Source organism: Rissa tridactyla, chromosome 1, assembly GCF_028500815.1.
Source record: "Rissa tridactyla isolate bRisTri1 chromosome 1, bRisTri1.patW.cur.20221130, whole genome shotgun sequence".
NCBI classification, from domain to species: Eukaryota; Metazoa; Chordata; class Aves; order Charadriiformes; family Laridae; genus Rissa; species Rissa tridactyla.
The window spans coordinates 118,099,864-118,169,472 of record NC_071466.1 but is presented as its reverse complement, the minus strand read 5'-3'; the positions used below and the strand labels follow the sequence as shown (position 1 = coordinate 118,169,472).

At 48.1% G+C, this 69,609-nt stretch overlaps 3 protein-coding genes across 4 annotated transcripts in view; all 3 read left to right on the top strand.

Annotated features, from left to right (window-relative positions):
• LOC128904514 (uncharacterized) overlaps window positions 1-6,537 on the top strand; it is an 11,890-nt gene extending 5,353 nt beyond the window's left edge. Inside the window, exons 5-9 of one of the 2 annotated variants that reach the window (XM_054188974.1) lie at window positions 934-1,065; window positions 2,367-2,471; window positions 3,988-4,131; window positions 5,324-5,691; window positions 5,923-6,537. In XM_054188974.1, the coding sequence (XP_054044949.1) occupies window positions 934-1,065; window positions 2,367-2,471; window positions 3,988-4,131; window positions 5,324-5,691; window positions 5,923-5,943 (770 nt within the window). In that variant the 3' untranslated portion in view covers window positions 5,944-6,537. Of the gene's footprint in view, window positions 1-933; window positions 1,066-2,366; window positions 2,472-3,987; window positions 4,132-5,323; window positions 5,692-5,922 lie in introns of those variants that run through there. The other variant, XM_054188975.1, reaches the window with a different exon arrangement.
• A 15,820-nt stretch (window positions 6,538-22,357) lies between these two features.
• On the top strand, window positions 22,358-34,148 carry LOC128904276 (uncharacterized). Its single transcript, XM_054188376.1, has 6 exons — window positions 22,358-22,440; window positions 23,294-23,569; window positions 25,556-25,804; window positions 29,167-29,304; window positions 29,923-30,042; window positions 31,490-34,148. The coding sequence occupies exons 1-6, from the start codon at window positions 22,380-22,382 to the stop codon at window positions 31,648-31,650; spliced, it is 1,005 nt and encodes a 334-aa protein (XP_054044351.1). The 5' UTR covers window positions 22,358-22,379; the 3' UTR covers window positions 31,651-34,148.
• A 13,984-nt stretch (window positions 34,149-48,132) lies between these two features.
• Window positions 48,133-66,375, top strand: CD2 (CD2 molecule). Its single transcript, XM_054188115.1, has 5 exons — window positions 48,133-48,262; window positions 51,263-51,559; window positions 54,631-54,873; window positions 62,341-62,460; window positions 64,425-66,375. The coding sequence occupies exons 1-5, from the start codon at window positions 48,202-48,204 to the stop codon at window positions 64,631-64,633; spliced, it is 930 nt and encodes a 309-aa protein (XP_054044090.1). The 5' UTR covers window positions 48,133-48,201; the 3' UTR covers window positions 64,634-66,375.
• The last annotated feature ends 3,234 nt before the right edge of the window (window positions 66,376-69,609 follow it).

Sequence of the window (69,609 nt, the reverse complement as noted above, 5' to 3'; positions counted from 1 at the left end):
AAATACTATGAGCTGTGATAGAAAAATGACTTTTTGAGACAGTAGATGCCATATCTTGTGTTCTAATGATTGCTGGTTTAGATGCATCTGAAGAACTTTTTGGTGAATTTGAGTTTCCCCCAAGTTGGGGAAAAATATGCTTTCACATCTGCAAGGGTTACTGTGGTGGGGAAACTGCAAACTTTTAATTAAATTACAATTCTAGTTTTCTTCTAAATTTCACAGTGTAAGAGATACAACCAGTGTAGTCACATCAATACAACTTTTTCATTTGGGCTAAAATTAGCCTTTACTGGGCAAGGGACACATTTGAGAGAGAAAACCAACTGTAGTGAAAAAATAATTCACATTTCCTCCTTGTCTCTTCTCCTACATTTAATGCCGACTCTTGTGTTCATGGGCCAGCGCAGTTCTGGGCAGTGACATCTTATCTTAGCTTCCCAATGAAATGACACGAGCACTGCTTCAGTGCTGCATGCGCTTCCCTGTACACAAGGCTTTGGATTTTTCCGTGATGCAGAAACCCAATCAGAGTGATACAGAGAGACTTACTGGTATAGCTGACTATCACACAGTGATACTAAAATGCCTAGTGTGTGAATATATCTCAGTATCTGTTCTTATCACACCTTACATGTTTCTCAGTTGGTGGTGTGAGGCAGAAAGAAGAGCCAGTGAGCCAGGCTGTTGGCTGAGGTCTGTCCCGATGTCATGGGTTACAGGCTCCCATATATGCTTTGGGAAAAGAGGCCCTTTGATTGTAAAATCATTAGAGAAAATAAAGAAAGGAACCTTCAGTTTTAGAAGTCAGCTTTCCGACAATAATGTACTTAACAGGATGTTACAAAAATAGTTAAGATCAATAAAGCTAACATAGTACAGGAGGATGAAGGTACAGTAAAGTGGTTTTTTACAACTGAACTTTCCTTGTAGAGCAAAAGGAGACATTCGGAAGAAATCCTCTTCATGTACCATTCTATATTCTCATAGTATCACTAGGAGTTGTAACTATTACTGTCTTGGTTGCACTGATATGGCATTTTCAGAAGCACAAAGACAGATCAGGTAAGAAGTCCTATTCAATGCTTTCAGAATACAGAAACTCTATTTAAATAGCCATTCGTGTGTAGATCCAGTTCTCTGCATTTCAGGGAATATCTGTCAGTGCAGTTTCTAATATGAGTTGGGTTAAGACTAGCAGGCTGCAGCTTTACACTGCGGTCAGGGCTGGCGATGGCACATGGCTCTGCAGGGGCTGACTGCCTGAGGCTTTCCCACATTGATGAGAGGACTTTCAGCCCTGCCTCCTGCCAAGTCCTGTGCTAGGAGTGTCCAGGCTGGTCCCCCGCGTCTGCAAGGTGGACTTGTGGCAAGGCCTTAGAAGGTCCCAGCAGCTGCCGTTTTCCTGTTTCCATGGTCTGCTGAGAGATGGTTTTGTCATTGGAGGTGGAACGTTGGCTGTTAAAACAGGGCCTCATATCTCTGCCTGGTGGGGCTCATCTGGGTTCGGTCACTTTTGGGAACACAGTGTTGGTGAGTGCCAGCAGTGGTGGGACACCCATGTTTACTCCTGAGTCAGTGACCCTAGCCTGAATGTGATGTGACCTCCCCAAGCCCAGACACCATGTCACTGCTGGAGCTGTGCGGGTGAGGGTTTGTTAACCGGGCTGAACCATGGCAGTGTTGTGCAGTATGCATGAAGCTGTGCTGCTGCTCAGGAGCTGCACGTTAGCACCAAGGCCTGTGTGAGATTTTAATCCAAATTTAAGATCTGGTTTGTCAGTTTTAAGTAGCTCACACACAAATGGGGGCAAGATGGGAATGAGAATCATGGGTCCCTGCAGCAAATGTGTAAGGTGAGGAGAGAGTGGGTTTGTGTGGCCTAGTGGAAGATGGTGGCCTTCTTTGAAAAGAAGCTGTTAGTTATTCCAAAGCGCCTCCAGGCGGTTCAAATGCAAAATTGGCCCAGCACATTGGTAATAGAGACAAAAGGTAGTTTGTCCCATATGGTGTGAAGGAGTGGGTAGTGATTTGAAAGGCTTAAAATCTTAACAGAGGACTGGGGTTAGGAAAGGTCAGATAAAAAAGAGAATTGGGGGGAGGGTGCATTCTTGGAGGAAGGGGCGTGCATGAAGAGACTGAAAAATACATGATGATGGGTGGGTAAAATATTCTCCATGGTTCAGAGTGGTGAGGGGCACTTAAGTCAGAGCCATTACTTTTAGTTATGTGCTGCTGAGCCTTACTTTTCTCTAGTAAGGGATGAGCTGTAGGGAATTGAGAGATATGCTGGGTTTGAATTCTTCCACCTCTTCCTGCAAACGTTTCAAGTGTATTCGTCTGCTTTTTACTTGACTTGGCTTAAGTTTGGATCACAGTACCAAGCATTCGACATGCAAGTTTGATACTTACAGATGACAGAGACAATCCTGAGGAAGATAAAGAAAGGGATGAAAACAGTCCTTGTTCACGTGAGTATCCATTACTGTGTGGCTTCCTATCGATTATAGAGAGGGAGCCAAGAGTGTGATTTTTCTGAGTGGTTTAGTGAGGCCTGATTGTCTTATTTAAACTGATTACTGTAATCAAAGGGATCTTTTCCTAGCATAGAAATATCTGAAATTTGAAAGATTCAAATTACTGAAAGTACTTAGAGCTCCTGACAGCAGGAATACCAGGGTAATCTCATGTGCACTGGACTAGGACTCTCTAGATGATGAGTTTTCTGCAGTCTCAGGTCCTTCCTACCCTAATCTACTGGGCTGTGAGCTCTTCAGCTGTTTGCAGAGACTTAGCTACTCACTGCCTGGGGATGGCTGGTGCTTTCCCTTCTTCCAATCGCCTGCACAGTTGTTAGGCATCATGCTTTCTGGGCAGAGGGGTTGGATTCAGACTATGCAGGGCAGACAGTATCTCTCCTGTATTAACTGCAGTGATCCTTCCATCTGTCTGTCCTTCTGTCTTCCCCATGCTCTCTTCCTTCTTTCCCTTTGTGATCCTTGCACAGTTCCTCCCACTCGGCAGGAGGAGTTTCCACCCTAGCTCAGAGCCAGGCTATTGCAGTGTTTGGCACATGTGGCTCATTAGCCTGCAGAGCCTGTCTGCTCGACACCCAGATGTGATGTGCAGGGAGCAAAGGGAGCAGACCCCGGTGTCACCCCTAAAGAGGGTGCGTGAGGAACCCAGTGGCTTCTCTGGTGGCCAGAAGTGATTCCTGCATTGGAGTGCTGAGCACTGCAACACTAGAGGCATCACGTGTGAACTGTGTGGTTCAGGGAATAGATGTCTCTTCTTGGGCTCCTTGCCTGCTTTGTTTTGTAATTATAGGAAGTGATGGAGGTAGTGGGTAAAGCGAAGTGAAACTCAGATGTTCTACTTGAGAGGCATGGCAGAGACTTAGGTTTCAATTTACACTTTTTCTGACTTTTCAGTGAATATACAAATCTAATAATTTTAGAAATTTGGCTTCAGCTGTGAAATATAGACATTTCTGTTTGCTTTCTGGTTTAAACAAGATACTTCCTCATGGAGGTTATTACTTAGCCCGGATCCCCGTAATTACTTATAGAGCTTCCTGTAGAGTTCCTTACCCTCATGTGAGTCCCCAGACTGGTTACTACTTTTCTGTCAGCGCTGGATTCATCAAACAGTGCCTGAGAGAAACAAGTTGAACTACTACGGGAACACTTTGCAGGGGCAGTTGTAATGATGTTGAGATGAAAACACTATAACTGTAGGCACTGGTCACAAACTCTGTGCCTGGCATGTTTGCCAAAGCCATTTTGCCTGTCTGAACTCTGAACCTTGAGCTAGTGTTTTTCTTCTTTTTACTATGAAAACCTCCATTCCTGTCCTAGAAGTGGCTTCAGAAGAGTGTCTAAAGGAAGGCAGTCAGAAGTCAGACCAGGAACTGACATCCGAACTCCTTCTTTGTTGTCCACACACTGAGTTTGTTTTCAATTAAATGTCTTTTACTTCTCTTTTCAGAAAATGGTGAAAATCTTAGTGTGCAGGGATTAGATGGTACAAACTTCACTGAGCAAAAGACTAATGATTTGCTGAGAAACAACAAAGAGGCTAACCCAGCAACAGCTGACAAGGTGATGTATTCTGTTGTCTCCAGATTTCAAGGTATGCAGAAGCAAAAGCAAAACCTGAACTCAAAATATCAAAGAGCTTTAACAGAATTTCCCGTTGAATTGTGCAATGGATTGGAAGCAAGGTTCTGGTTGGGGCAGGGGAAGTGCTGCTGTGCTCGGCACCTGGCCTGTGCTTAGGGCAGCGTGTTTTGGCCCATGCTCTAGTCAGGGAATGCACTGCCATTGGAACTAAAGCCCAGGCCTTTTCTACCTCTTGGCGTGCAGAGCTGCAGCCAGCCCTGTCCAAAATGCTTGGGTGGCTCTGCTCAGTGTTACTGGCAGATACCAGTGCAGGCAGGAGTGAGCTGTTGGCCAGAAGCTCTGCTCCCACCACCTGAGCATGGAGGAGAGAGTGGGCAGTGAGGCCGCGGTGCCCTGAAGTGCTTGGCTATCCAGGTGGGAGAGTCCCCTGTGGTGCTCCTTCCTGCCAGGGGATGGTCAGGCTGTGCTTGTGGGTGTCCCCATGTCCTTTGCACTTACACCTACATCTTTCCCTGGGGGCTGTGGGAAAGGCTTGAGCTCAGGCACTATGAACAGAGCCAGCAGCCTGCAGGGGCGGCTGTGCCTCTCTGCCTACACAGGCGGTGGGAGCTGAGGGAGACCCTGTGGGTGTGGGGTCTGTGGGCAGGCCAGGCCTAGCAGGCTGTGTGCTACACCTGAACCCTGCAGTAACCACAGGCGTCCGCTCCTACTGTGTGCTAGCGAGAGGCAGGAAGGAGCAGCCGATATAAATAGAGGAGCTACTGTGAACGCTTGCACCCATTGGGGCTGTTCTGCAGGCAAGTGCTCACCTAGGGGTCTGTCATCTTCCCCCATCTCCATAAACCTCTTGAAGGCCTGGCCCTGAGTAAACCAGCCCTGTGGGTGAGCAATGACAGAGTATGCACTGTGAGATATGGCTCAGGGTGCCCCAGTGTCTACAATCAACTGGTCAGCAGCCTCTAGCTCACCAGCTTCTTTGGTGAGGGGCCGACCTGGCCCCTCTCTCTCCATGCTTCCCTCCCTCCTGGAGGATGGGAAGTAGATGGGGGTTCTTTTGCACATACTTCTTGACTGCTTTGCACATATTCTTTGGCTAGCCTTTGCCAGCTTCTGGCCCTGTGTTTTTCCTATGTCTGCTTCATAATGTTGTCTCGTCAGTGGCATTAAAGAGATTTCTACGTAACCGACTCATTTCCTTCCAGATGGAGAAAGACCCAAGCTGCCAGGGCTCAAAAGTATGAAATCTGTAAAGCCTCAGGCTTCAGTTAATGAAGCGTATGTTGCCCCAAACATTGAGAAGACCACCCGTCCAGAATCTGAGCACTGCAATCCTCACGGATTTGAGGACTGCTTTTCACCAGATTTTGATCACTCCATTCCCCCAGTGCTTGATGGCTGTACTCCTGCAGAATTCAGTTGGTGCAGTCCTCCAGGACTTGAGGACTTGAAGGATGACTATTTGCCTTCAGGATCCACAGCGTCCTGCAAATGCAGTGAAGGAGACATGTCCTCTCAGTATGCTGTGGTCAAGAGCACAAGGGGACTCCCAGAAGACAAGCCTGGAGATTCAGTATGCAGTTCTTCCCATTGATTTGCCAGAAAAAAAGTCCACAGTATTTGACTTCAGGTTTTGACTCTTCTGTCTCTCCCAGCTAGCTTTGAGCTAACCTTGCAATTCTGCTGTTCCTCATATAAATCTGATTCTTTCTTTGCTTTTGAGAATTGGCTGGAAGCCTAAAAAGAAATCTCTCTGTGGATCAGTTTGTTTTCCACAGCTGATGCCCTCTTCCCTCTGCTGAAGGTCTTCCAGGAGAACCCATGAGGAACTCCTTGGAAAGCAGACATGGTAATTATCCCTGAGAAGAGTTCAGTCCCTGCTTGTCTTTGCTTCCACTAACGGGTGTCACTGTCAAAAGAGAAGGACCTCAGGGATTTCAGGAGGCCAGAGCAGGGCTCTGACCTCAGTCCCCATCTCTTTTTGGGTGGTCCATGCACCTGACTGAATGGACAGGGAAACAGGGCAAGCACCTTAACGGCTCGGTGGATGGGGGTGGTTTGCTTAAACCTTCATCTAATACATACAATGTTAATAAAACTGCAGTTTAACTTGGTAGATATAAGCATAATCTTACTTCTGTTGCTTGCTTAGAGGAATGTGCCGCTTAGGTGGCAGTCAGTTCAAACTGTATCAGGAGATGGGAACTGAAGAACATGCAGCAGCTTTGATTTAGGAACTGTTGTTTTAGAAGGAAAAAAGAAAAGGAAGGAAAACAGAACATTGCTAGCAGATGGGTATAGCCATCTATGTAATTGATGAGGAGCCTTGGTAATTAATGTTGTATTTTCTGCAATGCCTGTGTTAAATTTTATCTTAAATGGTATGTAGTAATTTTAAGATGGCTTTATTTTAGTTATAAGGTGCTGCTTGTATGTTTCATGAAGTATGTTTTCTTACAGAATGTTGAATAAAAGTTGGTGTTTTTTTGTTATTACTGAAAAGGTGTTCCTGAATGTCACTGATTTGGTTTGCATGGCAAGGTTTTGGTAGCAGGGGGGCTACAGGGGTGGCTTCTGTGAGAAGCTGATAGAAGCTTCCCCCATGTCCAACAGAGCCAAAGCCAGCTGGCTCCAAGACGGACCCTCTGCTGGACCAAGGCCGAGCCCATCAGCGATGGTGGTGGCACCTCTGTGGTAACATATTTACGAAGAGGGAAAAGTTACTGCACAATACAGCAACTGCAGCCAAAGACAGGCATGAGAATATGTGAGAGCAGCAACTCCGCAGCCACCAAGGTCAGTGAAGAAGGAGGGGGAGGAGGTGCTCCAGGCACCAGAGCAGAGATTCCCCTACAGCACATGGTGAAGACCATGGTGAGGCAGGCTGTCCCTGGGCAGCCCAAGGAGGTTAACGGTGGAGCAGATATCCACCTGCAGCCCATAGAGCACCCTACATCGGAGCAGGTGGATGCCCAAAGGAGGCTGTGACACTATGGGAAGCTCACACTGGAGCAGGCTCCTGGCAGGACCTGTGGCCCCATGGAGAGAGGAGCCCATGCTCAAGCAGGTTTGCTGGGAGGACTTGTGGCATTGTGGGGGACTCGTGCTGGTACAATCTGTTCCTGAAGGACCGCACCCTGTGGAAGGGACCCATGCTGGAGCAGGGGAAGGCTATGAGGAGTCCTCCCCCTGAGGAAGAAGGAGCAGCTGAGACATGTGATGAACTGACTGCAGCCCTCATTCCTGTCCCCCTGTGCAGCTTTGGGGGGAGGAGGTAGAGAAAATTGTGAGTGAAGTTAAGTCTGGGAAGAAGGGCGGGGTAGGGTCAAGGTGTTATATGGTTTTATTTTCTCATTACCCTACTTTGATTTGATAGGTAATAAATTAATTTTCCCTAAGTCGAGTCTGTTTTACCTGTGATGGTAATTGGTGAGTGATTTCTCCCTGTCCTTATCTTGACCCGTGAGCCTTTCATTATATTTTCTCTCACCTGTCCAGCTGAAGAGGAGAGTGATAGAGCAGCTTTGGTGGGCACCTGGCATCCAGCCAGGGTCAACCCACCACAGTCATTATGAACTGGGATTGTTTATGTAATTTATTTAGCTGTTTAAGTATATCTTAACACATGTCCTTTCTGTAGATAAAACCTATGGCTTTGTATTCTAACCCTGCCGTAGGCAAAGACACATGGTTGGTGTCTCTTTAGAGCAAACAGATGATTGTGGTTACAATCCTACTTCCTGACTGCCCTTTTTCATGGGGGAAAAACCACAAACCTTTCTCATCTTGTTCCCACAGGGTTGTTCTTGCTTTGCTTAGTCTTCATAGCTCTTGCTCCCCCTGTGTTCAGAAAGGAAATGTGTATTTTTTTGAAGAGGATCATGTGCTAGCTCACATTCAGGATGACCACAGAAAACACTCTGTCTGAAGGCAAAATTCAGGTTTACCTTCCTGTCTATGGTGTGAGCTTACGCGTTTTCATGGTGTAAGAGCTCTTTAAATTCCTATTGGGTATTTATAGGAAAAAAAATTGAAAAGTCAATTCTGCTGTTGATCTATGAGAATTCGGTGAGTCTAGATTTAGACTGAGAATCATCCCTGTCTGATTACAATGAATGACACTTCTGGAGATAGCCAATCTTGTAGTGTGATGAAAAATGAAGAGCTGATGAGTACAAAGTGTCTGAAAACTGAGTGAGGAATCTTTGATGGATTTGAGAAAGGCTACGCAAAGTCGCAAATTGGAGGAGGTCACAGCAAAGAAGTTTCCAAAACGGGTTGTGTGCTTAGCGTGTCCTCCTGCTTACAAGGGGAAAACTAAGTAAATATTGCAATTTCATTGACTATATCAGATTAGTTTAAATTTGCAAAGTATTTAATGGTGGGAACTGTTGAGGGATATTAGTTGTTTAATGTAAATACGTAAATTTTAATTAGAATAAATTATTTAGGATTATAATATGGTGTGATTTCTGCTGTTTGCCTAGCTTTACTTAGCAGGATTACTTAGATTTGCTGAAGCCTTTAAGCTGTGATAGTTATTTTTCTTAGTAATTTTCCTAGCAGCTGGTACAGTGCTGCGTTTAGTCTTTTAGTATGGGAAAGATGTTGATATCACACTGATGTTTTGGCAGTGTTTTTCCCAAGTCTGGGATTCTTCAGTTCTCCATGTTCTGCCCGCGAGTGCAGGTGCACAAGGAGTGTGAACCAGAAGACAAGGAGTCTCCAACCCTTGGCTGAAACTGCAAATTAACAAGATAAGAGCCTGCCTGGCTGGACACAGAAAAAGAATCTGATAAGGTGTTAGAAGATCCCAGACCAAAAATCACCATTGGACTAAAAGACATGTGAACAGTGCGAGGGCAGCAGGTGTATGGATCACAAGGGTGTAATTGCCCAGGGATTTCTTTGTTTGGGGTCCCTCTCTTTGGAGCCACCCAGCCTGGGATGTCCTTGGTGTGTACCTTTCAATTAAAGTAATTATTTTATAAAATCCAACACCTCAGACTCTGCTGTGGGAAACCTAGGGTCAAGCCTGAAGAAAGAGGGAGCGCACCCGAGAGTGTGTGTGAATGCTCAGGCAGCGGCTTCTCCTTTAACAGGAACTTTGCACGTCTGCTGCACGAAGGAGGTGGCTTTACAGGGGAAAGGAAAGCTGGCCTTCAGCGAGGAGGGCACCACAGGTGTAACTATACCATGTCTCTGAAGGAAAGAGTGACTGACTGCAGATTTCAGGTTGACATTCCTCAACTTTCCATGTGTGTCATTACTCTTTATTTTAAAGGGTCGTGTTTATCAATAAGATCTCCAACGTTCTGGGTTTGCAATGCACTTCTTGGTGCTATTGAATCAACAGCAGTGTGCAGTGAAGTCAGCAAGAAACCTGCCAGCTTCCTCTGGGTTTCAGGCCTGTTCTTCCTCTTGTACCCAAACACCAGCCCTGCCACCGGAGGAGCGCGCAAGGCTATGGCAGGGAGAGAGAGCACAGCCAGGCCTGGTTCGGCAGCAGGTTGCTCTCAATGGCTGCCAGGCGAGGCCTGGTGCTGTGCCGACGGCCGGGGTGAAGCGGCCCAGGGGTGGCTGCGGGGAACTGCCATGGGCCTGGTGTGCGCCAGCAGCCGGCTGCTGTGGCTGTATCATTCCTCTGGGCAGCAGCTTCTCTGCGTGGGTTTTATTTTTATTTTATTTCACCCCATCGCCACCCCCCCCCCCCGCCCCCGCCATTCTAGCAGCCCTCATTTAGCTGTTAACCCCATGTAATGGCGGCTTTCCACAGTGGGTTCCAGAAGCTTCTGGGGTGCCTGTTAGCTGCCTCCGGATTGGCTGGCTCGTAGTTGTTAGCTGCCTTGTGATTGGCAGGTTGTGGGATGTGGGTGGGGCTGCCCTACCCACTGAGGGGCCAGTGTGGCCTGTGGAGGGGAATGCAATGGGTGCCGTGCCGTGCCTGAGGGAGGAGCAGGAGGTGCAAAACGGGCCTCAAAACTCTGTCTCCCGCTCTGCGGGATTCCCGGGACAGCGTGATGCCGTGGGACCTGCTACAGGGCTCAGAATAAAGGGACCCGGAGAACTACTGGAAGGGTAATGTGGCATTACTGTATCGTTTCCATACTGTATCCATTTTAGAATTACCCATTTAATATCTGTTTCGCTTGTTCATGATGCTGTTATTGCTGACTGGACTGTGCCGGCGGTCTGTATAAGTGACCGGACATCTGGGACAAGTGGTGTATGGCTCTGGCTGGCTGAGGCAAGGGTTAGGGTCTGGCTGGCCAGCTGGGGCAAGTGCTGATAGGGCTCTAGTTGTCTGGTCATAGCAAATGATGTTAGGCGTTTGGCAGGCTGGCCAGGGCAAGTGGTTCAGGGCGCTGGCTGGGGCAAGCGATGTTAGGGTTCTGTCTGGCCATCTGGGGCAAGTGCTCTGGGGCTCTGGCTGGCCGGCTGGGAAAAGTTCTGTTGTGGCTCTATCTGGCAGGCTTTGGCAAGCACTCTATGGCTCTGGCTGGCTGGCTGGGTGAAGTTACGTTAAGGCTCTGGCTACCTGGGTGGGCAAGTGGTTTTAGGGCTCTGGCTTGCTGGCCGGGTCAAGCGCTGTAGGGCCGGTTTTGGTTATCTGGGGTAAGTGGTGTAAGCATCTGGTTGGCTGGCTGAGTCAAGTGGTGGTAGGGGTCTGGCTGGCCAGCTGGGGTAATTGTGCAGGTCTGTGGCTTGCCATCCGGTGCAAGTTGTGTCTGGAACTGACTGGCTGGCCAGGGCAAGTGGTGGTAGGGCTCTGGCTGGTCGGATGGGGGAAGTAGTGTTAGGGTTCTTGCTGGCTGACCTGTGTAAATAGTGTAGAGCTCATTCTGGCCAGCTGGACATGTGTTGGTGGGACTCTGGCTGGCTGGTCGTGGCAAATCGAGTAGTGGTCTGGCTCTCTGGTGGGGGCAAGCACTGTAGAGCTCTTGGTGTTCGGCCAAGGTAAGTAATGTTAGGGCTCAGTTTGGCCATCTGGGGCAAGTTATGTTAGGTCTCTGGCAGGCCAGCTGGGGCAAGTGTTGTCGGTACCTGTCTGGCCATCCAGGGCAAGTCATGTAGGGCTTTTTCTGGTCAGCAAGTGTCTAAGACTACTGTCTCCAACTAGCCGCTCAGTTCCCGACATCACTTGCTCTGGCTGTGCAGCCAGAGCCATACACTTCTTCTTCTGGCCCACCATCCAGATCCCTGCACCAAGTGGTATTGGACTTTCAGTATTATACAACTTTCCTCTGCAGCTGCCTAGAGGCCTAGACAGCTTTCCCTCGTCGTCAGGTCATAACCCTATACTACTTGTCCTGGCTGTCCTGCCAGAACTCTATACCACTTGGCCCTATTGGCATGCAAAAGTTGTGCACCACATGCCCCTGTGGGCCAACCAGTACCCTACACAACTTACTCCGCATGGCCAGCCAGAGCCCTATATCACTCGGTGTGGGGGGCCAGCCAGAGCCCTACACCACTTTCAGGAGTGGTCAGCCACAGCCATAAAACTCTTGCCCCGGCCAGACAACCGGAGTCCTACCTCTTTTACCCCATCTGGTTAGACAAAAGCTCCACTAATTTCCCTGGCTGGCCAGCCAGATCGTAAAATACTTCATCTGGCTGCCCAGCTTGAACCTTAAAATTGCCCAAGCTAGCTAGCCAGCCAGAGGTTTACACCACTTGTTTCCCTGGGCGGGTAGCTAGAGCTCTTCACCACTTGACCAGTGCGTCAGCCAGAGCCCTGTACTACTAGCTGCGGCTGGCTAGCTAAAGCTCTACAACACTTCCCTTGGCTGTCCCGCTGTCGTGGTTTTGGCCGGATTGGCCAATCAGAATGACAGATGGCCCTCCCCCCGCCCCTCTCCTCAGAGAGGAGAGGAAGAGATAAGGAGATCTACGAGTTTAGAAAAAAAACTAAACTACTTTAATGAAAATAATAATAAATAAGAAAACAGTAAATAATAATGGAATAGTAAAAATTAAAAAAAAGTATACAATATATACAAAGCCGTATCCAGCTCCCAGGATGATGATTGCGTGACCAGCAGACACAGGGAAAGTCGCAGACTGGAGTCAGCGACGGACAGGAGCTGAATTCCGGAACTAGAGTCAGGAATGCTCAGATCGGGATCAAAGGCAGACAAACAGAGAGGGTCCCTCATCAGACGTCGGCTATTGAAGAAAGAGAGCGAGCCAGAGCAGCCTTGCCCCTTTGATCACTTAGCTTTTATACTGAGCGTGATGCATATGGGATGGAATACCCTGTTGGTCAGTTTCGGGTCACCTGTCCCGTCCGCTCCTCCCTGCGGGTGGGACCCCTCTATGCTTCTCCGCTTCCGACCCTCCAACGGGGCAAATAGTGAAGTTAGCTGACCTTGGTTGTTATAGCAATAAGTATAAGCAAGAGCCTCTGTGCATACCATTTCTTGGTATAATCAGGTCTTATCACTCTGAGAGTGAACAGTTTCTGAACAATATGCTGTTAATTTCACACTTTAGTCAGTTAGGAGAGGCGCAGCTAAAAAGTAAAATTACAGATCAGAAAATTGGTTCTGTTTTACCTCAAACCAGGACACCCACCACAGCCGTACCACTTGCTCAGCCAGCCAGACAGAGCCCTATCACCGCTTGTCTCAGCTGGCCAGCCAGAGCCCTAAACCACTTGCCCCAGCCAGCTTGCCAGATCCCTAAAGCACTTGCCCCTAGAGGCTAGCCAGAGGCCTACAATATCTGCACTGTCTGGCTCTGGCTGGCTGGCTGGGACAAGTGGTTCAGGGCTTTGGCTGGCTGGCCAGAGCATGTGGTGTAGGGCTCTGGCTGGCTGGCCTGGCCTTGCTAAAAAAAGCCCTGTAAGAGTTGCCCCACCCGGCCAGCTAGAGCCCTACCAATAGCCCCATCTGGCCAGCCAGAGCCCTACACCACTTGTCCCGGCTGACCAGTCACAGCCCTACCCCATTTCCCCTTGACAGCCATGCAGAGCCCTATACCACTCTCCTCGGCTGGCCAGCCAGAGGGCTATACCAACTGGCACAGCTGGCCAGCTGGAGCTCTATGCCACTTGCCCTGAAATGCCAGCCAGAGCCCTACCAGTTTGGCAGTCGGTCAGCCAGAGCTCTGAACCACTTACCCTGGCTCGTCAGCCAGAGCCCTACACTACTAGCTGTGTCCGGGGCAGGTGTTGCAGATCTCTGGCTAGCCTCTAGGGGCAAGCGCTTTAGGGGTCTGGCAATCTGGCTGGGGCAAGCAGTTTAAGGATCTAGCGAGCCGGCTGGGGCAAGTGGTTTTTGTGATCTGGCTGTCTGCCTCTGGCAAGTGGTGTAGCGCTCTGGCTATTGGCCGTGGCAAGGGGTGTAGCACTCTGGCTTGCTGTCCCACACAAGTGGTTTAGGGCTTTGGTGTGCTGGCTGGGGCAAGGAGAGTGTGGCTCTGTCTTTCTGTTTACAAGAGTGTGGTTTTGGCTTGTAGCTGTGCACGGTTGACACCGTCTTCTTGCATGGCTCTTTCTTGCTTTATGACCACGTGTAGGTCGTCTGGCTTGCTGGCCTGAGTAGAGATGTTATATCTGTCTGGCTAGGGGGAGATGCTTTGGCTGGCTTTTGTGATTAAAGGGGTAACTGCTGAGCTTAGTGTGCCAGATAACAATCGTGAGAAGGAACACTAGCAGGTTGCCTTTAGGAGAACAATAATAAACAATAACTTGTGTTTGGCAATCAGAGGGGAACATCTAGACCTCAGAAGGTCCTGTGTTAACTGCGGCAGAGGCAGCACAATACTGGATGTCTGAGAATACTTCAAAGGTCCTGAACGTGGTGGGAGAGGGCAAAAATGTGTCTGTGCGCTATTGGATGATTATGCTTAGCCTTTTGTTTCAATTTCTATACAAACTCCTTGAAAATATCTTTGGATACTTTACTTCTTTTATGGAGGAGAGGTCCCATGATCATGAAATAAACCTTTTGTAGGTTGACAAACATCCCACATCACTTTTGCAACAGAATTTGTAGCCCAGAATGGGATCTCCCTTGTCCACTGATCGACTGTGGCACCTCTTAGCAAGCGTGTGATCCGCAGACCATGTGAGTTTGTGCATTTCTCTCTGTCACAGGGAGTGTGCTGAGACCAACCAGAAGGAGATGAGGTGGTGGCAAGTTGGAATTTCTGTAATTCTACATAATTACTTTAATTTGGAAACAGGAAAAGGTGTAGTGAAAGGTACTTCGTTATTGGAAGTCTGGAGTACTTGGAGCAAAATTGCTGGATACCCATTGGTTGTCAAGAAAAAGAGCTGTGGAATTGTGTCAGGATACCTGCTGGCTGACTGCTTTTGGGACTGGAAACCAGTCCTAGGATGTACCTAGGATTTTACAGGCCCAGAGTTCTGTGGATGTAGGACTGTTAAAGTCAGCTAATCCAGTACAGATAAAACATGACAAACAGGTGAAACAATACCTATTATCTCAGCAAACAAAGGAAGATATAAGACCAATAACTGACGACGTTTTGCCAAGAGGGATTTTAATTCTTTGCGAGCCTCCCTGTAGTATTTCTATCTTGCTGGTTAAAAAACCTAAACTAGGCTCAGATGGAAAACTGTTTATAGATTTGTCCACGACAAATGAGCAATAAATAAATGGGTAACTGCATCCACTAGTTTCTGATCCTTCAACAATTATAACCATGGTACCAGCTAACAAAAAATGTTTTACAGTAATTGATCTGTGCACAGCTTGCTTCAGTATAGTGGTGCATCCAGAATCTCAGTATATTTTGCCTTCACCTGGGAAGGGAAACAGTAACGTGGACTAGATCGCCTCAAGGGTTTGACTTGAGGAAACCTTTTTTTTTATTTTTGAATAAAAAATAAAATGTTGTTTTTTATAATAATATTTTTGAAATTTATTCAAAATTTCATTGACTTTATTTTTGAAAATCCTAGTGACAGATTTACAGGACATAGAGTTAACCAATAACTCTGCATTAATACAGTATGTGGATGATGTGCTAATAGGAAGTACAAATAGGGAAAATTGTTTTGAAGACACAAGTAATGCTGGTTGCTTTGGCTGATAAAGGCCATCAAGTCTCCCCGACCAAATTAAAATTCTGTAAAGAAAAGGTAGGATATTTAGGATATTTTTTGTCAGGAGAGGGCAGGAAGATAGCAGATGACTGAACAAAAACTATCCAAGATATGCCTAGGCCTACAACTAAGAAACAGGAATAGAGCAACAGTTGCATACTCTGTACCACCCTCAATCATCAGGGAAAGTAGAAAGAACGAATCAAAGCCTTAAAAATATATCAAAGATTTGTGCAGAGGCCACAATGGCCAGATGCTATACCTGTTGCTTTAATGCACATAAGGTGAATGCTGAATAAATTGAGATTGACCCAGCAGAAGTGTTGTTTGTCAGAAATATTCAAATTCTGAACACATACAGGGCTGCAAAAACTAGTTATTCCAGTCTGTTGCCTTTTTTTTCATGAGTTCTACTTGCGGAGAGACCCCCAGTTCCAAACCTCTGGTGAATACACCCAGGTTGCAGTCTCCAAGGATATAAAAATAAATATTTATGAAGAAGGGCTCTAGAGGAAAGAACCAGGGGTGAGTATCAGCTTGATCTGTGCACCTCTCAGTGTCCAGGGAGTACTTTAAGGTCATTGTCAGCATTGTCACAAATTTACTTTATGGGGTAGGTGCCTCCACTGCGGTAACTGTCCATGCGCCAGTGATCAGAAGTGCTGCTGCAGCAGACTGGAAAATGTAATGTAGAAATCCCTACGTATTCTTAATTTTTCAGGATGTAAAAGTCAGTCTCCCTCTGGCTTTCCTCAGTTTCAGAAGTCTTGGGTCTGACAGTACTTCAGTTGTATTTCCGTGGAGCTGAATTGCTTTGTCGCAGCGTGGTTCGGACCTGCGCAGGGACCCCTCCATCAGGAGGGAGCTGGGCATCACGCTGTTCCACCCTCCCCTCCGCGCAGTTCTGACCCAGTCCTTCCTGCTGTGAGTGGAGCCATCAGGCCGGGAGGCCACATCTGCTTCCACTGAGCGCGGGAGAAACACCTATCAACCTTCTGGCATTGCCCAATACACAGGAGAAATGTTTGCACTTTCTGAAAATCTTACTTCAGATTTTCAGGGTATGCAAGAATTTAATCTAGTCTGAAAAGGTCATATTTATTTCCTGTCTTGGCCTCAGCCAGGGCTACCTCGTTAAAGAGTGTCATGACTCAGGGACTTTTCAGCCTGCCTTTTAAGTTCTAGTCGGTGTGCTGAAGCCGTGTTTCCAGCTTTGATCCTATACAACACTGCTTTTCAGCCTCTTTCAATTTGTGGACCCCTAAATTTTTTCTACTATTTTTTTAAATACCTTAGCCTGCGTTTGCTAAGCACTTCTAGTAAGCAATACAAAGTTAGGTGGGCTGGATTTATTTTTTTTTTTAATCAAAGACTATGTCTGTGCTTTTTAGAAGAAGATTCTTGAAGCTCTTGAACGCTCTAATTTGCCGCCAAGTACCAGTGGTTGCCATTGTCTGGTAGGTAGCAAAGCTTCCACAAAATGCATGGAGCGTTTTTTGCTGCTTTTTCAAGTCTTTTGACTGTCACATTAAGTTATCTGTGGTATTGCAGTATGACGGGATGGGGAATCCCTGTCATAACCACCTGCAATCTTGTGGTTGTAAAGCTGTTTTGGTGGCTTTTGTCCCCATTCTGTAGTGTGTTGAAAGATTTTCTTAAATGAGCCCGGCATTAACCTTTTCATAACCACAGCAGACCACAGAAGATGTAAGGCTAAGATGATAACTATTAGGTGAGTCCTGCAAGGAAATTTTAAAATTAAAATCTCTTTGACTTTTAAAATAAAGTTTATTAGTTTGAAGATGGCAACATTAGCGAAATTTCCCAAGTTCATCTTCCAAGTTGGGATTTTGCCATATCGATTTTCCCTCACCAAAATGAGGCAAGGCAAAGCAAGAAGAAACGGGGAAAGATGAACAAGTTAGTCTGGCACTTTCAGGAGTGAGTGGGTGGCCACAGAGAAGTCCTGGTTGGCAGGGGCTGAGAATCTCTGTCGGAGACAATTTTGATTGTCCTTTCAAGAGCAGTCTAGGCCAAGGACAGTGAGCTGGGGGCACTGGTGGCAGAGCTACACGGTAGCAGCCCCTGAGCAAGGCCCAGGTGAAATTTGTCTGAGTCTTCTAACTTATATTAGAAATGAATGGAAAATAAACCAAACTGTGGCAGCTTGGGTCCTAACTTGACTTCTCCTACTGTTGTCCACTCACAGAAACAGATTTTCTTCTGACTCTAGAGAAACTGGCCAAAGCATATACGGGTGCTGTGCTTTCTGTCCTTGATATGGTCCTTCAGTTAAGTTCTATTCCTATAGCAGCATGATTGAACCCATACATCTGAATAGCTCTGTAATAATAAATTTGGAGTTTTTTTTCAAAGCAAATGCAAAGCATTTCACCCTGCATGCAGTGGTGCTAAATATAAATTGTGTAGTTTCTAATAGTTATTCCATATATGGACTCTTCTTTTTCTTTTGTCGTTGTGGGCCACACTAGGAGGGCTATGTCAGAGAAACTGTATGTGATTGGTATGCTTGACCTGGACAAATGGGATCCTTCTGTTCTTGTTTGTCTCACGTAGCGGTGAGGCGATAGTGGAGCACGAAGGTGAGATGGCAGGTGGTAGATGGTGCTGGGACCCACAGCAACGGAGTTGATGCCTTCAGTGGGCATAGCCTGAGCCTGTGCCCCAAGCGGGATGTGTGGGAAGGGTGGGAGTGTGTGGCAGAAGTGTTGAGACAGGATGATATCTGCTGTCAGACCATGTGCCTGGAGCTTAGCGCTCTGTGCTCCAGCACCCTGAGAAGCAGTGTGGCACGGTTCCTCTTCCATGTGTCTGCTTTGCGGTGGACCTGCCAGGGTGCCCCCTGCCCCGTAGCTGCTCAGTGGTAGTGGCGTTAGAGTTAAATGCATGACATTCACCCTGAGCTGTCTGTAACCCTAATCAAGCTCAGTCAGCATCTGAGTGAGGGCTGGGAGGGGCGAGCTTGTGTATGAATTGTGGGATCCATGACAAGCACATGGGTTTTAACTTGTCAGAAATGGGAGCTGAAGAAGATCTCTCTGCAGCTTGTTATTTCCATATTCTGAAGGCATGGCACTGTTTTGCTGTGCATTACAGGGCAGCAAAGAGGTCAGCTCTCCAGAGCGTGAGACAGGTGGGCATCATGTGCATGAAATCAAAGTGCTACTGTGAATTTTTCTACTTGGGTTACTTTGAGCAGAGGGCTCCTGTGGACTAGGTGCTCCATTTGCTCCTGGGAACTACGCAGAGTCTTGTCTTCTCTGTCCCTTCAGGATCCCCCCGCCATGCGCTGTTGCTTGAGTGGTACATTCTAGACAGAACAGCAGCATCTGGTTTGGTGGGTCCCTGATAGCTTCAGTATTCCAGAGGAAAAACAAAGGCTGCGGCAGGAAACGTGAGATGAGGGCCAGTGGTGTGTGTCTCATGGAGAGGTGTCTGAGGTGTGCCAGACCTGCTACTGGGAGGTCTCCTAGGTTCTTCTTTGTGGCTCAGAGCAGGTATCCATAGAGGTTTTCCTTTTATCAGCCCTGTTGCTAACCCACCAAAACAGTGAAGTTCTCATCTGTGTTTGCAGGATCTTGGATGTTCCTTCCATCCCCTAGCAAGAGAAAACGGGAAATATCCAGGGCTGCTCTGAAGAAGAGAGAGCATTCCCATGGGCCCTGTCACTGGAGAGCTGACAGTCCCTGTGCAGGCATCCTGGGTGCTCCAGAAATGCTGTCTCTGACTCTTCCAAGTGTTGGACTGTTCCTTTCCTGGAGGTACAACAGACTGGAGAAACCACATGTACCTTGTCCGTTATTAGGTCCAGAGCCTTTCTGTTTCTGCAATGTGCTTTTTGTAATTTGTAGGTTACTTTAAATGGCCGAGTTACAGAGACAGCATCTTTAATTGAGCCTCTGATATCAGCTGTGTTTGAAGACAGGCTAGTTGCTGAGGTGAACTTTTAATCTGACTCAGAACAGCCTTTTTTATGGTCTCTTTGTGCTGGAAGCTGGAGAAATGGTGTGGCAATGCATATCCTTCACTCTCTTCTCCCCTCACAGTGGTCTCTGATTAACCCTCATGTTGTGCAGCTGGTTGGTGGCTGTGAGGTGCCACACAGGGCTGGGTGTTGTCTCAGGGCAGGGGACCAGCCCCGTGGAAGTTGGATGGATCGAACTGAAAGGAGGATCACCTGCAAGTTGTGTCTGAGGTAGAGATAGCAGGAATGTGAATGAAATTCCAGTTTCTTTCTCTCCTCCTGATTTGCCTTACTCAGCATCCAGGTGAGAGCTGGTCAGGAGAAATTCCCTGGCTGCAACTTCCTGTGGAAACTGTGGCAAATGGGTGATTTCAGGAGGTGGGGAGATGGAGGAGCGGACCGCCGGCAGCCAACAGCATTTCCAACCTGGGGGTGGTGCTGGGGCAGGGAGCCTTCGGCAGCAGCCAGCAGAGCCGGCTCTCTGCATCGCTGGAGCAGCGGGTTTATTTTCTGTTTCCACGCATTGAGTTTCTGGCATTTAGCTCTGCCGCCTCCCTTTGAGTGAAGCGAGGCCTGTGTATTTCCCCAGTTAATGCTGACGTGCGTTAATGATAGCAAAAATAGGTGCGCTGCTTACGCTTAGCAGCCTATTTAAAGGAAGATGTGCAGAGTTGGTATGTACAAATTTACTTCGTAAGACTTCACAGCTTGTTTCCTGCTTTACTTACTAAATCAGTTCTTCCAATATCCCGTGCTCCGTCAATGCCTCATGTCATGTAAGGAATGAATCTCCCTTCTCCTTTTCCGATGCCATCAGTGGCTGAAAGGACAGAATGGCCTTGTGAGCTTGCATCTCACCAAGTAAAAAATATGATAGTTCACCTTCCATCCTTACAACTTCTACAAGTTCTTGTTCCCCCTCCCCCTGCTTCTACTTGTGGTTTCTGTTAAGTCTCACAAGGTGTTTTTTGTCTGCAACAATCACATAAAACTTTATGTGTCTTTATATAAAAAGGGGAACTGAGTTCTCTAGCTAACCAAGGGTGTTGTGAGCATTCATGAGTCAATGGTAGAAACCTGGTGTCTAATCTAAAAAATTCGTTATATATGAAACTTCAAAGGTTTGCTCTTAAGAGGAGGCTGCTGATAGATGACAACACAGATTGTGCATGTGCTGTCATCTTTATCCTGGCTGTGATTTCTTTTTTTTTTTTTTTAAGCCTAATGAGACTTCATATACTGCGTGATGTATGGGGCACTTGCAGTCAGAAATATTGAACTCATAAATGTACTCATTTGCCCTGGAGTCACCGAGAGGGAGACTAAATACAGGACACCGCAATGTCACAGTCATGCAGAGTCACTTCTCTAACAACAGAGCTACAGTAGAAGGGCCATATTTTTCTTTGATTTTACTGCAAATCTGTAAATGAGGGTTGCAAGGCTGCTATCATTGGCTGGAGGAGAAGGTGAACTTCTGCCGGACTTGGCTGTATGCAGACCCTTATTGCATTTTGTGGTTTTTCTGAGATTCTGAACATTTTGGGGTGATATTTTGAAGGGACCCTGCACATGCTCTCGTGTCTCCACTGCAGCACTGCAACCCTAAGCTGTACCAGCTTGCCCTTCAAGCATGAAGGTGAAATGAAGTTGAATGTGCACATCCGAGGCAGATGGTTAGCCCTAGTCTTGCAGTGGTATTTGAGAGAGATTTTCTTCATGTCATTTCAGCAGCAGAGAAGGAAATGAAAGTGTTTCTTACTGTAAATACTTTTCTCTCTCCCCCTTCCTCTGCACTGCTGTGAGTGTCTGAAGACTCCACTGCTTTTCTCAGAGGAGGCTATTTCAGTCACATCTTAGATCAACTTGGCTTGTCTTATGCACGTATGATAAAGACAGGATGGTGCTATGGTGGCCTTGAACCAACTTGTAAATTTGGGAAACTGGAAGCAGGATGTGAGATGTAATTGCCATTGCTAAGAAGCCAGAGGGGCTAAGCCACTGGTTGAAATGTGGAATTATCAAGCAGAGCCAAATTGTTTGAAAAATAGTGCAGACCACAATACAAGGGGTTTAACCGTTTCTCAGAAATGTGTGTATACGTGTAATTCCACTGTGTGGAACTTCCTTACTGGGCTATGTCTATGTCTGTGTCCAGAGAAACAGCACAAAAGTATAAGATTTCCAGACAAATCGTAAACTGCTGCCACAGTTACTCCCCAGCACATCTGCTAAGAGCATCGAAAAAAGTCGAGCTGTTGGCTCTAATGCAACGGTGATTTACTTCCTCCAGTGAGAGAGAGGGTTTCTGCTCTGTTACTTGTGTAGTCCACCTCGGCGCTCAATGCAAAATGCCAGCGTGTTTTAAGCCATCTCAGTGAGTGCAAACGGAGTATCTCGTCCTGTGCTGTAGATAACTTTCTGGTTCTGGTGGTTCTGGAACCAGAACCACTGGTTCACGGTGGTTCTTCAAGACTGGCTTTTCAGACTCATCTCTGGGACCTTCACTCCAAACAGAGCCGGCGTGGCTTTTGGGCTGCATTCAGTCCAGTTTTGCGATGCAAGGGGCAGCTGTACAGAGCCTTTTCCTGCATGGCAGGTACCATTTGGTCACCAGAAAAGCCCAGCAAAGTTCAGGCTGGCGACATAGCCTTTGCGTACAGAGGGAGAGCCTTCTCCCACACCTCCTGCTGGTGAGACTCCACGAGTGATCGATTGCGGTTGGCATTTTGGAAAAGCAGCTGGTCTGCATGCGCAGTGTTTCGTCCGACTGGACTGATTCCTCTTTCCTGGTTGGGGATGCTGTACTTTGATAAACTGGAGAGAGGTGAAAGAATAAATAAGTGTTTTGCCTTTGCCCAGTCTTGGCGTTAGCATCTTCCTAAACGGGATGAGCTGACCAGAAGATATTTTTCTGTCTCCTCACCACTCAGCCCTATTCTCACACTTGCAGCTAGCTCCAAGGTGTGGGACTTTGCAGAGCACATTGTGGCTCGTGTTGGTTCAGCCCGAGTTCAGTCACCCAAAACCTTGCAAGTCTGTTTTGAAACATTATTCAATCTGTCCACTATGGAGTTTCTTTTCTTTTTTTTTTTTTTTTTTTTCACTCTTGCTTCTGACATCATTTCCTGAACGCTATATTCACCGAGCTCTGTAGCCAGATCGCCTTTTCAGCATACGATGCAAGGAGCTCTTTAAAATGGATTTCAGCTCTCCTTTTACTCTGCAGTGCTTGCTGTTGATAATAACTGTTACTCATGGTAAGTGGGATTTTTCTTTATGAAGCTGGCATAGATTTGCCTAGATGAACAGACACCTTAATTTTTCCCCAGGATCTTTTAAGGACTCTACCAGACTTGGGGAGACATCAAATAGTGTAACTGCTAATGCATGAAAGAGGCAGTCAGACCAAAGTGAGACAGATTATCTTTTTTGTAAACGAATGATAACTAACGATATAGTACTTTCTCAGTGTACTGCGTCTGTAAAAGCATTTCGGCGGAGAATGTAAGGTCCTTGTACGCAGGACACTGGCTGGAGGGGCTTAAGAGCAGCGTGGTCCTGCTCCTCATGCTCAGTGTGACCTTGGGTTGGTGCTGAGCGGCTGTCGCCTTGCCATTTACCCGTCTCTGATTTGTGTACAGCAACTTAATAATGTGCAAGGATACTGTGAGACTGCTTCAAGTTAAAACTGCGACCTTACGCTTTGGGTAAAAGCAGGTGTGCAGGCAGCAGTTTTTTTTGCCACCCTCTGTACAAGATCCATGGCATCGACTCCCTGAGGATCTTCCTTTTAACAGTCTCTCAGCTCTGAGCGGGGGTGGTAGTGATGGTCATGTTGAATTTGGGGAGAGAGAAGACCGGCTGCTCAGCCTGTTGTCAGCCTCTGCGCGTGGTGTGTGCACCACTCCCATGTTACCAGAGGGAATGTTGGCCTCTATAGAAGGCTTCCCACCCCTCTGATTTTCAATTACTGGTGACCCCAGCCTGTCACTAGGGCTGGGTCTGTTCCTCTTACGTCTCACCTGGGCATTTTCCTTCCTGGGATGCATCTGAGAGGGGATGGATGGACACAGCAAGCTTGCTGCTCACACTTTCTGCCTCTCCTTTCAGGCTCTGTTACCTCAACCGGTGTGCTCAGCGGCGGCTCAGCAGTCTTTTCTGTGGGAATTCAAAGTCTGCAGAACCTCTCCAAAATGACCAGGAGGGATGTGAGGTGCTTCACAGCTGTCTTAAATGATACTTTGTTGGCTGAGTGCGGCACTTCTGCCAGATGCCTGAACTTGCAGAATGGCTCCCTAGTGCTGAGGAGTGTGGATAAAGAGGACGAAGGAAAATATGAGTTTGTTTTTCACAACATCACCAGATTTTTTACACTGGAAGTATTTGGTAAGTGGCCTTCTTAGCAACAAACAGCTTTTTGAACTTGTGAGCCTGGCTGGAAGCTGGTGCCTTGAAATTCTTCCTGAGAGAACGCTTGAGCTTGCAGGAGCTATAGGTGCCTCTGGAACAGCTTTGTAAGTCTCTGGTACCTCAGGGAACAGTAATGGTGAGCGTAAATTAAGGGATCGTTTTTGCATCCGTCTTGGCAGTCTCTTCTGTCTGTTGAGCCTTCCTTGAAGTAAGCAGTCAGTCGAGCTACACTCTATTTTTCCCTGATGCAAGAGACACCAGCGTGCAGTGTTTGTAAAGTTGAGCCTACAGTATGTAGACATGTAGCTGGAGATTTCAGTCCATTTGCAGAGTACTCTGCCTGATGGCTCTCATGAAAGCTCTCACTGACAGCATTTTGCTGCCTGTGGGCACGCTTCCTTAAGGAGTTAACCCTACCTGATTTGGCTCTGGAAACTGAACTGGACTTCTGTGCAGGTCTGGGTTGACATGTGCTGGGTTTTTCCCTTGCTTCATGCAGCCGAAGAAAGGTACTAAAGGAATCTGGGTGTGACTTTCTGATTCTTAACTGCCCCCGAGCAGCTTGGAGGTCAGCATCGTCTGGGTCTGTTCGGACACCAGCAATAGGTCCGTTACCGTGCCAGTCTCCCTGCTGTCCTCCCCATGGCCTCAGAATGGCTGCTCCCCTTCATGTGCCTGCTCATCCATTTGCAGGGTGAGAAGACAGAAACAAAGTCGCTTCAGTACAGGATCCAGCTCATTGCTGGGGTTAATATGGAGAAGGCTTAAATGGGTTTGCCCTCCTGCTGAATAGTGTGCCAGCCAGCCAGCGACCAGTGCTCTGGTCCTCATCTCCACCATTCCTTTTGCAGGGCTTTCACTTACACAAGCTTCTAAAAGAAACTGAAGCGTATGAAATGGTAATGAAAATGTCTGAGCAAACTGGTCTCAGTGAAGACAAATGAATGCTTACACCTTTCGGGTGCGAACAGGCGGAACTGCCACGGAGAGTCGGTCAAAGATGTGACTCCTTGGCACCAAGATCAGGGGCTTAGAGTGGAAGTAGGCAAAGACTGCAGAAGTGTCCTGGATTTAACCTCCATTTCAGTGGATTTGCTTTGGGAACTTTTGTGTCCTCCCTGTGTTCTGTTGCCACACCTAAGTCAGGGCAACAATTTCACAGCAAAGGTATTCCTGGAGGCAGTGAATTTTAGCTGAAGATGATGTCCTAGTTGAAGAAGGTGATTTCTGAGCTTATTTACATAGATGTTTGCATAGACGTTCTCAATGTGACTCTTACTGTCATAAAACCGTACCACTTCTCTGCCTAGTCTATATTTGCAAAGTGGCAAATGCAGGAAATAGGTTGGCTCATTGTAGTAGACTGAGAGAGAGGAATTCAGGAAAATGTAATAAAATCTGTGATTCATTACATCATTTTAAATTGTCCTAGTCTGGGTCATGCTATCTAACTGCAGGTGTCCGGTGGTGATACCTATGTTGGGCATGATTTGTACTCGTTCCTCTCTAAAATGGACAAAGAGGCAGAGTTGACAGCAAAAGTACAAACCTCTGGTGGAGGAGAGTGCCGAGTCTCCTCTGAAGCTATGTTTATCTTCTGATTACAGAAGAAGCCTCTGGCTGGCAGATGCTTTGGGTGTTTCCATCATCCTCCCAGATCAGGGGCTTTTAGTTTTTGCTTTTCCCAATTTCAATAAGGAAAATGAAGAGATGCGAGATTTTTGTGGCACCCCCAAAATAGGGATCAAGAGTCACTAGCAAGGTTGGGCAGGCACTGCTAAGCATTTCAGGGCTGGGGGCAGGCTCCAAAGAGTCTGGTTACTTACTTTTGTGCTCCCTGGCTACCAGTAAGTGTGGTGGTAGTAAGACTGCCAGTAAGGGATGCTCACGTTCACTGCTGAGTCCGCTCCTCACCTCTCTCTTTCCTCCCTGTCCCCATTGCCCTGTGCTGTGTGTGACCAGAGCCAGCCATTGGTATCCAGTGCTTCCCTAATGGGACTGGAGAGCTGTCCTGCGACGTGAGCAGCAATGAGAGCACCAGCTTTCGGTGGCTCCTGAATGGCACCGCGCTGAGCGCCCCTGAGGCTTGTGTTAAGGATGGTGGGAAGAAGGTTCGCCTGGACAAGACCGTTCCCGGGGAGTTTGTTTGTGAGGTTTACCACGGTAACAGTGTCACGAGGACCAGGCCTGTTGTGCTGTCTTGCAGCTATGGTGAGTAACAGCGTCTCCAGAAAATCTCCCTTTTGGTCTCTTGCAGCATAAAACTAAGGAATTGCTGCTGTCTGCATAATACCAAACTCTTCTGTCCTCTGGCAGCTGCTTTCCAGACTTACCACATCCTCCCTTTAGAAAGTGTCCCCTTGACTTCCTGCTCCCTCTTGCCTCTCAGACTGACACAGCCTATGGCCACAGAATGGATCAAAGTTTGTTACCCAGCTCTGCAGCAAAAATGGATCTCTTTCCCTACTTCCCAGTGATGGAGACCTTGCACCCTCCTGTGCACTGGTTCTCTATGCTGGTTTAGAAACACAGTCTGCTTCCTACTCTGACATTCATCCATTACCCAGCTGGCCTTCCAGTTTCTGCAACATCTCTTAAAAACTCCTCCACTAGTTCAGCCTTGTTGCTGCTGGACTCAGCTGAGGTGTTTTGCTTTGCTTTGTCTCCTTTTTTCCTTATCTAGGCCGGTTGCACAGGGTTTTACTAGTCTATACAAATGTCTTTCCATCAGCCCCGCACCATCAGAGGTGGGGTAAAGACACAAGTCATTTACTTATGAAATGTAGGGCTTTTTCCCTCCCTGCCCTCCTTGTCTGTGTAGTCCTGTGAGAAGGCTGTGACTTTATCCATTTGCAAGCTATCCATAAATGCCGAGTAGCCTGCTCAAATGAGGCCATAGTTTAATGAGACAGAAAATCCATATCCGATCAAAACTGATGGACCTTAATGATGCAAAACACTGGTCTTGTTGTAAGCTCACATTTATTTTTAAAAAAATAATTAGATATCCTTGGGTGTAATTTCACTTGCTGCATCTCCGGTAGTGAAGGTTTTTCTCCTCTCTGTCAGTGAAGATAGTCATCAAAACCACATCAGAGTGGCATAATTTAACCATAAGGTTTTTGACTAATTTAGCTGTAATTAATTTAATCACCTTTGCTCCTAGAATAATTGTACTGTGCAGTAGAGCCTAGCGTTTTAGAAATTGTCTGAGGCAATTTCTCCAGCTCCACAGCAAAAACTGTCTTCTGTTCTATGTTTGGCATACAGTTGGTGTGAAAGCAAAATTACTGATTTAAACCCGGTATCGTGTGCTGGCATTCAGTACAAACACGCTGTGGGCAGTTCCTGCCTGATCATGTTGGTGCCGCTGACCAAGCTGTACTACTAGTTTGGCAGTTGTGATTGTGGAGCAGTGTGATGTTGATTTTGTCCAGTTAAATTGGTCAGAGGTGGTTCAGTGTAGTCAGACCCAAGTTGGCTGAGGCACTGGGGAGTGAGGCTGCGAATGTCCCTGAGCTGTTCAAGTCAAGCCCTGTGATAAATCACGGGAGTGCTGACAGTTAGTATTGTTTATTCTGGGTGGCTGCCCAGTGCCCTGGGTGCGATATCGGTTCCCCATTTCCTCTTGAAAAGCCCAGAGGGGAGTTTAGTGATAGCTCCTGGGATGGACACGCGCTCGAACACATACTTGGAAAGGTTCTGAGAGCAAGAAAGTAGCAGCGATTCTACTTTTTAGTCACCAAATGCAACCACATTTGTAAAAAGTGAACTAAAGCAGTTCGGAAGAGTAAAATGAACCAAAGAGAGAAACGAGTACAATTAGATTAATTAAAGACTAATTCATTATTTTTGTGGGTTGTTACAGGCAAAGGGCTGAATATAGTTTTTCCACTGTAGGTATAAGATCTGTGTAAAAGCACCTATTTAGGCAACCTGTTGGTTGGTGAAATTAACTTTGAATAATTGTCAGCGTAAAACAATTTGGCAGAAATATTGTAAACTTCCCAGGCACGAAAGGGCTCTGATCACGCAGGATCTAAAGGAGAGGATTCAGAAGTTAACAAGTCAACATATATAAAAGGCTTTTATTGATTCAGTACTTTTTTATTACTTGTTTATTACTGATTTTTAACAAAATATTTTCTGTCGAGAAGACCTTTTTATCGAATGGCAAATTTTTAGGAAAAAATATTCAGGAAAATTTTTTTCCAACATATATTTATGCCGTTGACAATATTCTCTAAGCTATCATCAAAAATGAAATAAAATTACTTGGGAAATGATTTCTCATTTGCTGAAAGTTTGAGTATAGATTTCTTGAACTTGGTAACTGTTCCTAAAGAGGCTGGAACAAGCACTCCGAAAATACTTTTGAGTATTTGTGATTTCAGGCACAGGAGCACCTGTCTACAGTTGTTTTTACTGTTCTGGTGAGTATGTGGACTATGAAATGTAGTATGTCCTGGAATATTTGAAACACTTCCCAGCCTCTGGGGACACACAGCAATTTGTGCATTTGGGGGTCTCGAAAACAAGCTCCCAAGGAGCCTGTTAGTTTCTGTAGTGCAGTCCTGTGCGGGTGTGTGCATTAGCCAAAAAGAAGCCAAATGATTAAAAAAGCGATGGCATAGGTTTCCCTGAGGAGTTTTAAGGAATTTGTATTATAGTGACAGTTGAGCTGTATGTTTTTTTTTCATATGGGAAGAAAAGTTTTCCTACTGGCTGCCCCAGGTTGGAGCACATTGTCTTGGTGAGGGAGGAAGTCTGGACGGGTCTCTTTCTTCTGCAAGTCTGTGATGCCCTCTACCAGTTTCCCTGCTCAGCAGCAACATACCTGCAAGTCCAACCCATCACAGCAACCCTGAGCAAGGGGCTCTGAACTAGGTAGTAATTAGCACTGACTTGTGTGTGGCCTTCTGCTCAGCCATCTGCAGCCTTCGCCTCCTGCTAGGCATTTCGCGTGATCTCGGTTAGGAAGGGGAATAAAGAGAAATCCTTCCCCGAGCAGCAGTGATGCCGGTTTCCAGCAGCTCTGGCTCGGGTGGATGGCGTTTCTGGTGCCTGAGGAACTGCAAGCTCTGATCAGACTTGCTTAGAGGTTGGCGTAGTTGTTACATGCCTGTCCTGAGTGAATTCTCTGCGGCCTAATACAAGCTCTGAGGGTAGACTTTGCAGCTTTTCTTTCACCAGGAGGTGCTGCTTAGGTCTCCCTTTCCTCAAATGCCAGTTTTCATAAAACTTGTTGAAATGTGATATCTTCCAAACTGCCATCTTCCCTGTTAAATTTGATTAAAACTTAGGAATTATTTTAGGTGTTACTGGTCAGATTAGGCAGAATCACATGCACACAGCTTAGTCACACAAGCCTCTTCTCCTTAACAAAAGATTCCATACCATAATTAAACGATGTGACATAAATCACGATGTGCCACAGTTCACAGTGTCAGCTCCCCTGATCCAAACTGAAGCAACAGTAGTGCCTACGTGCTCTAATCTGGCTGCGGAGTTCCTCCTGTTTGGAGAAAAGCTTGTCCACCCTGGTAACTAAAAATGCCATGTCCTTCTTGCAGGAGACCTGCTGCAGTACCCCTGGTTCATTTACATCCTGGCAGGGTGCGCAGGCGGTGCGGTTATCCTGGTGGTGGTTGTGTCCTCAGTCATATGTTGCTGCATGAAGAGGAAACACAAATTCATCCCTGTGCCTTCAGGTGAGTGGAGAATGCTGTTTCCTCCCTGGGATGAGTCTCACAGGGGAGTGTGTTTGTGCAGGCTGGGGTTGAAATAGCCTCAACATAAACTGGTTTCAGCTGGGTGGCTACTTGTCTTCCAGCCAGCCCTCCCTTGCCCGGGTAGAGCAAAAAGCTGCTTGCTGATAGGCAACTGTTACAAGTAGCAGGGTCTTGAATTAAACCTTGCTTTTCCTTTTTTTTTCACCTCACGCTAGCCACCGTGTGCTCCTGGCCAGAGAGAAACACAGTGAAACCTTTTCTATGGGCAAAAAAATTGAGCCTCATTCAGGTCTGATCCTGAAATGACCTGAAGGCTTGTGATGGTAGTCCTTTGTCAGCACCAGCCCTTGAGTGCAATCTGCCCATGCCCAGTGAGGCCACCTCAAGCTGTGATCCTGCCAGCATGGCCAAGATGGTCTCTGACAGGTTGGCAGTGGCCTGCTGCACTTGACATCTGTCTGCTCCGGGAATGGAGCCAGCGCTGCATGAGGAGGAGAAGCAAGCATGTGTTGGTAGTCTGGCCTCGTAACGATTGTGCCAAGGCTGCTGGGATGTGGGGGACCTCCCTCCTTCAAGTCTCTGGTTTTGCTTTTACAGAGGAGGAGAAGGATGATGGACTAATCATGTCCGTGGTCTCCAGTGAAGGTGTGAAGAGCCCCCCCAACGGAGACCATGTGGAGGCTCAAGCCGCCCAAATCGACTGCCCTCCGAAACCTGGTGGGCCCAGTGACTTGTTTTAAGTCATACAGATAGCTCATTTGGGAGGGTGAAGGACAAAATGGATGTGTGTGACTGGTGGGGGAGGAGCTGACTGTGTAGAGGAGCCTGGGACTCACTAGCGCAGGGAAGATGCTGCGTCTTATCCAGACAACAGAAGTTGCAGCAGGTCATTTATCAGTACCTTACTCGTGCTCGGCTTCTGCGCAGGAGGAGCTCTTGCCCTCACCCAGCCATGAGATGTAGTGGCAGCCATCTCATAAGCATCCTGCAGAGGGTGCTGCCAGCAGACTGCAGACTGTTCCAGTATCTCCTGTGCTAAAATACACCTCTCAAAAACAGCAACCCTTCAAAACTTAGCAGTTTTCCTGCAATTTTATCACACACACTCCCTTCTCATCAATAACATTTTATAAGAATCGGCATTGTTTTTGTAAGCAGTCGTCTTCAGGACAGCATCCAGCAATATGCTGAGCTGTAAACACAGCTAAATCCCATCAAAGTCAAAGGCTTGTGTATTTCCTTAAATTGGGGCTAAAGTGGGAATATGCTCACATTTTAAATCCTTCAAAGAAATCGAGAATAAAACCCCACAGCTTTAGCACAGTATGGTCAAGAGAATGCAGCGATAAAAATCTTTCAGAAACCTCCTGTTCTGTGAGGGCTTGATATTAATACTCCACTTTTTGCATTATGCTTCCCTCAATTTTGTTTCACAAACATGAATGCTGGCAACGCCTTCCCTAGTAATGCACCGTCATCAGCTGAAGTAGGTCTAGCAGAGATATCATGAACTGGAGCAACTTTACACAGGTCACAGCCTGGTCTCAGCACCGCTGTCTCCACTTCTGGTATCCTTCACTGTACCATGCACAGCCTCTCAGCAGCTCACCTATGCTTTATGTCTTAACTTTGATGCTGCTTTGCTCTGCTTTCAAAATATTAAATGCTACTCATGAACATAGTGCAAGATAGAAAAGAAAAAGGTGTAAGTCATTCAGGTCATTGTTTAATATTAATATACTTAAAGTGTAGAACTTTTTTTTAATAAAAAATTTACACGTTGTCAGTTTGACTAACAGAATATCCCATATTTAAATTTTCTACAAATGAGTTAAAAGCAGAGGTGCGCGTGGAAAGTATTTAGGTGAGAACATACTAAATGTGTGCTGTTAGCCAGCTTTAATTACCCAGATGTAACCGCATAGATTTGGCGTTGGTATTTTGGTATATTTTGGGCAGTTGAGCACAGAGAGCTTCAACACCAGAGTGTCTAAAGCCACGATGGACAGCTCAGTAAAGGAGTGGTTACAAAGAAAATTGAAATTTGGCTTGCAGACGCCTGGGGAGAGGGGACTGAGCGGGTTAGGTAGCCTGCAGTGTCATGGACCGTGAGGAGGATTTCCATGAGTGGGTACTTACAAACCGTTTCTCCCTTCTTTTCCAGATGCTGCCCAGACTGGTCAAGGTGTTGAGCCCCAGCCGTTGGTGGAAGAAAACTTAGCAGTGGAGATAGAGCCTGAGGAAATGCCAGACCCAGAGGTCATAGTTGATGTGGAAAGCCAGGAAAATGCCTCGGACTGTTTCCCGGATCCAACTGATGACTGATCTGGCATGCTTGCTGTTCCCTACCCTCTCTTGAAGCCTATGACACCTGTCCTTTGCATCCCATAGTCTCATTGTGTGTAAGAATTGGTACAGAAAATTTTGTCAGGGAAAAGACGTGAGGTGTCAGACCTGGTAACCTCATTTAAAAAAAAAAAAAAAAGGACAAAGAAAATATAAGGAAAAGCACATGCGTGGCTTCAAGGCCGCACTGCCGTCAGCTGACAGGTTCACTAACAAACAAAACTGGGCAGCTCTTTGATGCTTTGCCTGTTAATAGACCTGCAGCTGAACTGGGGAGCCCTAGAGGACAGCCTGAAATGAGGTGGGTGGTTCCTTCTGCGCCCTGCCCACCCCACGCCTTGCCATGCCTTTGCCCATCGGCGGTTCCTGCCAGGGACAGGCACAACAGGCAGACTGAGGTGGCCTGCCGGTCCCAGACAGAAACAAAGACCTGCCAGACATTTCCTGAGAAAGTCTGTTCTCAGGAGATTTCAAGGCATCTTTCACAGGCCCTGTAAATAAAAAGAAAGCCCGGTGGAGTTTTCGGCTAGGTATCTGCTGTGCCGGGTGTTGATCTGAATCGCTCCTCTGAGCTCCAGACCCTTTGTGATTTGGCCCTCACCGCTTTGCTGCCTGGGGTCGGGAGTGGTGGTAGGAGCTGCTGCCTGCAGACCCCGGGAGGTGACGCTGGCTGGCAGGCCTTTTGCTGCCCTGTAATGGCAGGGGGCTACCGGTTTTACCTTTTGCCAGAACCTAACTGCTCGGGTTGCCAGTGAGTTAAAACAGCTCTGTCGCTAGCTTGCTTGCTTGCAGCAGAAGGGTGCTTCGGGCTTGGGTGTGTAATTTTGGCAGAAACGTTGATTATAATGCTGAGATGGTTCATCAGTGCAAGCGTTAGTGCCTTTAGTGTAATGATGTAGCTACTACAAGCTGATAAAGCTGGCCATCTGCCTGCGCGTGTAGGCTTTTTCAGTGCTGTGCGATCTGCACAGACAGCAGCAATTTTTAGAGTCTCTTAGGCAAGTCTTGCTGCTATGCACGTCCTGTTCTGCTCAGGGGAGGTTTGCGAGTGGAGCAGCTGGGGTAGACCTGCAGGGGAGAAGGACGAGGCGAGGGCAAGGACTCGGTCCCAGGCAGCAGGTAGCTGAGTCCCTGGCGAAGCTGCCAGGAGCTGCAGGGCTGTCAGGCCACAAGGGAGGGCTGCAGGATGCACTGCCAGAGCAAGGTATTTACTGTGTAAGTGCATTTTGGTAGTCGGAAGTGAGGTGCGTTGGTGTTAAACTAGCCCAATGGACTAGAAAGGCGCGGTAGAGTAAAAGCAGAGGTGGTACAGATCGGGGCCGAAAGGGATGGGGAGATGTGTATTGCATTCCTCTCTTCCCTTGTCATTTTGTCCCTGTTTTATATTGTGCTGACATTGTGCCATGAATGCCTTGGCAATGGATTTGAGGTGTGCCTTGTAAATGCCACCCAGCGAGGTCTGCACGTACCCCGTCAAAATCAAACCCGAGCTGGACGCTTCTCTCCCAGGCGGGGGAGCTGCATGCTTACCTGCAAGCCCTTCGTGTCTGTGTACATGGCAAAGCTCTGCATCGGTGACGCCCAGCCATGGGTGGTTGCTCTTGTTGTTTCCTTGTCCTGTGACTCTGTTTAGAAGATTTTTGGATCTTGTGTGCTGTGTTTGGTGGTGATTTCAGCCTGTCTCTGCTTTTTAAGGCTGCCGTAGGAAGCAGATTTTCCACGGTAAGAGGGGGATAATAATTCTTTTCCTCATGGTGCTGCGCTATCTCCTTTCAGTACAAACATTCCTCAAAGGTTGTGAGTTGAATGACAGAAACGTGATGCCGAGGGGTTGGGGTGGCAGCTGCCTGTAGGCAGCACAGTGGCAGCGACGCTGGGTGAACAGGGGCCAGCGTCACCGAAATGGAGGAACTTAGTCAGCTTTGCTTCTCTTCTGCACTTTCTGGCAGGGGCAGGCAGGGGACAGTCGACTCCAGTACATGCTTTGAAGGCTGAATGGTGCTCTGAGCTGCACCAGAGCAGATGCCAGTGTTTTGGATGCTGAGGGTGACAGAGCTGGGCCAGTCTTGTCCTGCTGGGCTGGTGTATCCTGACTCCAGGTTGCCCTAGTGCTGGCTTGCTGCTGCCAGCCCCGGGAGGGTCTGGGGTGCCCTGGCAGCTGTTAGCACCAACAGTGGTGTAACCCCAGTCTGGGAAGGCTTTTTCCCATTGAGATGAGAATCTGAGACTCGAGAAGTCTTTATGAGGCAGATAGGACATGGCTGGTTTTCTGTCCATCCCTGCTGAAGGTGCCATTCAGCCACAGGGCAAAGGTTTCTGTTATTGTGAGGTCAGGAGAGAAGTTGTGCAGCCTGTGCTCTTCCTTCAGCTGTATGTGTTTGTGCCCAGCTATTGTTCTTTTTCAGTGTTTTTTTTTTTTCTTTCTTTCTCTTTTCCCTGCAATGATTTTGTTCCTAATAAAAAGATCTGTTTTCTAACTTGTTTTGGAAATGTTTAAGTTCTGTTATTTAATAATTGTTTCTTTATGGTTTTCATTGAAAGTACAGGCTGGTTTCCAATTTTTCATCTGGCCAAATAAAGGAAGGGCGATAACAAGTTACTGCTGAGTAAAGCTGGCTTGGGTAGTCTAGGGAACAGGCATCACAAGGGCATCCGTTTGTAAATCAGTCCAGGAGAGGTTGTAGGACAGCAGCACATAACTAGTCCCCACCGGAGCCTGTGTGCTAGTGTGCCCGCACATCTGTGTGCACCAGCAGCTCACCAAACCCTGCTCTGGTGCCTTGCTCGAACTATGAGGTGCAGGGAAGGGACGCAGGGAGATGGTCTTGTTTTACCCATCTTTATCCATCTGTATTTTTTTGTGACACCTAAGCCACCTTAGCTGTGGCTTGACTGCTTACCTCCTTTTGCAAGAAGGACATCACTCTCTTGTGCTCACCCTTAGACAAGCGGGCCCAGATGGTGGGTAAAACCAATGTCCAGATGGTTTGTGATCATATAAAATCCCTTGACTTTACCATTACAGGGTTAGCCCTGGAACACTGGTGTGACTGGACATGGGCGATCCTTTTCTGCAGCCTGTGAACCCAGCACCCCAAGGAATCACCCGCCTGAATTTGCAGTTGTTTTCCATCCTGACTATGGCGCTGCATCACCCAGGCAATAGTGAGGATACTTTCGGGCCTGGGGCTATCTGGCAAAGTAACGGGTATGGATGTACATGGTGCTATCAGGAATTTGACCAGAAAAAGAGATGTCTGTGCTGCCTTTTTGGGGCTTCTGGTGGCCTTGGTGAGGCTGTGCCTCACCAGCCCTACTCTCTCTGGGTTGCTGAGGAAGCCCTTGGTGCTGGGGTGCCTCTTTCTGCCTCTGGCCTCCTGTGAGGAGCTGCTGCTTTCCAGGGGAGGGGAGCTGCATGGAGAGCTACCATTCAAGCTGTCCTCTCTGGCCACTGGTCCTGGCTGGGGAAGGCTGGGAGTAGGACAGGGTCTGTTCCTCTGCTCATCGAGTAGTGGCGAGGCAAGGAGAGCTCTGCTCTGTGGGAAATGTGGATGTTTTGGGATGTGGTTTCTTCTCAGCTGAGACAAACCAGCAGTGATTTATAATACGGTACAGAATGGGCACTTAGATTTGTATCCATGTCAATATTTCCTGGTGTGAAGAGAAAAATTTCCCTCTGCTTGTGGCATATGCTAGGCAACAAATGACATGAAATGTGCTATGTAGTCTTTTCATCGTGTAATTCATGCAGTTTATGAATATGAAAGGAGAACAGAAAATGATCTTGTTTGACTTAAGATATAGGTGAAAGGAAAAGCAGAAAAGAAACATACAACGGCAAGCAGAAATTTTTTTTTTAGCATTCAGGAAGAACTCATCCCCACAAAATTCCCGTGCCAGTAAAGCTCCCCATCCCAGTAACAAAACAGTTTGTGCTCTGCTTTCCAACCTCTACCCCAGGCTACCGTGCCTGATGTCCCGGTGACTGTGTACATAACCCTTGGTGCCCTCCCTCGGAGCCCACCATGGGGGAAGAGGCACCAGGGCAAGAGCGAGCGGTTTGTGGGCAGCTGGAGGACCAGCCCTCCCCGCCACCATCAGCTCTACAGAAACAACAGAGTAGAAGTTGGTGAGTCTGAGACCAGATAGACAACACTGATAACGGTCCGGTTTACAATAGCAAATGAAACGTTCATTGTAAATACTGACGAGGCGTGCGAGCAGTGGTTTTGTTAACTTCTGATGAAAATCTCGGTGTAGTTGAAAAGAAAAACCCTCTAGATTTTGGGCACGTGCACTTCTTATGAGTTACTGCAATTAATTCCAAAATCAGCAAACAAGAAAAGTTCGTGTGTAACTCAGCTGGAGGATACAATGTCACGGATAGGTATCTTCCAAACTGTTTCCTTAACTCTAGCCAACAAATTCTGGTGGTGATATAAGATCCAGAAGAGTAGGTACTGCTACCACCAGGTGGGGAGGAATGAGGTGCTCCACGGACTTCCATAGGTAAACACACAGAACCGGTAACAGAAGTGGGCAAGAAGAGCAGCATCGCCCATTTCTATCTGAGATGGAAGCAGAATTTGGTGGTGTGTCGTTGCAGAGGCTTGGATAAGCATTTGGGTAGTGCTTGTGCCTTCGGCCAGGCTGCTCAGTGCCCGGCTGCAATCAAACCCTGCCTGTACGAGGCTGGCGGTGGTGAAGTCCCTCCTGAGCATATGCAATGCTCCTGTCTTGTCCTCTGGTGTAAAACAGGCTGGGAAACAACATCCATCACCCAGTGGGGACACTGTGACCTTTGACAACCAGTGACTGCATCCTGCATAGGTTTTGTTCACAATGAGCGCTGCGTTTCCTTTACACAACGTTATGTGACTCATCTCTCAGGCAGGGGACGTGGCTGGAGACAGCAGGGGAGTCTTTACTGAGAACCTAGAAGGCCCTTAGATGAAGCCCTTCTAAATATTTGTACTTTTTCAGCAAGCAAATGATGGCAGATGTTGTGTTATTTATATCCAGAGTAATTTAACTTGGATATGGTCAGTTAAGAGACATCTGTGGGCTGTGCAGGACCACTGGGAAGTGTGGCATCTTTTTGGCTGGCCTCCCTCCAATGTCTCTTGTGTGGCTCCAGCTCCAGGCTGGCTGATGGGCTGAAGTGGAGCTCTTGGCCAACTCTGGGACTGAGAGACTCTTACCTTCAGCCCTCTTGGTCACCAGCAAGCAATGTGACTGAATCACATGTCCATCCACTATTGATAGGGTCTAAAAAAAATGCCTGGAGGGCAAAGAATGTTTAATGATAAGGAAGACGAGAGTGAAGAGGGTAAGGCCAGAGACACCCCCCTAAAGTGTTCAAATATGGCTAAACCCCTCAGGAGCTGGATAGCAATTACATTCAAATAGCATGTGAAGAGCCCTGAGCAGTTCTGCCTGTGGATGCTGACGACATAGTCGGCATCTTCATGGGGGTGTTCCCCACCTCAGCCAGGAGGTGGGATTTCAGCTGCAAACAGCTCTTTGTCCCTGGGGTTCCCCCACCCTCCCATCAACCACGAGGGCGTGAGGGGCCTGACTTCATCAAATCGTTCATTACACTTGCAAGTTTAGGTACCTGACTGTTCCCCTCACCTCTCAACGCACCTACAGGTGCATGCGTGGCAGCTTGGTTCCTACCCCAGGAGCTAATGTGGCCATCTTCTACAGTCCACACCTGCTGTCGCCTTCAAGCTTTGCTTGGAGAAGGGGCCGTCAGCCAGCACCGTGCCTCCCCTTCGCTCCGGGAGCTGCATTTGGACCTGCTGAGCTGTGAGCAGGGATGCTCGATATCCCAGCTGGAGCTGGCTGTGGGTCTGGAGGCAGTGAGTGGAGTGATTTGTGGGTTTTCCCTTCGCCCTTCATGTGGTCCCTAGGGGCTGGTGTTCTGAAGATGGGGTGAGTCTTTGCCTCCTGGGAGATGGGAATACTTGGCCTATGCCCACTTGGTTTATGGGCATTTTGGGGCAGGAGCTGGTCCTGGCGCACGGGGAGACATCTGTAGTCTGCCCATCATGCTGTTGTGCTGAACACTAATGGTAAGGAAAGGTTCCCATCTGTAGAGGTAGCAAATACAGGTGCCTAATGTCAGCTTATTTTTAATTGATTTACTTTTCTGGTTAGCATATACCGTGTCACACTTGGCCTATATCCATGATAAAATATTGGATGGGGCTATAGTATATAGTGTGTATTTTATAGTGTCGTGGTTTAACCCCAGCTGGCAACTAGGACCAGGCAGCCATTCAGTGGTTCCTCCTGCCCATAGGGACAAGAGGGAGAAAAAGGGGAAAAAAAACCCCCTTTGTGGGTTGAGATTAGGACAGTTTAATAGAACAGTAATAGAAGAGAAAATAAAAAGAATGCACAAAATGAATGATGCAATGCAATTGTTCACCACCCGATTATCGATTGCACAACCCCTCCCGAGCAGCAGTTGTGGATTTTTGTCCCCTGGCCAACCCCCGTTTATATACTGAGCGTGACATCTATGGTATGGAATACGCCTTTGGCCAACTTGTCCTCTCTGTGCTCCCTCACAGCTTCTATGGGAAGCTGAAAAAGTCCTTGACTTAATATAAGCGTAACTTAGCAACAACTAAAACACTATGTGTTATCAGCATTATTCTCATACTAAATCCAAAACACAGCAGCTACCAGGAAGAAAATTAACTCTACCCCAGCTGAGACCAGGACATACAGTTAATATTAGAAATGGGGGGGGAAAAGCAAAACTTGGAACCTGAATTCCATGCGGATTTTTTAAAACTCACCTAAACTGATGACAGCTACTGATAGTTTTAGTATTGTCTAACACTACAGAAGCTAGATGTATTACAGACCAAGAATTACTTGGAGGCAATTTTCAGTGAATCTTTTGGAACTGCAAATACAGTACATTTAAGAGAATTATTATCTGTTACCGTGTTATACGCAAATGGAACAAAGAAATACAGTTTAGTGGCTATCCTCTTGTAGGCATTGCTGTCTCAGCGTTGGTTTATACAAGTTCCTCTTTGAAGGCAAAACATATTTTCCGAAAACCAAGGAGTGAAGCAGTTTTAAAAGTTTTAAATGTAATAAGAAATACGCGGTCAAATAAAAAAGGAAAGAAAAGGATGATGTGATGATATTTTTGACTCTGTGAGAAGAATTCATAGAATCATAGGGTTGGAAGGGACCTCTGAAGATCATCTAGTCCAAGCCCCCTGCCAGAGCAGGGTCACCTAGAGCAGGTTGCACAGGAACGCGTCCAGGTGGGTTTTGAATGTCTCCAGAGACGGAGACTCCACCACCTCTCTGGGCAGCCTGTGCCAGTGCTCTGCCACCCTCAAAGTAAAGAAGTTCCTCCTCATGTTTGGGTGGAACTTCCTATGCTCAAGTTTGTGCCCATTACCTCTTGTCCTGTTGCTGGGCACCACTGAGAAGAGCCTGGCCCCATCCTCCTGACACCCACCCTTTAAGTATTTATAAGTGTTGTTAAGGTGCCCCCTCAGTCGTCTTTTTTCCAGACTGAAGAGACCCAAATCCAAATCTGAAATCCCAATTGCAACAGTGACTTTGAATGCATGACTTGAAGCAAAGAACGTTAAGAGTTTGTGTTGCTCTCCTGTGAAAGCTTTCCATCACGGAGCAATAAGCCTCGGAGATTTCTCCTCTGAAACAACAGGCAAACCTGTGGGTAGGGGACTGGGGACAGCAGGGATGGGATTCAGTGACGTGTGTGAATGGGTAGTCAACTGCCTGGCAGTCAGTCTCAATTCACCTCGAGCCGGCTACAGAAGCTGGGGTGGGTGGAGGCTTTTCCGAGGTGGCACATGGAGCCTGGAGCAGGACCTGCCTGCCGGGTGGGACAGCCTCTGCTGCTGGTGTCTCTGTCATCACGGGACAAACCGTGGCAGGGCCAAAAGAGGAGGAGGAAGAGGATGCGGAGAGCAGAGTGACCGCTGCAGAGGATGCAAGAGGAAGAAAGGACTGGATGACTGAGGGTCCAGAAGCGATGGTGAGTAACGGCACTTTATATATAGATGCTGTTTCTTCCCTCAAAGGGGTGGGGAGGCTGCAGGGGTCTCAAGCAAGGCCTGTCCTCCATCATCCTGCAAACTCTTTAGGCAATATAAAATGTTGTCCTCCAGAAAGCAGTAGTTGCTGCCACTTCCTCCTCACGGCTACTCTCCCTGACATTTGGCATGAATCGTGTTCCCAGGGGGATGCTCTTCTCTCCTGGTGGTAGATCACAGATCCTCCGAGCCCCTGTGGCGATGCTCAGCCTGGGGCACCGGGAGCTCCGTACTCCTCTCTGCCTATCTCATAAGCCATTTGTAGGGAATGTGCTGTGCTAGCTTGGATAAGCCCAAGGAGGGGAGGAAACAGAAATCTTGCCGTAGCAGCAAATGGGAAATACCTTTTCTTTTATTTCTCTGCTGCTCCCCTCCCCCCCCCCTCCCCCCCCCCCCCATTCTCTAGTTCTAGACGTCCCTTTCAGGATTTTTCTCCTGACCTCACTTTCTGGTATGGGTTTTGCCCAATGAGATGGGAGAAGGGTGGTGGGAAGGCAGGACCCCAGCCAGCTTTTTAGGTACCCTGAATACAGGTAAGAAATTCCCTGTCCCCTTTCCTTCCTGTGCACGAGCTGGGTCAGGATTTCTCTTGCTGCCATCGGAGGCCATGGTGAAAGCTGTGCAACTTAAGCTTCTGCTTGTACTTATTCCTGCCCAGCTGTTGAGGATTTGGGGTTCTTTTTCTTCAGGTGATTTAGTTTCTGGTAAGGAGTTCTGTTTCCTTTTGCTGAGAGTTTAAAGCTTTGTTATTTGGCAAATAGAAATGCCTGTTTATGGCTTACTCTGGAGAACCAGCTGTAGATGGAGAGACCCTTCTTTGCTGGAGACAATCATAGAACGGTTAGAGTTGGAAGGGACCTTAAAGATCACCTAGTTCCAACCCCCCTGCTGTGGGCTGGGACACCTCCCACTAGACCAGGTTGCTCAAAGCAAAGAAGATTAGTAGGAGTCAACACTGCCATGAATTTGATATCATTTATCTTAAAAAAAACCCTCAATGCTTAAACAGCCTCAGTGAGGGAGGAAAGTAGATGCCTGTGTTGATACCGAATTACTGATGCTGCGAAGCTTAAAGGAACTTCCAAGCTAACACAAATAACTGCTGCAGCTGTAGTTCCAACCCAGTGCATCTTACCTGTGTGGGCACGAGGCATGCACAGTAATTTTCCATTGAGGCCACACTATAAACTTGCAGCTCTGCAAAGTGGCCACTAAGGTTCAGCCAATGTTGCTGAGTTGCTGAAAACAGTGTGTACGTGGGGGACACGAAGGAAATGTAGTCAACAAAAAGCCCGCTCTTCCATGACAAAAAGGGATGGCTGAAAAGAATGGTGACACCATCCTGAACCTGACCACTGAGACCTTGCTTGTGGCAACAGATGCTCTGAATGGAAGGTGCTTTTAAGTGGTGCCTTGTAGACAGGTAGTTGGGAGCCAGGAGTTGGGGTCACAGGAGCATCTGGTTCCATTTGTTGTCCCTGTTTGGACTGGCTGGCTGACCTTAGCAAGTCATTTCATCCTCTTCTGCCTCATTTCTCCATCTGTGATACTGGGGTGATCATATAGACCTCCTCTGTAAAATTTAAGCCTTGCTGATGCACAGCAGCACCTTGCACCTGCATGTTGGTGTGGCCGACAGCTGGAAGACCCTGTGGGACGCTGCCCGTGGAGGTCTGTCCACGGCGAGCGCTGGCGTCCTGCTGCCACGGGATGTCTGGCTGCCCAGGACATGAGGCAGGAGGTTTAGCAAAATGGCTATGGCGGGTGGTGCCTCTCTTGTTAACCTTGCTAACTTGCGAGATGCTGGTTTCCTTCTGACTCTCAGGAGTGTGACAGAGGGAGTTGGGCCTCATGTATTGGCTTGGTAGAATTACTGTGAAAAGCCACAGCTTGCTTCCAGTCCCCCGGTGCTCAGCTGCATTACGCAGAGCATCCCCTGCCTGCCTCGCTGAGATCTTAAACCCCAGAAATTCTCAGAAATGCAATGACACAGCACCTTAGCCATTACCCTTCCTGGCTGAGAGCAGGAGCCGTGGGCTGTAAACGTTGAGAAGCACGGGCAGCTCTGTTGCCTGTACTTTCCCCTGCTGTGGAAAAGGCCCACTCTTTCCTGATGCTCGCGTAGCTCCCTGCTGCGGCCGCCCGGCGCCTCCTGTGCAAGCGCGCCGTGTTGGCAGCAGAGCTGAGCGTGTTCGGGACCATTTTGTCCCTGCATGCCGAGGAGCAGCCCACCTGGGTCTGCTGGTGCTTCTCAGCCCTGATGTGGGGCTGGGACACACAGGCGAGAGGGAGGGTGCTGCCTGGTCTGGCCAGACTGGGATCTGGTCCCAGTCTGCCACCGCTGCTTGCTCAGGGAAAAGCAAGGTGTCCTGCCACGCCAACTAGCCAAAACCTGTCTTGCCGTGGCAAGGGTCTCAGCTCCTGTTTTCTGCCCACTTGCTGTCCTCACAGCTTGCTAGATGAGTCGATGCATTGAAATGGCTGTATATAGGAACAGGCAAATATCAGAGAGGCCAAAAGCAGGTTCACAGGAAACTTGTGAGACCAGAGAAGGAGCAGGGGAAACCGAGCTGCTAAGTCGGGATCCACACTGGGCAGCAAAAGGGCTTCTGTGCTGCCCGCAGACGTACGTGTCCAAAGAGCATCTGTATAAGGGATGAGAAAGACACCAGGATCCTCTTCTTGCTTCAGTGTGCAGCAACAAGGCTGTGCTGACAGGTCACTCAGATGTTCCTGAGAAGTTTATCTCTTAATTTCCTGCTGATAAGGGCCAAAACCTCCTTCCGTGTATGTACAGGGCCACATAATGGACTTTTGTTTGCTGTCATAGATCCACCATTTAATAAATAAATTGGAGTCACAGGTGACAGCAATTTTGGGACTTTCACAGTGACATGTCAGATCTAGGAGAAGGGACATGTTGTGCCTGCATGCACGCATCCCAGGGGCTGCGCTGGTAGGACAAATCCCTGCAGTGACTCTGCAGTTTATCAAGAGAGTTGTGCTGATGGCTTGCATTTGAAGTTAAGACCTTTCTTTGTGTGTGGGAACTGTATAAAGGCCATTCAGGGCCCCTCCTAGGAATAAATGCCTTTAGTACTGAAATGTATTACCCAGTTGTTTGTGCTCAGTCTCCTGGATCACTTCTTATCCTCCCACCCCGTCCCTCGCTCCTCTCTGGAGTTATAATAGTATAAAACACTGTACAAGACATCAGTTATTCATGCATTTGTTAAGCTGACGATTTCTGGAGAGTGTCAGATCTTGACCAAAAGATTACTTAGATGGAAGTAACAAGTTGTCTTTTGTGGATATATTTCTAAGAGTGGCTGTTCTTCTGTCTTCCTTGGGTAGCTAGTCCATCCCCTCTCTGGTGATGAAGGGGTGTATCATAGTTATTACACGTCTTTGTGTATTTATCACTGCTAAGACTGGAAGAAGCTGTTCTGTTCATCTATCTGGCTTCTTGTGTAAGACAAATTGCATCATGCCAGCAAACTTTTGCTTGGTCTGCAACATGTTTTGCAGCAGTAGTAATGTCACTGAAATTACTAGAATAAGATGCTGAAAGTTAGATCCTAAATCTGGGATCATTATAGATGATGGAAATCAGTGTCAGACAAGCAAGCCTGAAATGCACCGTCTGCAAGAATAACCGTCTGATGGGTTGCCGATATCTGCTCGAGCCTCAGTCGTCGTTGTGAACCACAGATTGTCAAACTGCTCTAAGGAGCTTACATTCCTTCAGACCAGGCTTAAATTGGGTGTCTTTTATGAGGTTTGGCTGTTGGCACATGCTTACAGGTGGAAAAGAAGAAAAGAAGTCTGAGAGAGAGAACACCTGGGGCTGATGATGTGGTATGACAGACATCACAGGGGTACCATTTCTCTTCAAATAATCTGCATAAGTCAGGGTTTCAAAGCATCAGTTTACCTTTTTTTTTAGAGCAGGATTAAAAAGTTTCTGCAGCTAGCCGTTTCAATGCTGACAGCTTGTGTCACTATTTTTGGAGTATTTCCACTGCGTACAGGCAAAGCAGCGGTCTTGGTTTGCATGTAACAGGCTCCAAGCCACTGAGTCTGCATCCCTGCCAAACCCTTGGCCAAAGCTTTAATTTCATGATCTTCATATTTGCACTGCTTCATTCAAGCCGGATTTCTTCCTTTCTTGTCTCTGTGTAAGGCAGAAGTGAAGGGGAGGTGGTAAGTTGCCTTCATCATTCAAATGGCTGAAATTGTGTGTGGAAGCCAGCAGTTCCTCGGCATTTCACAGTGCAGGGGCAACTCCTCCTGCCAGGGGTGACTTTGCTTCTTCCCCGTTCCAGCCACTGCCCACAATTCCCCCCATCCTGCAAAAAAGCTACAGTAAAGGGGAAGTGAATGTGCCATCGTGAAACCCTCGGCTACCATGCAGGGCGACACAGATGGGGCCCAGCTGTTAGTCTTGCAGGCTAGGGTGCAAACCCAGGAGGGCTCCCAAGAATAAGGTTAGCCTTATCCAAAACTTCCCCTCCACATGATATTACACATCTGGTGTTCCAATCAAGATCACATTCACTCTTCTCCCCACAAACCGTGCCTCGCCAAAGGCCTGTGTTTGTGAGAAATTTAGAGGTGTGAATTTGCAATACTCTTGTCATCTTTCATGGTGAGGGTCTCGGATGGTGGTGAGTGCAGTGTGTCTAACTCTTCTTTCAGGGAAGAGTATCCCATGCAGATGCCATTTAATACGACCTAAGCTTCATACAGAGGAGATAGTGCGAATTAGCAGATGGGCTACAAATCCACACTGGCGTACTGCACGCTGACTTCCCTGAGAAGAACACGCCAAGTGTATTTGTACCCTTCGTTCTCTACTAGATCTAATAACAGTCTTTTTTTTTTTTTTTTTTTTTATGAACCTTAGGCATGAGCGTTTATTGGCTCATCACTAAGTTGAAGACTTAGAGCTGGTAACAGTTACATATTGTCTGTTGAGACGTTGCCTTCAGATGTGTGGGAGTCTGTCGCCTTTACATGGAAGTGTAAGTATGATACTTACATTCCCTGTGAGGAAACTGCTTAGTGTATTACAAAGAACAGAAGAGTAAAAGAGAGAGCAAGCAACAAAAGCAAATGTATGTGACTAGAGCACTTTGTGGCTTTTGCAGTGGAAACAATACCACAGAGATAGCAGCGGCTGCAAAGAAACAACCCCATTGTCGTGGCTGCACTCAGTCGGCTGCTCTGCTGTGCCTCAGGAAACGGAGATGTCTAGCAATGCAGTGGGCTAACCAGAGGCCAAGCGTCCTCAGCCATGGGCTGACAGGCCTGCTGAAGACAGGCCCAGCACCACCACACGGGGAGACATCTCCTTTTCTGTCAGTGCCCTGTTTTTTCTGTCATCTGGCTTGCGTTTAGCCCAGCAGCGTTACTTCCTGTGTAACGGGCAGGAGAGAGGGTGTCTGCAGCGAGCAGAGGAGTGTGAGGGCACGGTTATCTGCAGACCTCATCCTGCCCAGCACAACCTGGGACGGTGTTTGGGCTGAGGCAGCACGCAGCTGCGAGCAGCAGCTCTCGCCGTGCCTGCCCTGCTGCTTGGGGAGCATTGCTGGTTGGTGTGGGGGCTGCTCTGCCAAGCGCTCCCTGCTGTAGCTGTTTTCAGGACGTGCGTCCCACGCGGTGTTGCTGTAGGTACATGCCTACAGCCTCCAGAGCTCCTCTGTGGCAGTAGCCCAAAGCTTCTGTGCTTTCTAGAGATGCCCGTTTGCCTTGGTGGACACCTTCTCCTTAATGCCTTCCCTTGGGGGGAAACAGAGATGACAGAGCAGGGACTTCCAGTGCTTCCCTCCCAGTAACATCCAGAAAATCCCTTCATTCTTCTAAAATGGGGATCAAAGCCCGGTCAGGACTGCAGCACGACATTGTCTTGCCCATCAAGAGAGAAAGGGTAAAGCTGCCAAGGTATTGCCGTTTCCTTACTTCTCATCTGGCAGGAAGGCTGAGGTTAGAGATGCAGGGTATTTTCTCCATCTCCAGCCGTATCTGATGGTGCAGAAGGTTTCCAACACTGGTTAGAAAAGGGTCTGCTCAGTCGGATGGACCATGCACATGCCAGGATCTCATGAGGAATCCTTGCTGCAGGTGGGTGGTGTGCTCCTTTGCTGGGTCGGCTGTGCCTTTTTTATACAAAATCTCTAAGCAAGCTGACTTTGCGCACACGTACCCAAGTACTCAGAAATACCAAGGTCTGGTGTCACTTCTGTGGTGCACGGTGGGCAGGGGACTTCAGGTGTTGGGCCCTCGCCGCCTCTCTTGAGTGCCTCTTCACTGCTCACAGACAACTCGTTTTCGAACAGGCTTTTCGTATAATTTAGGAGTAGTTTCTCGCTCCTGTCTACCCGTTACAGGGAAAAGGATGCCATGTTTGATGTGCTATAACTGGTCTGATGGAGCACGGGGGCTTCCAGTCTGAGTTATTTCAGCTGTGATCTTACAGGAATGTGGGCATAACAAACTGGACTAGATGGAAGTAGGTGGCCTTCATTATGAATACGTGGCATCCTTGTAAGCCTTGATCTGCTGCTGTGGAGCTTTACCTCTCTTTTCTCTCTCACCTTTGCACACGCATGCATCTTTTCATTTGTATTTAATTTGTACCAATCCCAGTTCCTGCCCGCAGTATGCGGTGAGCAGGACGGCGTGGAGCAGGCTCTCTCTGTGCGCGGAGCAGAAGGACGGTCCCTGCCCCAGCGCGTTTGCAGTCTGAGTGTGCCGACAAACAGACAAAGGGCAGGAGGACGCTGGAAGCAGGCGGTGGCTTTGGGGGATGTTGCCTTGAGGAAGAAGCGAGACCAGGTTGAGCAGAGTGCAGGCAGTGGTTTCAGCATGCCCAGGGGTCTCCCTCCGCTCCGCTCTATGGACCCAGCCAAAAAAAACCCAAAAGCAGGAGAGATTGGGGTTGCTGCCTTTGCCCAAAGCTCTGTAGGCGCTCGGGTTGGAAGCAGATGTGTCCAAGCGTGCAGACCTTGCGTGTTCCTGCCGGCGTGGCCAGGGAGAGAGGTCCCCACAGCCCCCCAGAGCTGTCACGGCTGGCACAGGCTGCTTGGCTGGGGAGATGCCTGGGCACGGCAGCCCCTGCCCTCAGCTGGTTTTTCTCCACAGAGAATAGAGATCAGGCACAGAAATGTCATCTCCCTGTTGTTGCTTCCTCTCTCATTTTGCGTGTGCCTCCCTTGTGCGTTCTTTGTAAAGAAACAGTAACAAAAAGAAGGAAGAAAAGCTAGGTTTTCCTGTGATGAGCAGAGGCAGCAATACTGCGATCTTAGTGTGTTTTACCTCAGGTAACTTTTTCTCCTTTTATGCAAGAAGGGGTAGTTTTTACCAGTGTTAGTACCAGTTAGAAGATGACAAAGCCGGAAAAGGGGAGGTGTCTTATAAAACTTCCCTATAACTTCAAGGAAGAAGACCGACGTGAATGAACGAGAAGGATTTATCTAATATTGTGCCACAGCTTTTCTTCTGTCGACTTTCTTGGACTACATCTGCGATAAAAAGCTGGAAGATTTCAGTTGCCACTGTAGCAGAGGAATTGTGCTGGGTATGGTGATTTCAAAATCCGCACCACCCCGTCTGTTTTGTATTGGAATTAGGAATAAAGATTTTGCTAGCTTCTCATGCGTGTTTGGACCTAGCTCCCATGCCTCCTCCCAGCTTCTTTCCTCACCGTCTTTCCCACACCAAACAGCTTCAGGGCTAGTTTCTGGCTAGACCCAAAGCAGTGTTTTTTCATCCCCTTCCACGCTCATCCCTCTTCCGCAGCTTGCTCAAACAGCTGGCCGTGCCTGCAGGACACCTTCGTGTGGCGCCGGCCAGCCCCTCATAGATCAGATGTTGATGCGAAGCTGATCCTGATGGTTTCTGAAGCAAGGGCGTCTCCTTTCTACACGTTGTCCAACAGCCACCGGCCACCTGCTACCCGCTGGGGGCCCTGGGCTTGCTGTCCCCTCACTGCTGATGGGGCAATGGGGGAGCAGAAGTATTCCCATCACCCCCCACCCAGCCCAAAAACCACATCTGTCCCACTAGGGTGGTGGCCTGCAGATGCTGGAGTCGAACTCTTTGGGTGAACATTGAAGAGGATGAGGGCCCTGGCTGGCCGTCCAGCTGGACAGACAGACCTGGAGGGCACTCCTGCATTTTAGCGTGTGTTTTCCTTGTCACGGCGCTTTGTCCCCATCCTGATAGAACACCCCATCGAGAGGGATTTCTGCCCGTGGTTTTTGTGCTTGTGCTAGAAACGAGAAGTGGTGGGGTGAGAGCTGGGAGGAGAGGAGGAGGGCACGAGGGCTGTACCGACACATCCCACCACCGCTTGCGCACAGCAGAAAATCCTTCCACCTACCAGGAGCTGTCATTAGACAAGGAGACACTGGATTTTTTTGACCTGAAAATGAACTTTAAGAGGATTTTCCTAGTCAAGTGCTTGCTGCTTTTGTTTCCCAGTGTAAAATGTGAGTTTTTCGTACTGTTTTTTGCTCAGTCAGGCTAGTGTTGTTAAAATTGCATTTTAAACCATTTACAATTTGGTGGGGTGTTATTGATAAGAAACTAGTTCCACTTTCCCAATGAGTGAAGACCTTTGGGTTATTGCTATTATTATTAGATTTAATTTTCAGCTGGGGGAGGGCAGGACCTGAGTTTCCTATTCCAGTTATAATAAGCTGTAAACAGTTTTGGTTTGAAGTTAATGAGCCTTAATTTGACACATGTATAATAAGAAACGTCAGGGTGTAGTTTTTCCTCTGCCCTCGAGGTAGCTTGTACTACATTAGAGATCCAGTTCACGGTGCATTATCGCATGTAATTTCCTTTTCTTATCAAAGATGAGCAAATCTTTTCAAAGTGCAAATTATATTCTTCCATAAATATTAGCAGAGAGAGTGATATTTCTCAGTGTCTTCAGTGGAGTTGAAGAAGTCTAAGATGCGAAAACAGCAAGCAAATACATACATCTTTTATATTTTGTGTATTATTGCTCTCATTATTTTTTAAAATATTAATCTAAAAACTTAATTAAGGTGTTAACTCATAGATTAGAGAAAGGTTATAAGCGATGGAGACAATACAGTCATGCACAGATTTATTTTTTTTTCCTCTGATCATTTCACTACAGATTTTATGTACGGCAGTTTAATGCTTTTCTTTTCCTCCAGAACAAAATTAATAGATAAATAAGGATTTTTTTTTTTTAATGTGATATATAAAACATATTCCTCAGCAGAAGTGAAGATTATTCCCTTGAATGTTTCAAAGGGAAAACTTGTTTCAAAGATTTCCCTGCTTCTTTAAAGTTACTATGGGAGCTTTTCCTTTTCACTCTTTCTTGTGACTGCGAGTGAGCTCTATGCTGTCAGTGTGGCTCTTTCTGCCCCTTGGGGTGCATTTCAGTTTGCATTAGTGGAAATGCTGTTTCATTAGCTAAACAGACTTTTAGTATCATACGTGTGGGATACTCAGCTTTCCATTAGCAAGGCTATGGAAATCAGATAAACATCCAGAGATGTGCCTAGGTGGTCTGTCCGTAGAGATGCCATTGAAATATCCTGGAAAACTTGTTTTTTTTTTTCTTCCAGAGAGAAAAAAATAGATGTATGTGTTATGCAGAGCTCTACTAGCTCTAAATACCTGTGTGTGACCGAACAGAAACAAGTACCAGAATTCAAATACTTGGGTATAATCTGCAGTGTCATCTGCATGGAGGATAGCTGCTTCCAAGACTGTTTGGTTGATCTCTTGATTTGAGAATATTTCATTAGATATGTCAAATACCTTGTAAGAAATGCAAGTGAAGTAACAGCCTCTCCTTAGACTGGGGGTGAATTGCCGAAAGCACTTCAGTATTAGTTTTCTTGTTGGAGGGGCACACTATTTCAGTTCTTTGATTATCTCTAGTATTGTCAGTTTCATGGAATAGCAACTAGATTTCAGTTTCCCCTCTGTGATACAGTTTTATCATTGTCCTAGATACCAGGAAGGAAGGACTGCAATAAAAATACACATAAACATAGTTTTTCTCTCTGGGGGGAAGAAGTGATGAAAATATGTAAAATTAGAGCAGAATCAGCTCTATCTGGTGATGTGAAGAGAGATCCCCTCCTGCTTATCAGCTTTATCCTGTAAATAGAAGAGGAAAGAACATAAGAAAATGGCAGATGAATTACGTTGTGACTCTGAGTGCACATTTGGTTATCAGTGAGCTTGTCCCACCTGACACTCATCAGCACTTTTCTACCTCCTCCAGCAAATTTTCCAGCTGCCACAGGGGTGGAGACAGTACCTTACTTGAAGACGGGTAGACGTGGTGCTTAGGGGCATGGTTTAGTGGTGGTTTTGGCAGTGTTATGTTAATGGTTGGACTCGATGATCTTAAAGGTCTCTTCCAACCTAAACGATTCTATCATTCTAAGTGACCTTCTGACAAACTTTGCACTCTGAGGTCCCCGTTCACCAGAGATGGGCCTTGCAAAGGCTGTGAAGCAAACTGTGGGAGGGGGAGAGGGCACACCACCCGGGCACAGCCCAACGAGTACATCATCTCCATTGGTAGCAACATGAGTGATGCTTAGCAGCCTTGGCTTTCCTGAATATCACCTTCAGCAGCCACACACTACATGTTGCTCAGTCCTGGTAGCACGTTTGGGAAGCACCTACTCCTACCTGTTCTGGAGAGGGGACCTGTCACCAAAGGAGACCTTTAAAGAGAAAAGATTTTTTTGGCCTTTGCTTATCTCCTGATGTCTCCAGTGCCTGCTCAGTTCACAGGATGTGATTAGTTGTTTGTTTCTCCCTGCCTTACTTGCCCCATCATGATCCTGTGCTAGAAAAATCAAGTGGATATATTCCAGCGGGGCAGGGTGCCTGGGATGGGTGAGGAGGGGGCACTGCAAGCTGGCAGCACTGGGTCTGCCTCAAGTTCAATGCCTTACACTCACTCACTGCTTGACATGGCCCACTATTATTATTGTTATTATTGCCATCGCTGTTATTGCTGAACTGATCCTCCTATCCAGGGCCGCTGCTAGTTTGTGTTCTTGCTGTCCGCAGTAATGTTTGCAGTGGTGGGCGCTCTGAGTACCAGCCTGTTCCACAGGCAAAACACACTGAAGTGACCTTATTTTCTGGAAGGGTTAAGTTCATGGGCAGCCATGAATCATGGCATCCAAAATCACTCCAAATAAGTCAGCCGGAGTGTAACGCCAGAGTCTGAAAGCCAGACTCGTCTCTTCCTCATGTCTCAAAATTAAATAGGGTGCTGACATTTATCTAATGAACAATCAAGAGGTACTTTGGAGCTGGGGAAGGAGGACAGCATCAGTAATGCGGAGAGGCTTAGGCAATTCGGAGGGGGGGGCGGCCAGTGACAACCTTTTGGGTCACTGCTGTGGCCACTGAGGATGGTAGCAGGGGCTGCTGGAGACACGCTGATGGTCTGGTTGTGGTTCCCTTTACAGGCTCTGGCACCAACAGGATTTACATGGCTGCGAATGAGACGGCTCTTCTCAGCGTCACTGCTACTGGGAGCATACATGAGGCAACGTGGGTGAGAAACAGTACAAAGTTGCTTCAGATTAAAGATAAGCACGTTAAGTACTATGAGAACAAAGTGCGGTGCAGGTGTAAGATATTCCCAAACGGGACTCTGCAAATAGAGCAGGTGGTGAAAGAGGACAGTGGAAAGTACACGGTGACTGTTTATGAGCCGGATGGAAAATTGAAGGCAGAAGAACATACAGTGTTCATCGTTCAGGGTGAGTTTTTGCTCTTCCTGTACCATTCTGTCATGGTTTAATGCCAGTTGGGAGCTAGGACCACACAGCCACTCGCTCACTCCCCCACAGTGGGATGGGGGAGAGAATCAGAAGAGTAAAAGTGAGGAAAAACTCATGAGTTGAGATAAAGACAGTTTAATAGGTAAAGCAAAAACCGTGCATGCAAGCAAAGCAAAACAAGGAATCCATTTACTGCTTCCCATCAGTAGGCAGGTGTTCCAATATCCAGGAAAGCAGGGCTCCATGAAGCATGATGGTTACTTGGGAAGACAAACGCCATCAGTCTGGACATCCGTCCCCTTCCTTCTTCTTCCCCCAGCTTTACATACTGAGCATGATGCCATATGGTATGGAATATCCCTCTGGTCAGTTGGGGTCAGCTGTCTTGGCCGTGTCTCCTCCCAACTTTTTGTGCCTTCCCAGCCCACTCGCTGGTGGGGTGGTGTGAGGAGCAGAAAAGGCCTTGACTGCTTAGCAACAACCAAAAACAGCAGGGTGCTATCAACTCTTCCCGTCCCAAATTCAAAACACAGCACTATACCAGCTGCTAGTAAAAAAGTTAACTCTATCCCGACTGAAACCATGACGCTTTCCCAGCATAGTTGAATAAGACTTCGTATTCCCGCTCTCTCCTACAGTCTTTCCTCCTCATTGCTCCTCTTTTTGTTCTGGGGGGACTTTGGTGAGATGTACCTTTTCCCTCCCGCAGTCTGCTGCTCTTCTCTCACTCCTATTGATGCCCTCTGGTCCGCTGCTTCTTTCTGGCTCCCCTCTCTGCCAGCCGCCAGGTTTCTATGTGTGCCCGAGTGAGCAGCCGTGAATGCATTGGTGTTGGTAAGCGTGGATGACCCTGCTGCAGCACCCGGGGGGGTGCCAGGACCCCTCGGTCCCTGAGCCAGGGCAGCACCACGCGAGGTGGTTCCAGAAACCTCTTGTCAAAGCAAAGTGCAGCGACCTACGTGAGGTACTTTGCGTGATGCACTGTGCCCCTCTGGCACTTCTGGTGCTATTTTACGGGCACCGAGTTATGACTTCTGGTCTTTAGCTGCTGCTCCAGCAAGGCGGGCGCCTTGCCTTGCATCTGCCAACGTCCTGAGAAGAGCTCAGGAGCCCGGGGGGCACTAAATGCCTGTATTTAGGCAATGCGATCTCACTCCATTTTTGGCTCTAACATAAAAAATAGTCAGCAGTCACCTCCCCTGAGATACACCACAATAGGCCTTGAATTTGCAGGGGAAGAAGGACGCTGCACCCTGCCCTTGCATAGCATAACACAACAGATATGAAGATTATGCTGTACAAAGCACACTTAAGCACACTCCTGGGGATTTCAGCTGCACGGGTTCAAAGGATGAAGGCAGCCTCCGTTCCTGTGCTGTATCTTATCTTGAGACATCAGGGCGGTAGCAGCCCAAAGCTTTTGGGATGAGCAGGGAAGATAGGGATGGCTATTCTGCTCCTTTATGGCTGCTGCCATATCTCCAGACCTCCAAGCTGTAGGGCAGCAAGGGTTTTTTTTCCCAGCAAGAGGATGGTTTTGCTCTGTCCTTCTTCAGCCAGCATACACACCTTGGCCAGGCTCTTGAGTCTGTGGGCACCAGCTGGCACTGCAGAAGTGATGCCTTGATGAGGCAGCAATGACAGCTGGAATGGTTTTAGCAAGGTTTCTGCACCGTGGGAGGCCCCCCCCCAGCCCTGGCTGTGGCTAACAGGCTGCTGAGCAGTGAGGGTGTCTCACTACTTCAGGAATTGTTACTCTGAACTGTCTACAGATTCAGGAAGTCAGCAGGGCCTGATGCTGTTTACTCATGGTTTAAGCCACTGAGCTGTCATTGGGCTGTCCTGGGTTCAGTTTCAGGTTAAGGTTCCAACCGAGCTATGTGCTGCATCATTTCAGCTACTGCGCAGCAGAGAGGTTGCCTTACCTCCCATAGGCGGTTTTGCAAGTCAAGTCCTTTAGTAGCTGTCGGGTGCTAGAGTCATTTGTCAGCCAGATTATACTTTGTCACTAGGGTTGGACAAAGAGTTTTTTCCAAAAACATAATAGTTTAAATGATACCGTCACACAGCTCCATCACTGGTACCTGGACTCCAGTGTTTCACGCTGGGATGTTCCCCTGAATGACAGGTTGCAGCTTGCAGAACAGGAGTGGGCTTACCGAGTGGGCTTTAACATCTGAGGGGGCTGCAGATGTCACAGCGTGAACCTAGACTGCATTTACTACGAGCAGCCCTTATTGGCTTAAAAGTTTATTACCTCTATAACTTACGCTGCCTGTAACTAGAGGTGGCCCTGGCATGTTTTTGTTTATCTGGTCTAAAAGGTAGAAATTAAATTTTTTCCAGTTGCCCCTGGTTGAGGAAAGCCCTGCAGCCTTTTCTGGCTGTTTCAGCGCCACCAGTGGTAGTGAATCTGGAACCAAAAACATAGCTAGCTGTTTGCAGGACATAAAAAGAGACAGAAATCAGTTCTCTCTGTCATAACCTCATTGAGAGCAAAGAGGTGTCTGTTTTGTGTTCTCCATTCTGTTTTGATGCTGTGGCTGTCATGCTAGCTGGCTGCCGTTGGTAGTACCTAAAGCATCACATAAAGCATCGTAAGTAGCCGTTTGTCCCGCCTTGGAGGAAGTCTCTCCTGATGGGCGGGGGCAGATCAGAGCCAACTTCATTTGCACCAAAACACTGGGGCCAGAGTCAGAGCAGGTTGTGGCTATGAGTCACTCCCATCCACTGCCTCCCCAAAAACACAGTTCCTCCCCTCGCCTGCCTGCCTGGCTGTGAGCCAGGCTGAGCCTGAAAGTAGTCCGGCCATGGGGGTGCAGCTCTGCTTTTCTACGCCAAACATGTAGGCTAATATACTGCATTTTGTCTATTATTGCCATGTTACTTCTGTAGTAGAGGTCTAATTTGCTCTTTGTTCTTCTCTGGATTCATTAGTTGGTGTTACTCCCTTACTGCTTATTGGGGGCTAATTCCCTTCTGCTTAATAATGGAGGTTTTCAAAAGGAGAAACCACCTCAGATGTGCCTGTCCCTTCTCTTCTTTTTCAGAGCGTGTCCCTCAGCCGATCCTCACTGCTGAATGCAGGAATAAAACTGTATTTGTCAAGTGTGAAGTGAAGCAGAAGACTAAAGACGAAATATTTACAATAGAACTGACACAAGATAAAATTAAAAAAATCCAGAAGAATGCAACGAAGTTGGAAATGCACGTGCGGAATTCTGGGACGTTCAGATGTGTTGTTAAGAACCAAGTCAGTGAAAAAATGGCTGAAGAAGTAATTAAGTGCTCAGGTAAAAAAAATTCAATTTTTGCCAGAATCTGCTAGGGTGGACCCACAACGCCTGTTGCAACGCAGTTGCATGCATCTGTGGGACTTGCCCAGGTGCCAGGAGCATCGATTGCTCCTGGTACCCAGTGTCGCGAGTCTACCACTGCTGCAGTTACTGGGAGCCGATGCTGCTGTGGTAGCTGGGATGCGAGTCATGCTTTCTGCTTGGCATTCCCCAGCCTTGTCGCATCTCCACCTTCCCCGCCCTGCTGCTCCCTGCCCCACTGATACCCTTATGGCGTCCCTGCTCTAACAGCAGGGAGGACAAACCAGGGGCGGTGGGATGTGAGGTGGGCCATGCTCCTCCTCTCCTCCCATGGCCAGAGGTGTTTTCCGCTCAGTGAGTCCTAGGGGTCTCTGGAAAAGGGGGAGAGGTTTTTCTGTAGTCAAGAGCCTTGTGGATGGTAGGGAGGTGCCTGGGGTGCAATGAGATGCTGCTTCTCCTGGGGGTGAGGTCTTCTGGAGAAAGCTGCAGGCTGCCAGCGAGATCAGGCTGTCTAAGAGGTGAGTGAACGAGACAGATACTCTTGCTCATTTTCTCCTTCCCTCCATCACTGCTGACTCTTCTTCCAAAAATTGCCAGAGGTATCGTGACAGACTTTTTGGTGTCCGCATCCTGATAGACTCATGTGGTGTCAACTGTCACTAGTGGTAGACCAATGAAGTAAAGGAGAAAGCAGGCCTGAAAGTGTTTTAATCGAACACAGCAGTCTGCAAAAGGCAGAAAGCACTTTCCCCCTCATTTTTATCCTCCTTTATTCTTTTAAAACTTATGGAAATTCCCAAAGGACTTCAGTCCACCAGTCCAAATCCAAAGAGTTGACTCCATTCAGTAAGACAGTATAAAACTACCCAAGCTACCATGACATAAATTAACAGCTTATTTTTTGGAAAAATACAGCTTGGGATCTTCTCCTAAGTATATGAAGTCATGGCATTGATTTCAGGGGATTTGCTCTTGATTTAAATCCTCATGGTGGGGAAATCAGCTGCACGTTATTTTTCTACTCTCCATGATTATGCCTGTGAAGGTGGTGGTTGCCCGCTACCTGTGGCTGTGGATGGGTGCGCTCACAAGGGGAAAAATAAGCTGCTTGTACTTTCTACCTTAGGCTAGAAATCAGGAGGGAGGTTATTGAGAATTTAGCTGAGCTTTGGGGTTGCATGGCTCAAATGTACCATGGATTTTCTTAGTCACTTGATGTGTCATCTTTCTAAACCACAGATGCAGCAAAAGAACTGAAGTAACTGTATTCTAAATGGGCAGAGTCATGCTGAAAATGATGAGATAGGCAAAAGAAGTCATTGTTCCCCCCCGCTAAAAGTTTTGAAAATTAAGGCAAAAACAAGTGACAGATCATACTGGTATGACACTGGATGTGGTGTTCAGTTCAAAGTTCAGTTTTCCAGTGCAGTACTGGGGAAAAGTCCTTGAATTTTCTGGGCTTGGGCTCATCCCACCTAACTGCGAGTACTTGGTTTAAAGCGCTTTCTTGCTCTAGATTCCCACTAGAGCTAGTGGAGAGTGGGGGGCTCACAAGAGCTGGCTCAGCATTTCCAATTTCCAGTTATTTCTGCTGTAGCAAATTTAGGGAAGGTCCAAGTCCGAAGACCAGCCCGTGGTGTGAGAAGGGAGGGAGCAAGTCTTACGGTGTAGAGGCCTTACTGAAGCAATCTAAGGTCTGATGAGGCTGACCGAAGGGAAAATTGCTGAGGGACAGGGTGGCCTCTGCTCTCCTGTGCAGCCCTTGCCTCCTGAATGATCCCCTTGATGCCTACAATAGCTCAAAAAAGGGTTGTTTTCTGCTGCATGAACTGCCTGACCTGATGGGCTGCGCAGTCCTGTTGGTGTTAGCATTCCAAGGGGCTGGGGTGCGGAGGAGTGGGATGTGGCATGGACTTTGGAGCCAGGTATGAAAACATGCCACTGGATTAAGTCTGTTTAAGGCAGGGTAAACTCACCCAAAACATTGTCTTAATGAGGAAACGCTGGCTGAAGCTGGCCATCCCAGGGCGCAAGCCAGGCAAGCGTGGGGCCTGCCTGGTATAGGCAGATATTAGCCATCAGCTAGATATTTTGATTTCACTTCTCACCCTTGAGAAGTGCTGTACTGTCACAGGGTGAGTTGGCTGTGACCGTTTGTTTTTTCTCAAGTCATTAACAGAGAAACAAAAGGTTTCCCACACTGATCTTTAAGGTGCAAGTATAGCATTTCTGAGACACCCACTAAAACCATGTAGCACTACCCTTCCTACTCAAACTAAAAACCCCTCAAACTTTTCTGTGTGGTGGCAGGACTCTGTCAGCTCCACAGCAGATTAAAAATCCCTCGGTTTGCAGTCGAACCTCCTTCCAGCCCTGCTGCCTTCCGTGAACATCTGGTCCTGCATTCGAGGCCTATCACCTTGAATTTTGACCTTTAGCAGGCAAGGCGTGCTTCAGGTGGGCTTCAGCTCAACTAATTTTTTTCATATAAGTGTGACTACACGTGAATCTACCTGGGCTCACCTTACAGTCATCTGGGAGAAACAGGCACGGAAAGGGCAAAATACACCTTGGTATAACACAGGCAGCTAAAACAGGTGAGAGGAACTATATCACTTGTCTTTTTTTCCACTGGGGCAGCCCAGGCTGGTGGTGGCCTCTAGACTGTAGACATCTCGGCTTTGATGTCATCCCTCTGTGCATGCCCAGTGAATGTTAAGGGTGGTACCAGTGGTGTTGTCCCCTTTGGAGCTTTGTCCCCCAAGAAGCCAAAGAAGGTGCAGTTCTGCTGGGTTCGGATCCACGGATGAGCCCGTGCTCAAGCGTGAACGCTGAAGGCTGGGAAGACAGCCCAAGCAGGTGGCGGCGAAGGAAGGCCAGCATCCAACAAACCTTATCTGGTGAAAATAAGGAACACTCGTATAAGTTTTTGCTCACCAGGCAAACAGAACTCTCATTTTGAGACTGTGGAATATTTGGTTATGGTTTTTTCCTTTTCACTATTTTTTTAATTTGCATACAGCCAAAAATTGAAGAGGAAGTACCAAAATACTATGAAGCAAGCTAGTTTCAGTAGGAAGTACTTTATAAGTTTATTTTTGTTAGGTGCTGAGTACTGCCTGGATGCTTATAGTCCTTAAAAGGGTCCACTGCTAGCAGGAACAGGGTATTTGTGGTAATTTAAATAAGATGAGCTGGCACACATGAATGCTCTGGTTCCAATTTTCTGCAGAACTTGAATCCATCAGGCAGAAATCAAAATTGCTGGGGGAGGGGGACCTCCATCCATCCCACTCCTACCACCAGTATGATGCCAAATACCAGTAATAGATGCCCAGAACCTAGACAAGGGTTGCAGGTCAACAGGAGAGCACCTGGAGTGCAGTACAAAGGAACTCCAGCTGCTCTGCCCAGTAAGTCAGCTTCATCGAGCACCCAACTTAAATGCCTCTATGCAAATGCATGTAGCATGGGGAATAAACAAGAGGAGTTAGAGATATGCACACGCCTGCAGGGCTATGGTCTTACTGGTTTCACGGAGATGTGGTGGGATGACTGGAGTGTTGGAATGGAAGGATACAGGCTCTTCAGGAAGGACAGGCAGGGGAGACGAGGAGAGGGTGCATAGATCTCCACCTGGGGATGGATGAGGAGCCGACTGAGAGCTTATGGGTCACGATTAAAGGGAGGGCAGGGACAAGTGACATTACAGTGGGGGTCTGCTACAGGCCACCCAACCAGGAAGGTGGGGTGGAGGAGGCCCTCTATAGACAGATAGGAGCAACCTCGCGTTCACAAGCCCTGGTCCTCATGGGGTATTTCAACCACCCCAATACCTGTTGGAGGGACAACACAGCCAGGGGTAAGCAATCCAGGAGGTTCCTGGAATGTGTCAATGATAACTTCCTTCTCCAAGTAATAGAAGAGCCAATGAGCAGAGGACTTAGTTCTCACTAACAAGGAGGGGCTGGTGGGGAATGTGAAGCTCAAGGGCAGCCTTGGCTGTAGTGACCATGAGATAGTGGAGTTCAAGATCCTTAGGGTGGCAAGGACGGCACACAGCAAGCTCACTACCCTGGACTTCAGGAGAGCAGACATTGTACTCTTCAGGGATCTGCCTGGTAGAGTACCATGGCATAAAGCCCTGGAGGGAAGAGGGGCCCAAGAAAGCTGGCTAATATTCAAGGATCACCTCCCCCAAGCTCAGGAGCGATGCATCCCAAAAAAAGAGGAAGTCAGGCAAAAACACCAGGAGGCACGGATGAACAAGGAGCTCCTGGACAATCTCGAACAGAAAAAGGAAGCCTACAGAGGGTGGAAGTAAGGACAGGTAGCCTGAATCACAGAATCACAGAATCTTCAGAGTTGGAAGGGACCTCTAGAGATCATCTAGTCCAACTCCCCTGCTAAAGCAGGATTGCCTAAAGCACATCACTCAGGACTGCATCCAGGCGAGTCTTGAAAATCTCCAGAGGAGGGGACTCCACAACCTCCCTGGGCAGCCTGTTCCAGTGCTCTGTCACCCTCACTGTAAAGAAGTTTTTCCGTGTATTTGAACAGAACTTCCTATGTTCTAACTTGTGCCCGTTGCCCCTCGTCCTGTCACTGGGAACCATTGAAAAGAGTCTGGCACCATCCTCCTTCAGCCCACCCTTTAGATACTTGTATGCCATAATAAGGTCTCCCCTCAGCCTTCTCTTCCCCAGGCTAAAGAGTCCCAGCTCTCTCAGCCTTTCCTCATAAGGGAGATGCTTCAGTCCCTCAATCATCTTAGTTGCCCTACATTGGACCTGCTCCAGCAGTTCCCTGTCCCTCTTGAACTGGGGAGCCCAAAACTGGACGCAGTATTCCAGTTGTGGCTTCACCAGTGCAGAGCAGAGGTGGAGAGTGACCTCCCTTGACCTACTGGCCACACTCTTCCCTATGCAGCCCAGGATTCCATTGGCCTTTTTGGCAACAAGGGCACATTGTTGGCTCATGGATAATTTACTGTCTACCAGGACCCCCAGATCCTTCTCCTCAGAACTACTTCCCAGCAGGTCCACCCCTAACCTATACTGGTGCTTAGCATTCTTCCTCCCCAGGTGCAGGACCTTGCACTTGCTTTTGTTGAACCTCATTAGGTTCTTCTCTGCCCAGCTCTCCAGCCTGTCCGGGTCACGCTGGATAGCAGCATGACCCTCTGGAGTATCAGCCACCCCACCCAGTTTGGTATCATCAGCGAACTTGCTGAGGATACACTCTGTCCCCTCATCTAGGTCATTAATGAATATACTAAACAAAATTGGACCGACTATTGACCCCTGGGGGACACCACTGGTTACAGGCCTCCAACTAGGCTCTGTGCCGCTGATCACAACCCTCTGAGTTCTGTCACACAGCCAGCTCTCAATCCACCTCAGTGTCACCTCATCTAGCCCATACTTCCTCAGCTTCCTAATAAGGATGTTATGGGAGACAGTGTCAAAAGCCTTGCTAAAGTCAATGACATCTACGGCTCTCCCCTCATCCAGCCAACCAGTTATAACATCATAGAAAGCTATCAGATTGGTCAAGCATGATTTACCCTTGGGAAATCCATGCTGACCACTTCCAATAACTTCCTGTTCCTCAACGTGTTTGGATATGACATCCAGAATGAGTCGCTCCATTACCTTCCCAGGGACAGAGGTGAGACTAACTGGTCTGTAGTTCCCTGGGTCCTCCTTCTTGCCTTTTTTGAAGATTGGAGTGATGTCAGCCTTCCTCCAGTCCTCAGGCACCTCTCCTGTTCCCCATGACCTTTCAAAGATGATGGAGAGTGGTCCAGCAATAACATCTGCCAGCTCTCTCATTATTATTAATCTCTCTGAGATTAATACAGAGAAATTTTCCGAGCAGCCAGGGATCAGGTTAGGAAAGCTAAAGCCCAGATAGAGTTAAATCTGGCCAGAGGTGTCAAGAACCAACAACAAAAGCTTCTATATTATGCTGGTGACAAAAAGAAGACTAAGGAAAATGTGGGCCCTCTCCATAAGGAAACGGAAGACCTGGTCACATGGGGCATGGACGAGGCTGAGATACTCAATGACTTTTTTGCCTTGGTCTTCACCAGCAAGGGCTCTAGCTAGACTGCCCAAGTCACAGAAGGCAAAGGCAGGGACTGGGAGAATGAGGAACTGCCCATTGTAGGAGAAGATCCGGTTCGAGACATCTAAGGAACCTAAAGGTGCACAAGTCCATGGCACCTGATGAGATGCATCCATGAGTCCTGAGGGAACTGGCGGATGAAGTTGCTAAGCCACTATTTGAGAAGTGGTGGCAGTCCAGTGAAGTTCCTGCTGACTGGAAAAGGGGAAACATAACCCCCATTTTTAAAAAGGGAAAAAAGGAAGACCTGGGAAAAAACATGCCAGTCAGTCTCACCTCTGTTCTCGGCAAGATCATGGAGCTGATCCTGCTGGAAACCATGCTAAGGCACATGGAAAATAAGGAGGTTATTGGTGACAGCAAACATGACTTCACTAAGGGTCAAATTTGCCTGACAGATTTGATGGCCTTGTATGATGGTGTTACAGTGTTGGTGGATAAGAGAAGAGCAACTGATGTCGTCTACCTGGACTTATGCAGGTATGCTGGACATTTGACACTGTCCCACATGACATCCTTGTCTCCAAATTGGACAGACATGGATTTGATGGATGGACCTCTCAATGGATAAGGAATTTGGCCACACTCAAAGAGTTGCGGTCAATGGCTTGATGTCCAAGTGGCGACCAGCTCTGGGGCCTTCAGCATAAGAAGGATGTGGACCTGTTGGAGTGATTCTAGAGGAGGGCCACGAAGATGATCCGAGGGCTGGAGCACCTCTCCTGTGAAGACAGGCTGAGAGAGTTGGGGTTGTTCAGCCTGGAGAAGAGAAGGCTCTGGGGAGACCTTATAGCAGCCTTCAGTATCTAAAGGGGGCCTACACGAGAGACGGGGAGGGACCCTTTACCAGGCAGTGTTGTGATAGGGTGAGGGGTAATGGTTTTAAACTGAAAGAGGGGAGATATAGATGAGATATCAGGAAGAAATTCTTTACTGTGAGAGGGGTGAGGCACTGGAACAGGTTGCCCAGAGAAGCTGTGGATGCCCCATCCCTGGAAGTGTTCAAGGCCAGGCTGGATGGGGCTTTGAGCAACCTGGTCCAGTGGGAGGTGTCCCTGCCCATGGCAGGGGGGTTGGAACTAGGTGATCTTTAAGGTCCCTTCCAACCCAGACCATTCTGTGACTCTTAAGATTCTATGAAAATTCCCCACAATGAGGACCAGCAACTTTCTGGTGTGTACAGAGAAAAGGCAAAGGGTGGGCTGTCTCATTAGGGCTGCCTTTACAGTCAATGGAAGAAAATACAGAATTCTAGGTAGACATTGTGCAAGTTATTTCTTTCCCGCTAACATCCTCTTTCATTTCCTTAACTAGGCCAGCTGGACCTTTATCTCATCTTAAGCATAGCAGGAGGTGCAATCTTCTTTGTCATCTTTGTGATTTTGCTTATTTATTGTATCAGGAAGAAGAAAGCAGAAAGGCTTGAAGATGAAGGTAAGTGTTTAAGGGGCTTTATGTTGCCTATCCAGCCACCTAAAGTCTTAGAGCTTCCTGCTGAGAGCAGCCTTGTGGGCAGGAGCGTGCTCTCTGCCTTGGCATGAGTAATAACCTTGTTTTGGCATATGGTGAATCTCGGGAGATCAGCTGGCATTGCCTGTCTCGGTCCCTGATACATGCTTTGAACAAAAAACTTCTTGCTCTCAAGCCTGTTTATTTATTCATGGGGGAAGAATTGCTCCTCTAAAGCTTGGCCAGGGCCACTTGTCTTGAGCATCCATGATGCTAAAATATACAATTAGATATCTCATCAGCAGATTTTTTCATTAAATTTATATGGTGTAAAATTATGATCTTTGAAATTATTAGTCACATTTGAAAACATCGTAGATAGTGAGACGGGGCAAGAAGAGCTCAACTTCTCTGTAAGTTTCCTCACGCATCTCACAGAACTTGTCCTCTCTACAAAACAATGTCCTTGGAGGCCTATAAATGCTGGAGGTCCAACTTGGGGCACTTTAAAGAGTTGAGGTTTTCAGACTGGGCAGACATTTCATGTGTTGTCCAAAATTCATGCCTCTTTAGGACCATAGGAAATACTTTGCCAGAGTCTTCTCTGAGAGTGGGCTCTCAGTCTGGACAGAGAGGTCGCCTTGAATTACAACCTGGGTGTTGCTGCTAGTTTGGGTGGACAGAGGATACAGAGATTCCACTCCAGAAGAGTTGTCTGGCCCACCTGGAAGGGGAGGCTGAAGCAGAAGGGAGGTCGTCCTGGCAGGGCTTGTTTAAAGGCTTGTTTCAGAGTCCTGCCCCCACACGCTGTGTCAGGCTTCCTGTGTGGTCTCAAATAACAGTGAGTCTCTGTGTGAGTCAGTTCTCGAGTGACAAAATGGGAGTAAAAGCTCCTTTGTACATAATACTTTTTGTGAAAATAGAGGGGGCAATGCCTGAAGGAAACCTCAGCTCATACCTCAAAGGTGCCAGTGGTCAGGCTGACAACAAGGCTGAGCATGACCAGTCCCATAGCTGAGGGGAGTGAAACCTCTCCACACCTGAGTGTGGGTAACTCACCATGGCCCTCCTGCTTCCCCTGAAGTTACAACCATGAAGCTTTCCCCGTTCGCTGGGAGAGCTCACCACAGTACAACCACAGGATGTCATCTCAGAAGGCTTGCCATAGCTCGTGAGCGCAACGCTGGTGTGAGTGTAGCCATCTGAGTGTTATTTTACATTATGGCTGTTCTTGTTTGAGTGGGATACATTACTCCCTTAACTGTACAGTGATAGCATATCCTCAATTCTTGGGTCTGGATTCAGCAAGAATTAAGAAAAAGAGAAATCTTGGAAAATGAGAACTAATATAAGAGGGTGACTAGCCCCTTTGAAACAGTTTGGTGTGGGCTGTGTTTGAGTGTCCCAAGAGGTACATCCCTCAATCCCTAAAATAAGCTGACTGACATTTCAGAAATGATGAGTCAGTGATCAAAAGTCAGCTGGCATGAAGTTACTTCTATGTGTGGCGAAATTCGTGCTGGGAAAATGGACCTCTGGCTCCCAGGTGCCTGGAGATCGCAGCACGGATAATGGCAGGGCAGAGTGCTTTGGTGTTGCTTCCTGGGGTTACATCTCACTTTCCCTTCAGTGGCCCATTTCCAAAAGAGCAGCTCAGGTTGCGGGTGTCCATCGGTGACTGCTGGGGCCTCCCTGGCAAAGTCAGTTCCCCCAGCACAGAGAGGGCAGAGCTGCCCCAAATGCTCCTAGGTACCTTAACCTCAGCCTGGGATGCGCAGGTGGAGGTGATTTTGGTTGTTCAGTGGAGTATCAGGAACATCTGAGAGTGACAGTGGCCTTCCAGGTAAGACCAGTATTTGGCTTTTTCTTGCTTGGGCCAATCACTTTTATGTGTCTGCTCGACTTTTGCTTAGCATGTGCCTGACTGTGTGATCCTTCTGTCCTTGCAGACGAGGAGGGAATGATGCGGGGTCGCCAGGTGGACTGTGAAATGGTGGTGCGGGAGCTCCCTCAGACGCCGTGCAATCCCACCCCAAAGCAGCTGCGAGTGCAGCAGCGGCCGCTGCCGCAGCCCCAGGTCCATCAGCAAGCCCTGCCCCCGCGACCCAGGCCCCGCACTCAGCAGCGGACTCCAAACCACCCGAGAGAAAGACCTTGAACATCTGCCCTGGGAGGGACGGTGGCCTCTCTGCTCCATCGTTCACTGGGAAAAGAAAGTTTCCGATAGTCAGGAACTCCTCCCACCCAGCCTCGTGTAACGCTCAGCTAGGAAACGTCAGCTTTCGTTGCAGGAAATTAGAGCATCAAATGGAGATGAAGAGAGCCAGTGGAGGAGATTCAAGGTGATGGGCATTCATCCCTGCAGCCATTTTTCTTCAAGTGTCTCCGTGTTTGGGTATGGAGCATTGAGCCTTGAAACCTGTGTCTTTCTGCGGTTCACTTGTTTTTACCACACCTTGTCTTTGTGCTTTTTGGATGGATTATATCAAGAAGGAGCTAACGCTCTAGTGAGACAACATGGGCCTAGGGATCTTAGAGGGTTTTGTCAAGTATCTTTCCTTTCTCCTGCCACACATTAGGACAGCCCTCTGGCTTCAGCATCAAATGCATGACCTCCTGGATCAAAAAAATCGCTGTATGTAATTAAATGCTTGTCTGAATTTGAAAGAATTGATGTCATCTAATCGAGAGAAGAAAATACTGAAAGGAGATGTGAGACCCTTGAAGCATCTGTGTGGGAAAGGAGTAAACTTTTCACTTTCTCTAACATGTTTAGAGCAAGACTCACAGGCTTAAATTGTAGCAATGAGAGTTAGGCCAGGATTTATTTTTATTGCAAACGAAGCACTGAAGTAGATTTCTGGGAGAGGATCTCCAGCACTGGGGGTTTCCAAGGGCAGAGGAGGCAGCCATCTGTGAGGCATCCTCGTCCTGCTGAGAGCCAGGGGAACGTCCTACATGGCCTCTCCAGGGACTGTTTCAGCTCAGTTTTCCACAACTCCTTGCTGGCAAATACAATGAAAATTTATTCTCAGCATAGGTCTGTATGGCTATCCAGACAATTTTTTTTTTCATAGAAGAGGTCTGGTATCCATTGGCTCATGCCAGGCAGTCTGATTACTAGTGGCATTGTCTGAGTTGTCGTGACTTTCCACTGTAGGACCTCCTGCTGATGGTGAGGCATCGTGTCCCTTGATTTTGATGGTAAGCACCTCATATATAACCAGGTGGTGACAGAGAACTGCTGGGGGATCTCCCTCCCAAAGGGAGAGACTGGACTACAATAACTGCCTGCATCACCCTGCATGTCCTGGACAAACTCTGCTCGCTCCTCTGGTCCTTGGAGATGTTCATAACTGCCTCTACAGGACAGCTGAGGAGCCAAGAGAGAACAGGCCTTTTTAGAGCAATGCCAAAATGGGTATACTGGCCTGTCTGGTGTAAGAGGAAGCGCAGGTGGAGGAGGAGAGAGCTGTGAGAGCCAGAGAGCACGAGACATCCAGATACCATGTTGTTGTGTTAGGCAGAAGAACGTGCAGTACCTCTTTCAGGCTTGACTATCCTGCACGTGCCAGTGCAGATAAAACAGCCATCCTTTGTTTCTCCTCAGAAATGTGACTATTTTTATCTTCTGGTACAAGGGCAGGGAAGTAACTTGTCAGGAAGAAGGTCTCTGCCTCCTCCAGAGCTCAGTCACTTTGCTTGAACTCTGATGGTGGACACAGCCCTGGGAGTGTTACTTGCTCTCTCCTTCGCTTTTTGCAGCTTGTTTTAGGGCTTTTGCTGTTTAAAGTTGCATTTAGTAAACGTTTCATGGTTTATTTTGCAATACATGCTATATCCCTGTAGTGAATGAATAAATGTAAGAGTGGGTGGAGAGGATCTTACTTCACACCTGTGCTGGTACTTCAGTAGCTGGATCTCTGGTACAAAGGAGGCAAGAAAAACATTTTGGTCCCTGAGCTACGGAAACACGGACGCAGGAGGTTTCACACTGATCCCTGGGAGGTACCGGCTGCCACCGGAGTGCTGGTGGGCTCAGGTCGGTGTGGGTGAGCGCAGCCGCCATGCCCACCTGCCTGCTGTGGCAGCACACTCTGCCTCTCCTGCCATGCTTGGCGATGTGCTGCAGAGCTGATGCTGAAGGAATGAGAGGAACATACAGCCCTGTGATCAAAGGAGGTCAGTAGCGGTGCTGTGGTCCTGCAGTGCTCGCTGGTTATGCGGTTATGAGTAGGCACCCAAAAGAGCAATGGTTGGTTGTATAGAAGATGCAAATCTTCTACCCCAGTCTTAACTCGTGTGGCATCAGCAGCACTTGCTGCCTAAACGTGGCCTTTCTAGTAAAGTAGACAAGACCTGCTTGTATCTCAGCTGGGTATTAGCCAGTCCAGGGGGAGGCTTGCTTCTGGCACAGGCAGCGCTACAGCCAGCTAGATGGTTTCATTTCTAAATAAGACTCAGAGCCTGTAAAAGGTCAAGTAGGAAACCATGGTTAGTTCAAATGTCTTTCTTGGGATGCTTGCCAAAATAATGCTATGGGGAAAAGACACCGATTTTGTCCTTATTCTGCCACAAATCTTCAGGCTCTGATGTGGAGATAAACCCCAGCTGGGACTGCGTTGCCCATCAGCTCCCTGCTCTATTGTGGCAGACATCGTCTCCTCGGCCATGCTGAAGCCTTGCAAAAGGCTTAAGAAATGCTGGATTTGTCTTTCAAACTGTAGTCCTCCGTGGGGTGTGCTACGGGCAACAGACAGGAGCAGAGCCCAGCTAGGTGGGCAAGGTGCTCCACCAGTGCTCCTTGCAGGTGCTGGCCATGCAGCGAGCAGGCTGGCTGTCGCCATCTGATCCCCAAACTGGCTGATGGTCACCCTGGGCCCAGAAGGACCAAGGGGCTTGTTCATGTGCTGGAAGTGATAATGTAAAAGGTCTGGCCTCAGACTTTTGGATAAGATCAATTTCTAGTAGCTATCAAGCTTGTGAAATAACCCTGCTGGGAGTCTTGTCTCATCCTGTGGGAAGGAAGATAAGAATTAGTTGAAGGCGAGCATAGTAAGGGGCCCTGTGCCAATGAAGTGACCTCCTGGCCTCCTCTCCCACCTTCGTCTCAGAGGAGGGATGCCAAATCCTGAAATTCCCTGAAATTCTAAAATTCCTCTCTGCTCTGCTGCTGGAGATGGGGAGAGCTGCAGCTCCACAGGCAGCGGGTGAAGTCGTTTGGCTGATTTGCCACAGCTGGGCTCCAAGCATGTTCTGCCAAGGAGGAAGCCACCCCTGACATATCTGTCCTGAAAGACCAGAAAGAAGTTGACACCCTGACTGCCTCCCAGTTCCCTTTTGGTGGGGAGGATTGCAGTGAAAGTAAGAAACTGAGCAAAATTTCTCACCCTTTGTGAGGGCAAAGGCAAAGAACCCCAAGCTGGTGAGGGTGCAAACCTACAGCCCCCTCATAAGAATTCCTCCTCCTTGGTGAAGGGGAGCTGCTCCCTCCCCAAGAACTCCCCAGGGACCTGGGTAAAGGAGCCTTCCCAAAGCCAGCGGCAGAGCAGCACAACATGGCTGCTGCTTCCCTTGACCTTCTGCTGGAACTGGGAAGGTGCGAAGGGGAGCTGTGGGGAGCAGGTGGGTGAGGAGCTACCTCAAATCAGGATCAGTATGAGCATCTGCCAGCTACTGCACAGGGCTTCCCAGCTGGGATTTGGGGCAGAGGAGGGCAGGGACCAGCTGAGCTGGCCCAGGGAATGAGCCAGGCTCCATGTGTGTGGCATGCTGGACAACAGGGCAGGTGGAGAAGGATGGGCAGGCACAGAAATGGCTGCATGAGAAGGAGGGCCTGGATGACCAGGAAGCAGGATTTGAGTCACGTAACTTTCTCATGCTCACAGTCCTGGGATGGGGCTTTTTTTTCCATGCAGAGCTCTCATCTGAACTGCGATTTACCCTTTGGGCAGGGGGCATGCAGTGGATGCCATGCTGGGCCTCCTGCTTCCCCCTCGTTTTGTGATCCGAGGACCAGGTGCCTTGTTCTCACCTCCTCTGACATTTCCCTGGGCAGCACTGCTGCAGTGTTACTTTCTATTCTAGCTTTCCTTTCCTACAAAACACCCACTCTGGGTGGTTTATTTTTACGCTTTGAATAACACCTCGGTACCCCACCTATGCACACATCAGCCTTAAGGGCAGCGTGCCTGTCAAGAGGGAGGAGAGGGGACTTCCAAGGCGCCACTGTGCCTTCAGAACATGGTTGCTTTTCACCATGCCTGCTGCGGGAGGCCCTCTCCAGGTTGCTTTGCTGTTGTCAGCCTTTGCCGGTGCCATTGGGAACTATCCCTGGCTCCAAAAAGATGGAAGAGGGGTACGCCTCTTTGCTGTCTCCTGCCACGGGAGGTGACAGCTGATGCTGACTCCCCATTTTCCGCGTCTTTGCTGGGCACACGGTGAGCCCCATCCACCCAGAGCCCGTGGTGCCATCAGGCCCTGCTCTCCCTCCCTCGGCACGTGCATCGCCGGTGCAAGTTGCTGGTTCAGTCGAAGTACACGCAGAGGGGAGGAGAGGGCAAAGGCTAGGGCAGACAAGTGACTAAGGCGGCGTTTAGTTTTGCCCACCTGGCTCTCAGCAGCAGTGACCACAACACGGTGCCTCCCGTGCCTTTGTTTTGGGTGATATTGTTAGACAGTTTCTGCCTTCGGTGCCTCTGAAACGTAGCTTTTGAGATAACAGGAAGAGATAACCCCACAACAGAGATGCTCTCCGCATAGTAGTGCTCATTGGTTGCATTTCCCACGTGCTTCCTCTGCCTACAGAGCAACAGCAGGCAAGCATTTCAGGTTGCTGCCTGCCCTCCCACACAAATACCCGCTTTCAATTTCCAGCCCTTCTGGGTGCCGTGGGGCAGCCGAACAAGCGTGGTGCAAAGGCGCAGGGGGGTGTGTGCGAATAGAGATGTGCGTGGCACGGGCACTGCTGACCACTGGAAGGGAACAGCTCTGAAATGAAACTGTCTGCGAGCATCCCCAAACTGCTTTTCTCGGCTTACCACTCCCTGGCCGGACACCGGTGAAATGGGGACAGGCAGTAAGGCCAGTGCATTAGGACAACTAGCCCTTGAAGAACCTCACGCTGAAATGTAA

What these genes read in the sequence shown, in the direction of transcription:
- LOC128904276 (XM_054188376.1), top strand. Translation starts at nt 22,380, where the DNA reads ATGGATTTCAGCTCTCCTTTTACTCTGCAGTGCTTGCTGTTGATAATA. An exon ending in GATAATAACTGTTACTCATG is followed by an intron (nt 22,441 to 23,293) that starts GTAAGTGGGATT and finishes CTCTCCTTTCAG; the next exon opens with GCTCTGTTACCTCAACCGGT. An exon ending in TTTTACACTGGAAGTATTTG is followed by an intron (nt 23,570 to 25,555) that starts GTAAGTGGCCTT and finishes GTGTGTGACCAG; the next exon opens with AGCCAGCCATTGGTATCCAG.
- CD2 (XM_054188115.1), top strand. Translation starts at nt 48,202, where the DNA reads ATGAACTTTAAGAGGATTTTCCTAGTCAAGTGCTTGCTGCTTTTGTTT. An exon ending in TTTGTTTCCCAGTGTAAAAT is followed by an intron (nt 48,263 to 51,262) that starts GTGAGTTTTTCG and finishes TTCCCTTTACAG; the next exon opens with GCTCTGGCACCAACAGGATT. An exon ending in AGAAAGGCTTGAAGATGAAG is followed by an intron (nt 62,461 to 64,424) that starts GTAAGTGTTTAA and finishes CTGTCCTTGCAG; the next exon opens with ACGAGGAGGGAATGATGCGG.